The following is a 72,089-nucleotide window of genomic DNA, read 5'->3' as shown; positions in this document are numbered from 1 at the left end:
ATGTTCGTAGGGAATTCATCAAGAGCAATATCCGCGAATACCGGATTAGTTGGAGCCGAATGAATTAATTCACTAAAGGTATATTACTAGATTCTCTATGAATGTTTATTCATAAAACCATACGAGTGCTCATAGGGATGTAAACAAACCAAACCGTTCGCGAGCTATTCGGAGCTCGGCTCGATAAAAAGCTTGTTTGAGTTCGTTTGTTAATAATATCAAACCAAGATCAAGCTCGATTTTGAGATCGACAATTTAATCAAACCAAGCTCAAGCCTCAGTGTATTCGGCTCGTGAGCTCGCAAACATGTTCGTTAATAGGCTCGCGAGCTCGAACTCGGCTCGTTTAGGTGGCTCGTAAGCTCGAGCTTGACTCATTTGTTGAGTTGACAAATAAAAATATTAATACTAATAAAATTTAAACTTTTATGTCTAATATAAAACTAGTTCATAGATATATTTAATTTTAACAAGCTCGAATCAAGCTCAAATTCGAGTTCAATTGTATGTTTTACGAGCTCGAAAACGAGTCGAGCTCAAGTCAGGCTTGTTAAATATGATAAACGAGCTTTTAATAAACCAAGCTTGAGCCCTACTTGATTAACATGATAAACGAGCTTTTAACGAGTCGAACTCGAGCTTTTCACAAGCTTAGTAATTTCAAGACAAGTCGAATTCTAGCCTGATGGTAAAAGCTCGAGCTTGAGCTCGAGCTCTATCAATCTTAAACGAGCCAAACTCAAGCCAGATGATAAAAGCTCGAAGCAAGCTCGAGCTCGAGCTGGAGCTTGAATTAATCTTAAACGAGCCAAGCTCAAGCCTGATACTGTTCGGCTTGGTTTGGATCATTTACATCCCTAAGTGCTCAAACATATATATTTTGATTGTCAAAATAAAATAAAAATTTTAAACTTCCGCTGCGTTTTGGGCACGAGAAAATCGAGATCCAACACTCTGACCTTAAGACAGAATTTACCTAAAGAAAAAACTACCCCTCCCCACCTCAATGGTTAGTTTGTACGTATTTACTAGCTAGTTTCAATGTTCCAGAATAATGAAGCTAAGAATGCTGTTGAATTAGAAATGTAGAAGTGCAGCTAAATCAAAAGATTTTGTAGGACCAAGTATTTGTCGTTTTACCAAAAATTATACATGGTGATAACGATATTATTCAAATCTTTAAATAGTACAACAACTCAAACATCACGTTTTGAATGCTATACCCATCATGAATAATTATTGCACCTAACAATCTCGCTCCCAATAATTTCACTTCTTGCAATAAATAAGAATCAAACCCGTTACCGTAGCTCTGAGACCAATTGTAGGATTGCGCTTTACCAAAAATGATAGATGATGGTAATAGTACTACTCAAATCTTTTAAATTGTACACCAGATCAATCACCACGTTTTAATATATCTACCCAGTAGAAGCAATTATTGTACCAACAAATTCTAAGATCGTGCTGATAAGCCAAATGGATGGTAATGTAAGTTCTACTAAAGAATCCATAATTGAAGATCTTATTACATTAAAATTGATGTGTTGCATTTAAGTATGTAAAATACGAGTATAAAGATATTTTGTGCTCAATTGATGTGTTATAGTCATCTTAATTGTGGTGATGTGAACCTTAAGAGGAAGTAGAACTTAAGAGAAACCAGGAACAGAGATGTGTGGTGGAAGAAGAGATGAGATCGATTCTCAGTCATTGTCATGACCGCGAGGTAGGTGGTCATTTTTTACCCACAAGAACGACATCCAAGGTACTCGAATGTGGCTTTTATTGGCCAACTCTATTTAAAGATGCACGTTCATTTGTCTTCTCTTGTGATAGATGCCAATGTACAGATAAAATTTATAATCGTCATGAGATGCCTTTAAATAATATTATCGAGTACGAGGTCTATGATATTTGGGGAATATATTTTATGGGACCGTTTCCAACCTCTTTTACGAAAAAATACATTTTCGTTGCAATTAACTATGTTTCCGAATGGGTGGAAGTAGAATCATATGCCACGAATGATACTCAGGTGGTGATGAAGTTTCCAAAGAAAATATTTTGAACAGATTTGGAACACCACGAGCAATCATTAGTGATGGTGGCACCCATTTTTGTAATAAAATTTTTGAAAAACTTTGGGGCAAATATGGGTCACTCATAAAATTTCCACTCCCTATCACCTCCAAACCAATGGTCAAGTTGAGGTGTCGAATCGCAAGATCAAGAGGATTCTGGAGAAGGTTGCGGGCATAAATCGAAAGGACTAATCGTTGAGGTTGGATGACGTGCTTTGGATGTATAGAACTGCTTTTAAAACACATATAGGCACGACAACATATCGGTTATTTTTTGGAAAAGCATGTCATTTACCTGTTGAGTTAGAACATAGAGATTATTGGACAATAAAAGCACTGAATCTTGACTTTGCTCTTGCAGGTGAACACAAGTTGCTGTAGTTGGACCAATTGGAAGAATTTCGGGGTCAAGCCTATGACATGGCCTTGACCTACAATTAGCGTACAATGCAAGCACATGACAAGCGCATTACACTGAGTGTATTCAAAGAAGGCGGGGCGGTGCTACTGTACAACTCCAAGTTATGCTTATTTCCTGGCAAGCTCAAGTCAAGATGGATAGGACCTTACATCATAACCAAAGTATTCCCCTCGGGAGCAATAAATTTGCGAGATGGAAAAAATGAGCGATTCACATTCAATGCTCAACGACAGAAGCACTATTTGGGTGGAACAGTGGAGCCAAAAATCGGAGTCACTCGATTCCAAAACAATTAGAGCTGAGAAGAACCTACAGTCTAGCTCTCGACTATAAATTGAGAACTAATTTCTTTCCCTTCCTATTCGTTTTAATTTTTTCTTTTATTTAGTTGTTTTATTGGATTTTGGTTGTTTTTATTTATTATTTTGAAAAAAACAAAAACAAAACAAAAACAAAACAAAAATAAAAATTAAAAAATTAAAAAAGAGAGCAAGTTCGCGATCGAGAGGTAGCGCGAACCCTTTTTCCCGTGATACAGTGCAGTTCGTGCTCGGGCGGTAAAATCTTAGCGCTCGAGCGTGTCTGCCTGTAAAATAAGCGCATCCCCTTCCTCTTTTCTCATTATACACGAATTTTTCCTAAACCCTACACTCACATTCGGGTCTCTCTCGTTTTTTTTTTGTTTCCTGCAGTGACAATTCCAAAAATTGAGGATTCAAGCGGCGTGGCCCTCACTCCTCGGTAGGAATCAAGCGGCGTCTTCCCTACGGTCACCATCTCCGTAGTCTACTACCATGGCCCCCAAGAAATTAAGAGGTAATCCCGGCTCTTCCTCATCTTCTTCATTTGATAGAACTCGATTTGTGAATGAGGCGGCTCGGGCTCAGTATGACCATACAAAAATTCATAGAAACCCTGATAGCCGAGAGGCATTTCGTCGGCAATTTGATGATAGATACTTAGGGACTCTTGTGGAGTTAGATAGGCGGGGATGGGAGAAATTTGGAGATCAACCTAATACGGTAGTGGTATCGGTGGTTCGAGAATTCTATGCCAATGTGACGGAGGGGGCATGAGGTAAAGTTTTTGTTAGAGGTCGACGTGTACCATTTGATTCTGCTACAACTAACGCACTACTAGAGACGGCTGAGGTTGAAGACTCTCAATTCGAGGCGTTGGTCGCCAACCCAAATTATTACATTATACTCACGGCGCTGTGCTATCCGGGCGTGACTTGGAAATCTTTGGGCGGATCACTGAGTTGTTTTGACGAGATATATCTGAAAGTCGATATTGCCCTATGGTATCCATTCGTGGCGAGAAGGATGATGTCGGTCTCGCACAAGAGCGAGGTGCAAAAGGAGTAGGCGGTGCTACTATTTGCCTTGACCGAAGGGAACAACATTAATGTGGGCACGCTCATAAATTCTCAGATCATGATGAGTTCTCACAACAGTCACATCGGTCTCTTCTTCCCCATCATTATCTCGGATACAGTTAAAGAGCGTGAAACGAAAAATTGACTTCCCCATTCACGAGGGAGATTCAGGTGGATCGAGCACCACCGTCCCACGTCGCCTGCAGCCACCGCCCCGCAGGCGGTACCAAAATGACAAGATGGATGAGACTCTCGCCTTCATGACTCAACGAGATGAAGTCAATGCGAGCTTTAATGAACAATTCGCCTACGTCGAGTCCATGATGCGCACTATGCTCGTCCAAGGGGGCGTTGACCCGAGGACCATACCACCACCTCCGTCGTTCATTCCTCCTTTCCATTTTCAATATGACTATCATCAGGCAGGGGTATGCATCGGGAGTTCCACCACCAGAACACGATGAGGATGAGCCTTGATTAGGGGATTTCACTGTTTTCCCTTCTTTTCGTTTTTATTTTCTGATGCATTATGTTTATGTTATCATTGTTGTTTCATTCAGTCATTTACATTGCATTTGTTTTTATGTTATGCATATGTGTCTCGTTTATGTGTTTCAGTCTTTTGTGCAATGGGGACATTGCACACAATTAGTATGAGTGGGTCGGTCGTTTGTGTATTGCATGTGTGTCAATTGATGGTGAAACAAGTAGGTTGGTAGTCGACGATGATTTTGGGCTTAATGAATAACATGTTTCTTAGTTTTTTCACTCGTTATGAATACCCATGTAGCATGAACTGTGAGTTTTTATATGCACGTATAGTGGGTTTTCGTAGTGGTGTAAATGACAGTCGAGTTTAAAAATCTGTGGGGGGAACTGGAAAAACATTAGATGTGAGTAGTACTTGAATGAATGTCTATGGAAATGAGTGACTGACCAGTGGCATGAACTTGAGTAGAAAAATTTAGTAAACCTAGAATTACCTTCTTCCTAATCGTGCATGGAACCTGAAAATCCAATCCCTAGGCCAAATCAATGAACATGCCATATATTCATAGCCTAGGGAGTAAGCATGAGAAAATTATGCACGACAAAAAAATACAATAAATAAAAAAAAAGAAATGTAAGGTGAGGGGAGCCAAAAAGGGATGAAATCCTAGCCCTAGGCTACAAAGATGGAGATGTTCGGAGTTGAGGAATATCAGATGAAAAGTCTGACAAGTGCATAATGAAAATTATCAGTGTACTCCCAATCTTCTTGAACCATTTGAGCACTTAAGGATATTGACTCACTAAATATCGTTGGACAACTATGAAATTCTGTCACTTTATGTTTACTAGTTGGTCACAGATATAAACAAAACTCAGGAGAGTGAAAAATTGCATTAAATTGTTGATTTGGTGACTCACATGATTTGCGAATAAAACTATCAGAAGCACAAGCTAGTAGAACCCACAACAGACACACACACACACTTTTTGTCCAAATAAAAATTCTATGTCGTGCTTTGACAGGGGTTGTGATGGATGTTGTGACTTGACTAATTGGATGTAGTTCAAAAATCCGTTGAGACATGAGATGTCAGTTTGCTTCATCATCGATTTAGTTGTTTTGGTACTTTCACTTTGTGTTTCGTTTTGTAACTTGGTTGTGGTCTATGACCTGTTTTGCTTGAGGGCAAGCAAAAGGTCGGTATGAAGTGGTTGATAGGTGTTATTTTTACGTATTTTATTGCATTAATTTTGTGTGTGTGTACATCGTGTGTGCGTGCATTTCATAAACATTTTGTTTGTTTTATAATTAACATATGCATAAGATAGTGTCTAACTTGTACGTGATGTTTTCAAGTAAGGTATTAACAATTAATAATCGTTAAGTCAGCTCTAATTCCAAAGATTTGTGTCCTGATTTGGAAGAGTTTTAAAAAATCCACGGGGACCAAAAGTCACACTCAGCATAGGCTACCACCCCCAAACGGATGTTCAAACTAAGAGGACGATAAAAACTCTCAAAGACATGTTGATGGCATGTGCCCTAGGAAAAAATCGACAGAACCGTAAAATTAGATTTTTTCGGTTCGATTTCGAGTTTAGATATTTTCGGTTTTCCTGTTCGGTTTTCGAATTTAAAAAAAAATCTGAAATAACCAAAAAACTGAAATATATGAGAATTCTTTGTTTTTTTTATTATATTTTACCCCAAACATGCCATAACCTAAAAATTAAAAATAAAACTAAAAAATAAGTGAATAAATAATAAACTAATTTATTTAAGGTTTTGTTATGACTTTTGAAGATCCAAAATATCAGCCGCACAAATCAAAATGGAGAAAAAAGGCATTGCTACGAGCCTTTGTTGTGTCTCCTTCACATCTTCTCTTTTAATCAACCAACAGCAGCACAATTCTAGATTGGAGAAGAAGAGCTCGTGTTGCTTTGGCCTTCAAAAGTTCACTACTTCACAGATCTCGATTCAAGAAGAAGAAGAATCGAACGCGTTGTGCAGCTGCTGGCTACTTAGCCTGCTCTTGGTGCTCTCTATATTGCTCATGGTATTTTTTTATGATAAATTTGTTTTCTTAATTTCTTTTACCGTGGATTAAATGATTAAAAAATTAATTGATGATGGATTGATGATAGCTTCTTGATTAAATATGCTTATATCTGTTTTATTTTTGTCATTATTTGTTTATTTTATCTCACATTCTCACGATATTATTACTTACATGGAATTCTATTTTTTTTTATATTTCATTGTATTTATTTCAATATTTTAATAGATGGCTGAAAATAATGTTGTAATTGATGAAAGTGGAGGTTCAAATGGAAATCGCAACGTGCATATTGCTTCGTCTACAAATTCGATTACTGTCAGCAAAAAAAAGAAAAACCATGAAATCTAGCTCAGTTGTTTGGGAACACTTTGAGAAATATACTTATTCTTTTGGGGCTTTTAGAGCCAAGTGTAATTATTGTGGTTCGAATGATGCAGCTGATTCAAATTCTAATTGTACATCGTCTTTGGGTACTCATTTGAAAAAATGTAAAAAAATCCCCACGACATGGAAACCAGTCAAGCAAAAATTGGTTTTCAACAAATTTCAAAAGATCAAAGGAATGAAGTAACAATAAACATTTGGAAATATGATCAAGATTTAAGTAAAAAGCTTTAGCTAATATGATAATTGTGGATGAATTACCTTTTAGTTTTGTCGAAGATGAAGGATTTAGGTACTTTGTGACTGTGACACAACCTTAATTTTGAATCCCATCTCGTGCTACAGTGACAAAGGATTGTTTTGAACTCTTTTTGGAAGAAAATCAAAAACTTAAGAATCTTTTCAAAGGTATAAATCAAAGAGTTTGTCTTACGACTGATACATGGACTTCAATACAAAAAATTAATTATATGTGTATCACTGCTCACTTTATTTAACAAGATTGGAACTTTCATAAGAAGATATTGAATTTTTCTCCTATATTCAGTCATAAAGTTGATGATATGGCAGTTGTGATCACAAAATGTTTGCTTGATTGGGGTTTGGATAATGTTTTCACTATCACGGGTGATAATGCTAGTTCAAATGATGTTACTGTGAAATAAATGTCAAAACAACTCAGTAAATGGGGATTTAATTTGATGAACGGTCAACATCTTCGCATGAGATGTGTGGCTCATATTATTAATCTCATTGTTCAAGATGTTTTGAAATAAATTGGTGATTATATAAAACGTATTAGGCAAGCTGTAAAATATATTAGGCGATCTCCTATGAGGATTCAAAATTTTATGGATTGCTGTGAAATTTAAAAAATAAGTAAAAAGACTTTATGTTTAGATGTTGTTACTCGATGGAATTCTACATATTTGATTTTACAGCGGCAAAAGAATTTGAAAATTCTTTCGTTACCTATGTTGGCCATTACTCAGGATTGTTGGATTATCTTCTTGGTTATATTTGTTAAGATGGAAAGGTTGCAGGGGCTTTGACAAGTGATGATTGGGCAAATATCAGAAACATGGAGAAGTTTCTTGAATCCTTTTTTAACCTTACTTTGAGGGTAGCAGGGTCATTGTATGTCACTTCAAATGTTCAATTTCATGAAATTGGTGAGTTTTCATGTGTTTTGAAAATTTTAACAGAATGTGATTGTAGAACCCGACAAATCAGATTACGTATAAGTCATGCATAATTGTTATTATTTAAATTAAAATAATTTTTTTATATGTTTATGGAGTTTTTATGTAGAACCTGCATCAGACTACGTATAAGCCATGCATAATTCCTAGTATTTAAATTAAAAAAATGATTTCTTTATTTTTTAGGCACTTTAAAGTTATTTAGTCATGATTATTTATTTTAAATCGCATGAGTATAGTTTTATCTTTTCAGTTAAATAAACGAGGCCGGACAGGAGTTGGAGTAATGAGATAAATTTTAATAATGATAAAATATTCCTAGACTTAATTTAAGAAAAAGTATAAATTATTTTTAATGTAAAAGAATGTTTAAAGGATTATTTAATTTAATTAGAGATAAGTAGTAAATAAATTCTTTTATGTCCAATAATTTAATTAAAAGCCTAAATTAAAATATGTGACCAATTGAGATAAGTTAATCTAGGCTTATTTTATTTAATAAATTTTAACGTAACATGTTAGTAAATTTAATTTAAAAATTATCCATGCATGCAAGATGATTACTATCCTAAATTAATTTATTTATTCACTAAAATACCTAATGGGTAAATAAAACTTTAAAGATTTAAAATATAAGATTTAGCCAAATCACTTTGATATCAGTAATAGAAGAAACTTCAATTCTATCCACTTTGATATGACCAAACATCCAGTGTCTTGACCTATCCGTCACAGACTTTGGCACTTTCGCCAAATCACTATCCTGTGAAAATGTGCAATGTGCCCGTGACGATTCCATCACTATCAGGCACCTCTGTCACAAGATCAATCGTCTACGACTAGGCGTATCCGCCTATGACTCCATACATAAATCAATAGATCAAAAATATCAATTTCATTCAATTGCAAATATCAATGCAATAAGGTAAAGTATGTGATTTTGAGAAACTCAAGTCAAGTCAAACTCGAGTTGTGCAATCCCGTATCAACATCAATTTATACCTTTCTCTTCTTGGTCTGACGAAGTCGAAGTCTCGAAGTCAAATCTGTCCATATCCAATCTGAAATTACAATATCGAATAGACGGTGTCAATATACAGCTCAATTCAAGGCCTGATCTAATCAATACGCAAATCAATACAAAATCAATCTCAAAATACTGGCTATACAACATCCGTATATACCAATCAACATCAACAGCTGTTATCAAATCTGATTAATTCCAGTTAATTCAATATTCAGTCTTCTGCCTCAAATATCAACGGTCATCTTCTGACATTGGCATATTTATCTGTCTATTCTGAGCTGTCTTCATTTCTTCTAAATCGGCTTCACTTTTCAGTCACATCTCTAATCATATCAGGTCCAATCTCAGGAACCTCATAGATATCATCTCGATAAAGAGGGAATCTGCATTTTTTACCGTACAACGTTTCAAATGGTGCCATATCAATACTTGTCTGATAGTTATTGTTGTACGAAAACTCACGACATGACATAAATCCTGCCAACTAGTGCTAAAATCAAGCACTAAAACTCTAAGTATATTCTCCAAAATCCGGATAATCCACTCTGACTGTCCGTCAGTCGGTTAATAATATGCAGTACTCAGATATAATCTTGTACCCAACTCTTGCTGTACACTCTTCCAAATGTGCAAAGTCAACCAAAATCATGGTCTGATATAATCAACTCTCGGCACTCTTTGTAATCTAATCACTTTTCTGACAGAAATCTCAGTAATATAATCATATCTGTACGTTTTCATGTACGAGCTAGCACTCGCAGACTGGGTCAGTCTGTCACTCCTGACTCAATCAATGCTCAATTCCGAGAGGAATGCGGTAGCTTCATCACAATATCCCTGGAAATGTAATCCCATTTCCATTCAGGAATCGATAAACTATATAACCAATCTCCTGGTTTCATTCTTTCTGTCTTCATCGGTCGGCAATCCAAACATTTCAATACAAGTTCTGCCACAACTGGTTTCATCTGTTTCCCTAAAATCTGTCTTTTCAAATTATCATACATTTTTCTATCATCAAAATAAATGTTGAATAAAAAATTGTGCATTTCTGATAATACTTGTTGTTTCACATCCAAAAAATCTGGCACAACAATTCAATTATTCATATGCAGTACAGTATCACATACCTGATATCTGATTGATACTCTGTTCTAATCATCGAAATCAAGTTTTGAACATTCTGATCAATTTTCTGGACTGCTTTAATTCTCAAAATCAGCTCTGATTCGGCCTATACAATATAAATTCCCCACTGTCTACTGTATGTTTCAAACACGGATTCAGAACAACAACACTATTCAATCAGATTCAAAACATCACTCATCGATAATAGCCTGCTAAACTCATAGGACTCTAAATCTCCGACACTGATGTCGATCTCGGCTAACTGATCGTGGTCTCAACGGTGTTAGTATCAATCGGTATACTATCTTCGAATATCAGCTACCCTGAATACAATCTGTCTCAGTCAAGATTCACACTTCAACAGTTTCTGTGTACCACTTTCCAGTTCTCAGAATATTCAATACAGTACTTAGATATTTAACAAAATCAGTCATATTCTTCGAATATACCAGAATATCATAGATCAACAATTCAGAAAATCATCAAAATATTCTGAACACAGAGTTTATCAACTCATAAACATAACTGCAGCATCTCAAAGAGAAACATTCACTCCGATGTAACTCTCAGGCCGTAAATCCTTTAACTGATCTTTCAATTCTTTCAATTCAATCAATATCATTCGGCGCGAAGTTCTAGAAATAATAACAGTGCCTGATATTGAGTCAAGGCTGAAATCAATCTTCCTGATTAACGGCAAACCCGGAAGCTCATCTGGGATGACTTTACCAACGCTCCTGTCACTAGAAAATCAGTCAATGATACGCTCCATCTCAGTAAATCAACTGAATATATAAGGAATCACTCTGTTCCTTTTGATAATCAACGAATCATGAACATCACATATATCAAAGGTATTCTAAATCCAGAATCCTTACCGTACCATGTTCATTTTTCGGCCATTTCAAGTCCGAATCTTACCATAACATGGAAATAGTCCTGCGCACTACAAGAAAAACGGCATACGACAACGGATAAAATCCGTTGTCGTAGCCTTTTAAAAACTGTTGTAACTGAGGGTGTTGTTGAAAGTCCGTTCAACGACAACGGTTTTTACCTGTTGTGGTAGGTAGCATTTGCGACGGTATTTTAAAACCGTCGCTAAATCCATTAGCGACAGTTTTATTCAAAGTGTTGCTAAAATTAGCGACGGTCAGCATATAAAAACCGTCGCTAAACGTAGCGACGGTCAGCATATATAAACCGTCGCTACATTTAGCGACGGTCTTTAATCAAGAATTCCGTCGCTAATTTGTTTCGAAAAATAAAGAAAAATATTCTTTTAATATTTTAATAAATCTATAAGAAACTAAAATCGTGTAAAAGAGAAAAATTTTGATGTGTAAGAGAGAAAATTTTTAATTGTTGTGAAGCAATAAAATTGTGTATGAGAGAAAAATTTTAAGTGTTGTGTGAAGTGATAAGAGAGAAAAAGTTTAAGTGTTTTATGTGTAAGAGAGAAAATTTTAAGTGTTGTGTGAAGTGATAAAATTGTGTATGAGAGAAAAATTTTAAGTGTTGTGAAGTAGTGAGAAAAATTTTAAGTGTTGTGTGAAGGGATGAAATTGTGTAAGAGAGAAAAATTTAAAGTGTTGGGAAGGAAAATTGACCGGAATATGTGTATTTATAGTGAGTGGACGACGGTTTGTGTTTAAACCGTCACGAATTTTAAATTAGCGACGAATGAGATGTGATCGTCGCCGTAGTTTGCGACGGATTATATTAAACTGCTGCTAAAGTTAGCGACGGGTTTTCGAATATTGTCGCATGTTTTAATATTTCGACGGTTTGGCTTTAAACGATCGCTAAATATAGCGACGGATGTCATAAAAACCGTCGCAGAGTTTTAGCAGGCGACGGATTGATTTAAGACCGTCGCTACAACTAGCGACTGTTTACACAAAATCGTCGCGAATGTGCAATTAGTGACAGTATAATAAACCGTCGCTAAATGTAGCAACAGTTTTACAATAATCCGTCGCTAAATTTGGCAACGTTTTCCAAAACCGTTGTTGTTTGTCCAAAAACTCCGCTAATCAACAACGGTTTTAAGAAACCGTTGTCGATTCTCCAAAAAAACGCGCTAATAGACAACGGTTCTATAAACCGTTGTCATTGACTCGAAAATCGTTGTCTTTGACCCTAAAAAGACAACGGTACGGTTTTCTTGTAGTGGCGATAGCTCTGTACTTGACCAACACATCCATATCAATAATGCGGTTAGAATCAGATAACACCAGTAAAACACAAGCTAACTCAATCTCATTCTTATCCTACTGCAGTATCCGATGTTTCACAGAATTCACTAATATCAAACCTCTTTCCCAACAGGTAAGGAGATAACTACTGCAATAAATACGGACTCAACAGATAAAGCATATATCAATGCAATTTATTCAGAAATCATATACATGATGTACTAATATTTCTCAATATCTATATATATATATATATATATATATACACACACACACACAGAATAATCATAAAAGATCAATTACCTGCCACTATATCATTAAGTGCATCCTGGGTCTACTCTTCGGTTCCTACAACCACTCTGGCTTCCTGCTGACCCTGGTTGGGACTGAGTAGAGGGTGGTTGGAAAGAGCGAACAACAGCAGATGATCTACCGATCTAAGTCCCTGATCCAGATGACTCTGCTCCCTAGAATCTTTGGGAATCTGCTCCCTGGAATCTTTGGGAATCTCTCTGTGGACAAACTCTAGCAAAGTGTCCTTGTTGTTTGCAATGTTGCAACTACCATACACTCCTTGGAATTGCTCCGTGAGATGTCTTCCTCCACAGGTTCTACAATAGATCTCGGTATAACTCGGGCTAGAATCTACTGGAGATAGATGAACCGCTCCCTAACTTCTTGAACTGCTTCTTTCGAGCTTTCAACTGTTCTTTCTTCCCAATACTACTACTACCAACCTCCAATTTCAAAGGGGATTGCAGGAATTGGACTGGAGCTTGTTGATGTTTTTGAGATTGGATCACATATAACCTTTCTTGTTGTCGAATCAAACTTGCCTCGGATCTCTTTTCTCTATTCAAGGCGTCAGAAAAAGTATAGGGTCGCTCCACATTTACCAATGCAAGTATTCCAGGATTCAATCCACTAATAAATCGATCAGTTACAACTTCATCATTCCCAGCCACGTAAGCTGCAAAACGTAGCAAAGTAGAGAATTTAGCAACATATTCTTCAATATTTAGCTGACCCTGTTTCAAATTTTCAAACTCTGCCCTCTTGTCCTCTCGGTACAAACCTGGGAAAAACCTTTTATAAAATTCAACTTTAAAGATTTTCCACGTAATCACTATACCATGCTGTTCTAGGGCTTCATTGGTTCCGATCCACCAACTCTTTGCGACTTCCCGTAACTGGTGCCCAATCAGTTTAACTCTCCGTTCATCTGGGTAATCGAGTGAATCAAATAGCATCTCGATATCGTCGAGCGGTTGAAATGACTGAAACCTCATCAACTGTGTTTCCATCAGAGTTTCTGACACATCCATCTGATTAGTCACCCTACTACTTCGTTCTGGAATTCTCCGAGGAGGTATATCTGATTACCAAAAGAATTAGTAACCAAACACAACAAACCTGTTTTAGCCCTCCTCTGATCATCTTACTGCTGATCCAGAATCGGTTCTCAATAATACACATTATCAATCAAATCAAATCATTCAGGTAAACATGTATTAAATAAAGCAGTAAATCATGCTAGCATTCACAAGCAAGGAAGAAAACTCGTTCTACCCCGCTCACTAGCTTCTATCTCAGTCCCTAGAACCTACAGTTCTAGACCTATTGTTCTAATACCACCTGCTGTGGGGACCCGGATACTAATTCATGTCTTAATCATTATTAATGTCAATTTATACAATTAAGAAAAGTGGGACTAAATTTTTTTTTTGAAATATAAATGCGGAAACATAATGTAATCTATCTGATATACATATCAATATCAAAGTACAAAACATGTACTACATGTCTCTATCTCAACTAGGTTCAACGACTATACACCTAGTGCTGAATCCTATTCTGCTTCTGGGCCCGGATCTCCACGCTAATTATAATCTCTCATCCTCTTCCTGATCCTGATCCTGTCCCATCTGTTGTCAAACACACATACAAAAAAGACAACAGCCGGATAACTCCGGTGAGAATTACTACCCCAGTATAAATCATGTATACATGTATTTTATATAAACAAACATAACAGCATGAAACAAATATTAATAACATGTATGAAAATCATGAACATAAATCAATACAAACTCTGAATCACACTACATGATTCTTAGACTCGGACTCGACTCATCCTAATCTAGGGATCCCGATTTGAATACGAACATACACCCACCTACATTCCCGATCCAGGTGGTGGTACATTCTTATTCACGGACTTTGGACCCTTTCCATATCGAATATCAGTAATTGAAGAAACTCCAATTCTATCCACTTCGATATGACCAAACATCCGGTGTCTTGACATATTCGTCACAGACTTTGGCACTTTCGCCAAATCACTATCCTGTGACAATGTGCAATGTGCCCGTGACGATTCCATCACTATCAGGCACCCCTACCACAAGATCAATCGTCTATGACTAGGCGTATCCGCCTATGACTCAATACATAAATCAATAGATCAAAAATATCAATTTCATTCAATTACAAATATCAATGCAATAAGGTAAAGTATGTGATTTTGGGAAACTCAAGTCAAGTCAAACTCGAGTTGTGCAATCCCGCATCAACTTCAATTTATACATTTCTCTTCTCGGTCTGACGAAGTCGAAGTCTCGAAGTCAAATCTGTCCATATCCAATCTGAAATGACAATATCGAATAGACGGTGTCAATATACAGCTCAATTCAAGGCCTGATCTAATCAATACGCAAATCAAGACATAATCTGATCAATGTCAACGATACAACGATACAATCTCAATCAAAAAAATCTGATTAATATCAATCTACTGATGTTTCGATGGCATAACAATACAATCTCAATAACCCTGTCAATTTCAACATCACCGATATAATAACACGGCTCATAATCAATAACAGTACAACCCGAAATCTTAATAATAACATATCATAATCTAACTCTGTAAAATCTACGCAATAGCGGCAATACAATATCAGTATATACGAATCAACAACTCATCTGATCCAAATCTGAATAATATCAATATACCCAGCAATACAATATCAATCAGATATCAATCCCAACACCTCATAATCGATAACAACACAATTCTGATATCAAATCGGTCTAATCACAATCAAATCAACTCTGAAATTCATAACAATTATATAAACAGTCCGTTCTTCAATCTGACTTCAATTATATATTGATCAGTATATTCAGAACACATAATATCAGTCAAATCATAATTCCCCCAATATCATAATTTCAAAGCATGTCAAAACGTAACAAAACTTACGTCCAGTTGAAGCTCTCGTCGATAGAAACACGGTACTGTACTCGTATTTAAAATCAGACGGACGGATCGTCACCAGGTCAAATTTCCAATGTGAAGATTACCATTCCTCCAGAGCTTCGGTCCTATCCTCTCTTTTTTTTCCGAAGAATTCACGTTGCTTATTTTATATATATATATATATATATATATATATATATATATATATATATATATATATATATATATATATATATATACATGTTGCATGGTTAAGGGACAAGTGGCAATTTTTCATTCTGCATGACTCGCGCATATGAGCGCCCAAGCCCCGCGCATATGACGCGAGACCTACTGTCTCGGTGCATTACAACTCGCGCATATGTGCGCCTCCATCCGACGCATATGCGCCAACTTCTCTGCCATGCTCGCGCTTATGCGCCCGTCCATGTCGCGCATATGCGCCTGGACGGGCGCATATGCGCCAACTACTCTGGACTTCCCTTTGGCTTCTCCCATACCTCGCGCATATGCGCGATGTCTTCTGCTACTCACGCGCATATGCGCGGATCCTCGTCGCGCATATGCGCGAGGTGTTCTGCCCTTGCACAAAATTCGTGTTTTCTTCTGTCTTTTTCGGCCTAAAACTTTCCATCTATAATCACCTCAATTATCATCAAATCATTTCAGGTCACGGTAATCAAATTCTTGGGCCTTACAACTTGATTGTTGTTTGTACTGATGAGGTCGGGACCGAGGGCGGGGACCATTGAGCTAGATTGGGTCGGCAGTAGTAAGAACCCGATGACCTCACTTTTATCATTTAATATTTTTATGTTCAAACTCATTTTATCCGCTGCTATTTTGACATTCAAACTTTTATTCCGCTGTTATATTAAACATTAAAAATTTTATTCAGTTTAATTTTTGAATGAGGCAAGTTATTTACTTTTAAAGGAAAATTTAAATTATTCCGCAAATTTTCAAATACGAAATACGGGCCTCTACAGTTTAATTCATTTTTAAAACTTGTTAAGTCATGATCATTTATTTTTAATCGCAGAGGTTTAGTTTTATTTTTCATTTAAATAAGCAAGGCCGGACTAGAGTTGGAGTATTGAGATAAAAATTAATAAAAAACAATATTCCTAAATTTAATTTAAGTCAAAAAATAATTCATTATAAGGTAAAATTATGTTTAAGGATTTATTCAACTAATTGGAGTTAAGTAGTAAATAATTTCTTTTATGTCCAATAATAAATTAAAAGCCTAAATTAAATTGTGTAACCAATTGGGATAATTAATCTAGGCCTATTTCATTTAAGAAATTGTAACTTAACATGTTAGTAATTTATTCTAAAAACTAGCCATGCATGCAAGGAAATTACTATCCTAAATTAATTTTATTATTTCACTAAAATACATAATAAGTGTTTAAAACTTTAAAGAGTTAAAAAGTCAATAATTAAGCAATATTTTACCACCATTTAATTAGCAAATTTCGGCCACCCCTCCAAGGATTTAATTATGTTTGGCAATTCTAGATTTTATTCATTTCCTTATCATTTCTTGGTAAGATAATTCCCTCACTTTTAATCACCAACAATTAATAATTAAGCAATATTTCTACCTTGTTTTGATAGAAAAATTTCGGTCATCACATATCCTAAATCTCCCTCAAATCCTATAATATATCATATCATTTCCTTCTCTCTCAAACTCAAGGATAGAAAGATCTTTAGTTGCCATTCAATCCCCATTTAATTGGTGACCTTTTCCTCAGTTTCCTAGTCTTCCTCCCACCCCTTAACTTCGAAATTTCAGAAGAAAACACTAGCCAAAAATCGTGAGAATCACAAGAGAAATAAGAGGGAAAACAAGTAAGAAAAGAAAACTTCGTCTCAACTGCGCCGTGTTCATCGTAATTGTTTGTTTCTTTCGAAAAAATTCCAGGCATATATATGTAAATATTTTCTCTTCAATCAAGTCATATACATATTTTTAAACCATGTTATGTCCATAAATCATGAAGCAAAAATCGAAATGACAGTAACCTTTCAAAACAAAACTGCACAGATTTTTGGCCCTCCTTGTGCTTCACAGGTTGGCTTGTTTTTGTGATTTCAGGGATTGGCTCGGTTGCAGGCGCTCAAGGCTGCATCTAGACACGATATAGAGTGTGTTAGGAAGGGGTTGGTTCATTGGTTTAAGCCCTTTCGCCCCAGTAACCCACATTTGACAGCAACTTTTCCATAATGCCCTTTTGAGTTTCGATTTCTGATTCTTGTTTGTCTAAGGCGAGGGTTCAAATCTTGGTTGGCCCAGGGCCTGTAACCATGGTTAGAACCCTTCCTTAGCATGTATGTTTTGCTACGAATTGTTTGTATTATTATATTCTTGGAATGTGAATCTTTGGCTAAATTCTATTCCGATTCGATTCATTTTATCTATTTCGTTTCGATTTGATTTGTTTGATCCTTCTATTTCTTCTCAATAGGATAAGTTTGTTTGATATGAACAAATGATGGTGCATCGGGAAAGCTTCTGAGGAAAAAGGCCCCAGAAGAAGCTTGTCTATAGGAGAAGGCCCCAGAGGGAGCTCATTTACAGGAGAAGGCCCAGAGGAAGACCAAGATCAAGGAGAGCCCATGGTCATTATTTTACGATATGTGCTCAGTACGTGATTCTGATATTATAAGACTTTGTTCTTTTAAAATTTTGTTTTGTTTGATATGATCTCATCCATATAAGTTATTACTCTATCTGCGCCGTTTTTTACCCTGCTCTGAAAAATGATCACTTTAAAGATATGTATTTATATAATTTTTATTCTTGTATTCGATTGGCCACTACTTGATGAGTGTTTCCCAAAAGCTCACCCCATTACCTCCTTCCCTCGATAATAATTAAGAACATGTGGAAGAGACGGAACAAGATCAATTTTGGGGCTGATGAAGAAATCCAAAGTTATGAAAACCAATTCCCTAATCATGATTATAGTTTACTCACTTTGGCATTTCGCACTTTTCTTTGTAAAAACAACTTTTGCATTATTTGTATTTCACACATGTAAAGAATATGTTCTTTTATGAATTATACCGGTTTTGGGCTATTTAATACAAGGCTTTTTATTTTCAATGAAATTTTTAAACAATTATGGATGTCATCTACGCCTCGATCAATGTAATTTACAATGCAATAGAGGCTCATTCAATGTATTTTTCAAATGAGTAACGATGATGTTAGAAGAAAAGATTATCACCATTGCAAAATGCACGGCTGCTATACGTCAATTGTTTTATTGAGTCCTGGACGACCATCTTCAAGAGTAACTACATATGGATGAATCAACTGCAATCAAGTGTCCTTCCAAATTCTGCCAAAATTTGTTTGTGAATTATTTGGTGATCGATATTTGAGAAGGTCGAAATCTGATGATGTTCAATGTTTTCTTCAAATGCATGAAGAGAGGCGTAGATTCCATGGCATGTTGGTAGCCTTAATTGTATGCACTAGCAATGGGAAAAAAATTGCCCAGTTTCCTGGAAAATCCAGTTTACAAAAGGTCGTGGGCCACTGAAAATCGTACTTGAAGCAGTAACGTCTCAAGACTTGTGGATACAACAGACCTTCTTCAGGGTTACAGGTTCACGTAATGATATTAATGTGTTGTACGGATCTCCTATATTAAACGATGTCTTGCAAGGAAATGCTCCAGAGATCAATTTCATGTTAATGACACTCATTATACGAATGGTTATTATCTAACATATGGAATATATCCAAAATGAGCTACTTCTGCGAATACTTTTCCTTGTCCAGAGGATCCAAAAAGGAGGTAGTTTAAGAAAAGACAAGAAATTGAAAGAAAAGATGTTGAAAAGGAATTTGGAGTGCTCTAATCTCGATAGGCGATTGTTAGAGGTCCAACTCATTTGTTGGTACATAAAAAATTAAAATGTATTATGTTAACATGAATTATTTTGCACAACATGATTGTTGAAAATTGTTGGAACATTTCATGTTCGTAATCTTAATTTTAATGTAATAAAACTTTTTATTTCGTTTCTAATGAATTTATCTAAGTGCGCAGAAACTGGAACTGATCAAGATTCGAACAAATCAGTTATCTAGCCAAAACTGAAGCTATAGAGACGCAAACTGAAACCACCAACCGATCGTCCAAACTAAACCAGTTCAACTGAAATATCAAAAGACCAATTAGACTGATTGTCCTGCTATTAGGCAGTTCAGCAGAAGACCTTCCGAAGCTTGACCAGCTGATAAAGAGCTCAACTGATTAAGAGTCCAGCTGACTAATTCAACTGAAGCAGCGAAATCAGTTTAGCTGACGAGCCAACTGATTTCACCAAACCGGTTCAAGATCAGTTCAACTGACTAGTTCATAACATCAGTTAGGAGTCAATCAGTTTGGAGAACGCGACAAGCTTATTCAATAGAATCTAGTTGTGCGCACTGAGGAAAAGCTTTTTGTCCAGTCAAAGGACAAGAATAGAAGTTGCAGCAGTGCTTAAAGCCAAAACGTTCCAGAATTGTTGTCGGAAAGTACAAAACACATATCGAGGAACGGATTCAAAATGCAACGGATACAATAATTGAGTCTCAGTGTACGATCAAGCTTCGCGTATATAAATAGAATATGAAGATCAGTTAAGACAATAAGAAGAAGTGTGTGAAGTTCAAAAGAGAAATAAGACATGCCAACTGCTTAGTATAAAAGCAAAATTCTCAGTGTGTGAGAACACTTTCATGTTGTATTCATAGTTCAGTTCTCACACACGCACACATATCATCACTCACATTTACAGAGAGTTGAGCTTATTGACTATCTGAGTGAGTATTGCACAAAGACGTAAAACTCGTGTTTGTAGTCTTTGACACATAGACGTTAAACAAGTGTTTGCTAGGAAGGTGCTGCATTCAGTCTAGGCTAGGAGTTCAGTTAGGCAGTAGGGTAAGTCCTAAGCTAAGTTGGTTTATACAAGGTGTTGTATAAATCCAAGTCTTCTAGTGGAACTTACTCGAGGTGGTAGAAGGGGTGACATAGGAGCAGTTGAAGTCTCCGAACATCCATAAACATATCTTGTGTATTTAACTGCTTAACTTTCATTTAAAACTGATTTGATCAGTTCAAGCTGCTATCAGTTCAGCTCTCACCATAATTAAATTGATATATGCAAGAACTGAACCCCCCTTACATCATTTAATCAGTTTACACAACTTAAAAACTTTAAATTGATTAGCTTTCTTAATGAATGATTATTTCGAGTATCTTCCGCTTGGTTAAAACCAAACTCGATGTAATTCATCGGTGTGTACATTCTTGGAACACGAGCTATTGCAGCTCAGTGAGAATATTGTATTTGAAGCACTTTCAAAAGTGCCCAAACCGATCCATAAAAAAATAAATAGGGTAAAATGAAAAATTGTTCCAACGACGAAAGTGAAAAACGCACACAACCCATACAGGACTTAAACCGTGGATTTCATGATTATCTCATGTGGCACAATATAACAACAATTCGGTAAGTTAGTTTATTATATGTAGAACCCGTATATTAAACTACGTATATAAGTCATGCATAATTTATAGTATTTAAATTAAAATGATTTTTTTGCATGAGTATTTAAATTCCTTTCTATAAATTTAATTATTTTAATGCAGTAGTTTAGTTGCTATCTTTTCAGTTAAATAAGTGAGGCCGGACTGGAGTTGGAGTTTTGAGATAAAATTTAATATTAAGAAAACATTCCTAGAACTTATTTAAGATAAATAATAAGTTAATTTAATGTAAAAGAATGTTTAAAGAAAGTTGAAGAATTTAATTAATTAGAAGGTAAGTAGTAAATAAATTCTTTTAGGTTCAATAATTAATTTAAAAGCCTAAATTAAATACATGACCAATTGAGATAAGTTAATCTAGGATTATTTTATATATAAAAAAATGTAACTTAACATGTTAGTAATTTCTTTTAAGAATTTAACCATGCATGCAAGATAATGTCAATCCTAAACTAATTTATTAATTCACTAAAATACTTAATGAGTAGATAAAATTTTAAATATTTAAAATACAAGATTTCAGCAATATTCCTACTTAATTTATTGTCCAAATTTCGGCCCCCTAATTATCTAATCAAATCATGCTCATTTTGGAAACTCTCAATTTGATATCATTCCCTTAACCCTTTCTTGGTACACTTAATTCCTACACTTTTAAATCCCCGATAATTAATAATTAAGCACTTTCTTGCACCTCATTAAACCATTTTATCAGCCTAGAAAATTCCATAATCTCGAGAGTCAAAAGCAAGGAAGGAAAATCATTCTTTGTATCATTCCATTTCCTTGATATTGCAACTTCCCTCCAAAGCATTTTTGACTCCCTTATTTTCCTAGCAGCCCCCTTCATTCCATAACACTCTTCCTCCCTCCCTCACACTCGAAAATTCTGAAGAAATATCAGAAAAAAATCGCCCCTTTCAGCAGCTAGATATCGTGAGTAGCAAGAGAGAAAACAAAAGAAGAAAATTCTGTCTCCGCCGCGCCTTATCGTCGTATTAATTCGTGTCCTTTTCAAACGATTTGCAGGCATGCATATACCATCCCTTGCTCTTCACTCAAGTTGTATTTATATTTTTATAAACCAACATGTGAGCATGAATCATGAAAAAACCGAAATATGGACATCAACTTTTGTCAAATTCTGCACAGATTTTTATTCCCTTGTGCTTCAGGTTTCTGTTGTTTATGATGGTTCAGGGTTTGGCTCGTGTCCAGGCTCCCAATGCTGCATCTAGACATGTTCTAGGACATGTTAGGATCATATCGGGCCATTCGTTCAAGCCCCATGTACGATGGAAACTTAGAAATACAGCAACTCATCCAATAAGCCATTCTTGAGTTCGAAAATGCTGTTCTTGTTGACAAGGGAGATGGATCTGATCTTGGCTACCCCATGGGCTATAGCCATGGTTAGAACATATCCTTGTGACAGTCTAAGACATGACCAAGTCACCCTTTTGAGGCTTGGTCCATGGTGGAATCGGTTTTCAAATAAAAGATACAAGAACAGCCCCCCTCCCTTGGCCCCTTCACTTTTTACAGCATGTGTAGTTTGGTTTGTGGTGTTGGTGTGGATCTTGGTTGGCTCTATAGCCCTTAGCCACGGTTCATACCATACCTCTTGATGTCTAGATCATGCCATGGTCAATCAAATGGCCACTGGAAGGATTCATGACAGCAAGAACCACAACAACAACCCACGCGCAGGTTTAGTGTTCGGGTGGGATGTATGGCATATTTCGGGTATGGTTCGAATTGCAGCTGGCCTAGGGCCCTTAGCCATGGTTCAAACCATTCCTTAGGATGTTTTTAAGAGGTTCTGGTCAGTGGTTCAATCCCCCAATGACCATTATCCTCGCAAACGACGCAAGGAAACGCTCACGCACGCTGCTGTATTTTTTACAGCAAGTGCGCTGCGGTTCAGAGGTGCATTTCAGGTTCTTGGTTGGCTTTTAGCCTATGGCCTTCGACTAGACAGTACCTCATTGAGTTAGTAAGGTCATGTTTTTGGCCGTTCGTGATTCGGATCAGTTTAGAGGTCATACGAGAATTTACGGTGCAATGTGCCAAAGTGACTCTCGAAAGAGCGTTTCATGTTTTGGCCTCCATTCACCAAAATTTCGAGTATTATAATTTAGGAGCATTATTTCATCATTTTAGGTGTATTTTGATCATGACTAAATGATGGTTCGGTGTTGGTTCGGGTTGGCACGGAAGTCATGATTAAATACTGAGTCATTGGGCGTAATTGTCTCGTTTTTGGAGTCAATTACAAAGTTTGGTCAAGTTAAACCATTTGCATATTTTTCATGTGAGATTTAGGTCGCAGCAAGCCTGGGAACAATCCAACCCATATGGTAAAATTATTACGGAATATTTAATTATGTGACTAATTATTTACGTGCATAAAAATATATAAAATATTCATTTTTGAGATTTATGCGATATTGTTTGTGGTCACTTCACTATCATGGGATTATTACTTCACCCGTGGTCTCTTACCGGTCAGTTCAGTTCAGTTCCACCAAGTATATTGTGGCATTAGTCTGATCAGACGCCCATTACTTCACCCGGTGGTCACTTACCGGTTCAGTTCAGTGCAGTTCATGGGGCCACTTGCGTAGAACATAATCTCCACAGTAAAACTACGACATGTTATTTTATGACAGGGTTCTACGGAGCAAACATTTTTACTTATGATTTCAGTTCAGTTATGCACGTATTATAATTATTCATGACACTATATTTTACGTTATGCCTCACGACATGATATTTTCACTTTGCATGCGATTTTTATTATTTATTTACTTGTTATGTACGATATATGCATGCTGACTCCTTAGACTCACTAGACTTGATTGTTGTAGGTACTGATGATGTCGGGACCGAGGGCGGAAACGAGTGAGCTAGTGTGGGTCGGCAGTAGTGGAACCCGAGGACCTCATTTTCAGCATTTATCATTTTATGATCAAACATTTTTTTTTATCGTTGTTGGATTATTTCAAAATGTTATTTTGAAAAACAATAATTTCTTCCGCTGCTATTTCGAACATTAAACTTTATTTATCAGTTTATCTTATGAACGAGACATTTTAATTATTTAAAAAGAAAATTTTTAATTTTTCCGCAAGTTTTCACACACGAATTTTCGGGCCTTTATAGCTGGTATCAGAGCCTATGTTCTTGTAAAGGGTTGTACTACTACTGACCACAAGAAGCTCATGAAGTCACGTCTTCGGTCTGTAAGTTTTACATTTACGCATTTTATTTATGAAGATGCGTCCTAAGGATTTTTCATGAAGTGGCAGCCAGGCCGACAATGCTGTGGCAACCAGGCCGAAAGGGCCCGAGGCTGTCTATTAGAGATTCATGAAAATGCGTCCTAAGGACTTTTCAGGGACGACGGACCCCATGATTGCCGAGGGCTGGATCAAGTCCCTCGAGGTTATCTTCGAGTTCATGGAGCTTGGAGATGCAGACAGAGTTCGATGTGCCACCTATCTATTTGAAGGAGATGCCCGCTTATGGTGGGAAGGAGCGTCAGTAGGCCTGAACTTGGATACGCTGAGCTGGACACGCTTCACGGAGGTATTTTACTCCAAATATTTTACTGATGAGGTGCGTTCCACGTAGACCAGGGAGTTCATGATCCTGAGGCAAGGAGATCTGACTGTTACGGAGTTTATCCGTAAGTTTGAGAGGGGTTGCCATTTCGTGCCCCTAATTGCGAATGATGCTGGAGCAAAGTTGAGACACTTTTTGGACGGACTACGGCCGATCTTGCGCCGTGATGTTAGGGTGGCTGCTACTTATGATGTTGCCGTCTCCAAAGCTCTAGCTGCAGAGCAGGACCGGCGTGATATTGAGAGAGATCGCCAGGGGAAGCGACCAATTCTAGTACCACACCCCCTCCTCCTCAGCAGCAGCAGCAGAATAAGAGGCCTTTTCACAGCCCGCCGAGAAACAGAGATCAAGAGCAGCAGCGGGGATGCGCAGTCCCGAGGACTTTTGAGCATCCAGTTTGTCCTAAGTGCACACGCCGCCATGCTGGAGCGTGTATGTTTGGCTCAAGAAAGTGTTACAAGTGTGGTAGTCCAGACCACTTACTGCCGCAGTGCACTCAGAGGAATTTGCCTACCTGAGGCAGAGTTTTCGCTCTCCATGCTACGGAGACGAACCCAGATACGATGCTCATGACAGGTACCTTTAAGCTTTAAGTTTTATTTGGGGATTTATTGTTTTGGGTTGAAATTTTGAACATAGAATTGCAGTAGAATTGAATGCTCTACTGGTATTATTTTGGGAATTTAAGTTAGAAGAACTTTGACCTTTGCATGTCTATAGGTTAGTTCTCGTGATATTGGGTTTAGCTTAGTGTTCTAACCTTTCAGGGAGAATTTTCATAGATGGCTCAGCTACAAAAGGCTTGATAGATTCAGGGGCCACTCACTCGTTTATTTCAGAGGTCTTTGCAAATTTTCCCAAAGTTAAGACCGTTGGGCAAGATGTAGCCTATTCGGTAGTACTGCCTTCAGGAGAGGAGATGGCAGCTACCAATGTGATCCGAGACATAGATCTTGAGCTCCATGGCAACCTCGTTTATGCGGATCTGATCGTGTTGCCGATGCCAGAGTTTGACATCATTCTGGGAATGGACTGGCTTCTAAGGAACAGAGTTTTGATCGACTTCCAGTGGAGATCTGTTCTAGTCCGACCGCCGGAGATGGCGCAGTTCTTATTTGAGCCAGACAGGTACTTTCCTTTACTGTGCATTATACCTTATGTCCAAGCTAGGAAGCTCATGCATAGAGGGTGTCGGACGTTTCTAGCGACCTTTGTATCTGTCCCCGAGGCACCCAGTCAGTCAGCCACAGATGTTCCTATTGTTAGAGATTTCCTAGACGTTTTTCCTGAGGACGTCTTTGGTATGCCACACGAGCGAGAGGTGGAGTTTTCTATTGAGCTTATGCCAGGTATGGCTCCGATATCAAAAGTGTCGTACCGATTAGCGCCGACAGAGATGGCAGAGCTTAAGAAGCAGATTCAGGAACTTCTGGATAAAGAGTTCATTCTCCCGAGTTTTTCACCATGGGGCGCGCCAGTCTTATTTGTGAAGAAGAATGATGGCTCTATGAGGCTTTGCATTGATTACCGGGAGTTGAACAGGGTTACAGTGAGAACAAATACCCACTTCCGAGGATTGAGGATTTGTTTTACCAGTTGCAGGGAGCTTTGATATTCTCCAAGATAGATCTGTGTTCCGGTTATCACCAGTTGAGGGTGAAAGATGCGGACGTTTCCAAGACTGCTTTTAGGACCCGTTATGGCCACTACGAGTTCCTTGTGATGCCGTTAGGTCTGACGAATACGACAGCGATTTTCATGGATCTCATTAATCGCGTATTTCAGCCGTATCTTGACAAGTTTGTGATAGTATTCATAGAAGACATTCTCGTCTACTTCAAGAATCAAGAGGATCACAGCAGACATCTGACCACAGTGTTGCAGACCTTGCAGAAGCGTAAGTTATTCGCAAAGTTCAGTAAGTGTAAATTCTGGTTAGAGAAGGTGACATTCTTAGGCCATATTGTTTCTAGCAGCGATATCGAGGTAGAACCAGCGAAGGTTGCAACAGTTAGAGATTGGGTTGTGCCGCAGAATGCATCACAGATCCGCAGTTTTCTCGGGCTAGCAGGATATTATCGGAAGTTCATTAAGGGATTCTCCTCTATTGCCATTCCACTCACATCATTAACCAAGAAGAATGCTAAATTTTTGTGGAGCGATGAGTGCCTGAAGAGCTTCGATACTTTGAAGCAATCTCTTATCTCAGCACCAGGTTTGGCCATGCCGTCAGGGCCCGGAGATTTTGTGTTGTATACCGATGCTTCGAAGCTCGGTTTGGGCGCAGTATTGATGCAGCATGGGAAGGTGATAGCGTATGCTTCTCGTCAGCTGAAAATCCATGAGAAGAATTACCCTACCCATGATCTAGAGTTGACCGCCGTAGTTTTTGCCTTGAAGATTTGGAGGCATTATTAGTATGGAGAGAAGTGCCAAATCTTTACCGACCACAAGAGCCTCAAGTATTTCTTTACGCAGAAGGAGCTGAACATGCGTCAGAGGCGTTGGTTGGAGCTTGTGAAGGATTATGACTGTGAAATTAGATACCACCCGGGTAAACCTAATGTAGTTTCGGATGCATTGAGCAGAAAAGCCGTAGTGATGGCTCATTTGACAGTTTCGAGACATCTTCAGACTGAGATGCAGAGGTTTGGTCTAGAGACTTATCCTCGAGGTAGAGTTCCCCGTCTATCTACCTTGACTATTCAGTCCTCTCTTCTAGACCGTATTCGCAGTGGTCAGTCAGCAGATGAGCAGTTGGCAAAGTGGAAGCAGAGAGATGAGGCCAAGGGCAGTGTCTTGTATACAGTGAGCGACGGCATTGTGAGATACCGAGACAAGATGTGGGTTCCCAGCAGTGGTTCTATTCGAGAAGATATCTTATCAGAGGCCCACATGTCGCCGTACTCTGTCCATCCAGGGAGTACAGAGATGTACAAAGATCTGCAGTTATTGTATTGGTGGCCGGGAATGAATAAGGACATCAGACGGTTTGTATCCGAGTTTCTGACTTGCCAGTTAGTGAAAGCGGAGCATCAGAGACCAGCAGGTTTGCTAAAACCTCTTCATATTCCAGAGTGGAAGTGGGAGAATGTTACCATAGACTTCGTGACCGGTTTGCCGAAGTCAGTCAGAGGATCAAATGCCATCTGGGTGATTGTTTATCGTCTTACCAAATCAGCTCACTTTTTGCCTATTAAGACGACTTTCACCATGATTCAGTATGCAGAGTTGTATATCCGAGAGATAGTCCGACTGCATGGCATTCCCGTTTCTATCGTGTCGGACAGAGACCCCAGATTCACTTCCTCGTTTTGGAAGAGTTTGCATTCGACCATGGGTACGAAGTTTCTGTTTAGCACATCTTTCCATCCGCAGACAGATGGGCAGTCAGAGCGAGTTATTCAGATCTTGGAGGATCTTCTCCGTGCTTGTGTGATTAATTTCTCTGGGATTTGGGAGTCGAACTTGCCATTGGTAGAATTCACCTATAACAATAGTTTCCAGTCATCTATAGGTATGGCCCCGTTTGAAGCACTATATAGCCGTAAGTTTAGGTCTCCTGTTCATTGGGATGAAGTAGGGGAGAGAGCAGAGTTGGGTCCAGAGATTATTCAACAGGCTGCCGATGTAGTAGTGAAGATTCGTGATAGGATGAGGACTGCTCAGAGTCGACAGAAGAGTTATGAGGATCAGAGGAAGAGAGACCTAGAGTTTGCCGTGGGCGACCATGTCTTTGTGAAGGTGGCACCTATTTGGGAAGAAAGGAAAGCTCAGTCCGAGATTCATTGGACCATTTGAGATCCTCGACAGAGTTGGGAAACTAGCTTATCGTGTGGCTCTTCCGCCGAATCTGGCCGGAGTACACAATGTGTTCCACATCTCTATACTGAGGAAGTATATGGCAAATCCTTCGCATGTTCTGAACTTTGAGCCGTTGCAGCTTACTCCGAACCTGTCCTATGAGGAGAGACCAGAGCAGATATTAGACAGAAAGGAGAAGAAGCTTCGGAACAAGCTGGTTAAGCGAGTGAAGGTCAAATGGCTCAACCATTCAGAGGAGGAAGCTACATGGGAGCTTGAGCCAGAGATGAGGAGTCGTTATCCGGAGTTATTCGGTGAGTTTTAATTTCGAGGACGAAATTTCTTTTAAGGGGGGAGGGATGTAGAATCCGTAAATTAGACTACGTATATAAGTCACGCATAATTCCTAGTATTTAAATTAAAATGATTTTTTTTTGCATGAGTATTTAAATTCCTTTCTTTAAATTTAATTATGTTAATGCAGTAGTTTAGTTGATATCTTTTCAGTTAAATAAGTGAGGCCGGATTGGAGTTGGAGTTTTGAGATAAAATTTAATATTAAGAAAACATTCCTAGAACTTATTTAAGATAAATAATAAGTTAATTTAATGTAAAAGAACTTTAAAGAAAGTTGAAGAATTTAATTAATTAGAACGTAAATAGTAAATAAATTCTTTTAGGTTCAATAATTAATTTAAAATCCTAAATTAAATACATGACCAATTGAGATAAGTTAACTAGGCTTATTTTATTAAAAAAAAATGTAACTTAATATGTTAGTAATTTCTTTTAAGAATTTAACCATGCATGCAAGATAATGTCTATCCTAAACTAATTTATTAATTCACTAAAATACTTAATGAGTAGATAAAATTTTAAATATTTAAAATACAAGATTTTAGCAATATTCCTACTTAATTTAGTGTCCAAATTTCGGCCCCCTAATTATCTAATCAAATCATGCTCATTTTGGCAACTCTCTATTTGATATCTTTCCCTTAACCCTCTCTTGGTACACATAATTCCTACACTTTTAAATCCCCGATAATTAATAATTAAGCACTTTCTTCCACCTCATTAAACCATTTTATCAGCCTAGAAAATTCCATAATCTCGAGAGTCAAAAGGAAGGAAGGAAGGAAAATCATTCTTTATATCATTCCATTTCCTTGATATTGCAACTTCCCTCCAAAGCATTTTTGACTCCCTTATTTTCCTAGCAGCCCCCTTCATTCCATAACACTCTTCTTCCCTCCCCCACACTCGAAAATTATGAAGAAATATCAGAAAAAAATCGCCCCTTTCAGCAGCAAGATATCGTGAGTAGCAAGAGAGAAAACAAAAGAAGAAAACTATGTCTCCGTCGCGCCGAATCGTCTTATTAATTCGTGTCCTTTTCAAACGATTTCCAGGCATGCATATACCATCCCTTGCTCTTCAATCAAGTTGTATTTATATTTTTATAAACCAACATGTGAGCATGAATCATGAAAAAATCGAAATATGGACAACAACTTTGTCAAATTCTGCACAGATTTTTATTCCCTTGTGCTTCACGTTTCTGTTGTTTATGATGGTTCATGGTTGGGCTCGTTTCCAGGCTCCCAAGGCTGCATCTAGACATGTTCTAGGACATGTTAGGATCATATCGGGCCATTCGTTCAAGCCCCATGTGTAAGAAAATTGTGACCCGTAACCGTAAAATAAACGTGTTGAAAAAATTTGTACACGACAGCCTCAAATTTTGAAAAATTGAGATGCGTATACAAATTTGGTTTGAATCTCGAGCTCCCAAAACACTCAGTGATGGTATGAGTGTGCCTATAAATACCGAAGGCATTGAGGTCCCTAAACACACAATCTCATACAGAAAATACACTATCTAAAAGAGTATCAGAGTGTTTAGAAGGCTTCAATCTAAAGGAAATCAGAAAGCTTCAACAAATTTTCAATGGCCGGAGGTAATTCTCGATCCGCTTCCGCATATTATATATCATGTTTATATATACGTAGAAACATGATTTTGAGAATAAAAACTCTAACATATGGTATCAGAGCCAGTGATACCTCTACCTTGAAAATTTGTTTTCTGAAAAATACGCGATATCATAAAATTTATTTTGAAGTTTTTGTATATGAAACTTACCTGGAATTTGTTCTCGGCTGCATCTTGAAGATGAAAATATTACGTTTTCTGATTTCTGAAAATTTTTTGAGAAAAGAAATTTTCAGACGAAGGGAAAATTTTATTCCAGAGAGAATGAAGATGATCGATATAATGAAGATGCCTTTGTGATTGAATCATTATAAAATGCATGCGTGATTGAACCATTATTAAATGCCTTTGTGATTGAATCCAACATGCCACGTGAAGTCATCAGAAAAATTAAATGCATGCAAATTTTATATTATTTTAATTTTTTTAAAAAAAATATAATTATATTAAATGTGAGACCCACAAAAATTGACAAAATTGTCAATTCTCGGTAATGTTTTTTAATTATTATTATTATTATTATTTTAATAATAATAATTAATTAATAAATAATGATTAATGTGTTATTAGGTTATATGTTTAATTCGATATACATATAACATTTGGTTAAATAATTTTTACACATTAAAATAATTTGAAGTTCGATGCAATTTTCAATACATTTTAAGAAATTATTTTTGCATGTTAGATATTGTGTCAAATATTATGGATATTTATTTGATATGGACCTGCAAATTTAATATTATATTTGCATTTATTTTGAAGTTTTTTTTAAAATGCAAATTGTATTGAAATTTTTTTTTGGTAAATCAAAATTCACATTATGTTCATATTAAATTATATTGAGTTGTTTATAACTTGAAATGAACATATCAAGTAAGATGTGAATATAAAATTTTAAAATATTTCAGATGTTCACAAATGAACAAATAATTCTCACTTTATCACTACTCTGATAAAAGAGAAAAACTGATGAGTAGCCCACATTTTCACGTAAATGTGATCCTCACTTTATCACTACTCTGATTGAAGAGAAAAACTGATGCGAAACATATTTGTTCATATTAAGTAAAAATGTGAATATAAAGTTATTTAATGAAAAAATTTGGCTTATAAAGATTCACATAAATGTGGATAATTAAGTTGAATAATAATTATAAAGTGACGTAAGAAAACATCATCCGAGGGAGTTCTTCATAGATCGGTTTAAATTGCCTTGACTAGCCACTGGTCTCCCTGAGGAATGTTGCTCTGTATAGGAGTTAGGTATTTAAAGGGCCTTAGCTCTACCTATCTTTCCTGAGAGCACTCTTGGAAAGTGTTGATTGCGAAATAATTATTATATAAAGCATTAAGTAAAGCCAAAATTTTGTCCCGTGAACCGTATAATTTTAAATAATTGAGGAATAGCCACAGCATCTTTAATTATGAAAAATTATGCATTAAGTGGATTTGGATCACATAATGGACATCAATTGTAATTAATTATATAGACATAATAAATTTTACCCCACAAGGATTTTTATTATATTTATATAACTAATTAGGTTAAAATATCAAAATATATTTTTTTTAATTTACCCACAGGAGTTAAGGAAAATTCATTTTGATAGTTTTATCATAAAGTTATAGAAAAATATTATTGAATTAAAATTTTAGCCCACAGGCAAATTTTATGTCATTAGATTTTTAAAACATGAATTACATTGGTAAAACATGATATTGTCTCAAAAAATTTTAAGCATATGATATTTTGTGCAGTTATGCAACCTGCGAGTTTTTCTGATATGAAATGTGACATTCCCGAACTAAAGGGCGATAACTATAAAATATGGAAAGAAATAATTCTTCTTCAATTAGGGTGGATGGATATTGATTATGCTATACAGAAAGACGAACCATCTGCTATTACTGAAAACAGCATTCCGGATGATGTTGATCTTTATGAAAAATGGGAGCGATCTAATCGACTCCGCGTAATGTTCATAAAGACCAAAATCTCTGCTGGTATGCGTGGTTCTGTCGATCAGCATAATAATGTCAGAGACTTACTGAAGGCTATTGATGAACAATTTCAGTCTTCAGATAAAGCAATTGCCAGTACCCTAATTATGGAATTCTCTTCATTAAGGCTCACCAGTGTGAGAGGTGTGCGAGAGCACATCATGAAGATGCGGGATATTGCGGCTCGGCTCAAGACACTTGAAGTGGAAATTTCTGAGACTTTTCTTGTGCACTACATTCTATGCACTCTTCCACAACAATATGGACCCTTCAAAATTTCCTACAACACACATAAGGATAAATGGTCAATCAATGAATTAATGACCATGTGTGTTCAAGAGGAAGGAATGTTGTTAATGGAAACGAGTGATAATGTTTTTATGACTACACAAGGAAAGTACAAGAAGCAAGCCAAAGTCAAGGGAAAAGGGAAAGGAATAATTCCACATCAACCTGACATTAGGAAAGAATCCAAGTGTTTCTTCTTTAAAAAGACGGGACACATGAAGAACGATTGCAATAAATTTAAAGACTGGCTTGAAAAGAAATGTATTCCTACTTCATTTGTCTGTTATGAATCTAATATGGTTAATATGATTTATAACACATGGTGGATTGATTCTGGTTCTACAATCCATGTTACAAATACCTTACAGGGTATGCAATACCTAAGGAAGCCAATAGGAAATGAGCGGAGCATCTATTCAGAAAACAAGATGTCTTCGCATGTGGAGGCTATTGGGACTTGCTGCCTAGCGTTGAATAGTGGTTATATTTTAAAATAGGAAAAGACTTTTTATGTTCCTAGTTTTTCTAGGAATTTTATTTCAGTATCAAAACTTGCACCTTTTGGTTATTCCTTTCAGTTTTTGGATAAATCAATAAATTTGTTTTATAAATCAAATCTTATTGGAATTGGCACAATGGTTGATGGTCTTTTCTCTATTTCTTTACAAAATAATAACACCACTATGCATGTTCAAGGAGGTATTAAAAGATGTGTTATAAATGAAGATTCTTCTATATTGTGGCACAGGAGATTGGGACACATCTCCATAGAGAGAATTAAAAGATTAGTAAATGATGGAGTACTCAGTACTTTAGATTTTACTGATTTTGAGACTTGTGAGGACTGCATTAAGGGAAAGCAGACCAATAAGTCTAAAAAGGGTGCCAAGAGGAGTACAGAAATATTAGAAATCATACATTCAGATATTTGTTGTCCAGATATGGACATGCAAAGTCCGAAATACTTCATCTCTTTCGTTGATGATTACTCACGATACACGTATATCTACATGCTTCATAACAAAAACGAAGCACTAGAAGCCTTTAAGGTTTTTAAGGCTGAAGTGGAGAAACAATGTGGAAAGCATATTAAGATTGTGAGAACTGATAGAGGTGGAGAATATTATGGTAGATACACTGAGAATGGACAAGCACCTGGTCCGTTTGCGAAGTTTCTCCAGGAACATGGGATTGTTGCCCAATATACTATGCCTGGTTCTCCTGACCAGAATGGCGTAGCTGAGAGGAGAAACCGAACATTATTGGACATGGTGAGGAGCATGTTTAGTATCTCTAAACTTCCTATATCTTTGTGGATTGAAGCTCTTAAGACAGCTGTGTATATATTAAACCGAGTTCCAACTAAGGCTGTCTCAAAGACGCCATTTGAGTTATTTAAAGGTTGGAAACCGAGTTTGCAACACATACGCGTTTGGGGTTGTCCTTCAGAAATAAGAGTTTACAACCCACATGAAAAGAAACTGGACCCAAGAACTATAAGTGGATATTTCATTGGGTATGCCGAAAAATCCAAAGGGTACAGATTCTATTGTCCATCTCACAGCACTAGAATTGTGGAATCACGAAATGCAAAATTTCTTGAAAATGACTTGATTAGTAGGAGTGATCATGACATAGTTTTTGAGAATGATCACATTAATACACAACCCTCTTATTCAAATGATAGATTGGTCGTTATACACACCCCTCAAGACCAAATGGGTGTTAGACAACCAGTTATTGAAGTTCCACAAATTGCTGATGAAAATCCAGTAGATCAAGTTGTTAATGAAGAACAACAAGAAATTGTTGATCAACCAAACAACCTAAGGAGATCTACTAGAATTAGAAGATCAGCTATATCTAGTGATTATGTTGTGTATTTACAAGAATCGGATTTTAACATCGGAGCCGAAAATGATCCTGAAACGTTTTCACAAGCCATGAGTTGTAATGAGTCAAAACTATAGTTTAATGCTATGAAAGAAGAGATGAATTCTATGGCAGTTAATGGAGTCTGAGATCTTGTTCAGTTGCCTGATGGTGTAAAAGCCATTGGATGTAAATGGGTTTTCAAAACAAAGAAAGATTCATTAGGCAACATTGAAAGATATAAAGCAAGACTCGTTGCTAAAAGATTCACTCAGCAGGAAGGAATCGACTATAATGAAACTTTTTCTCCTGTATCTAAGAAAGATTCTCTCCGTATCATTCTAGCATTAGTTGAAATTTTGACTTGGATTTACAACAAATGGATGTGAAAACAGCTTTTCTCAATGGAGAACTAGAGTAAGAGGTTTATATGAATCAACCTGAAGGATTCTTCTTTAGTAATGGTGAGCAATTGGTATATAAGCATAAGAAATCTATATATGGATTGAAACAAGCTTCCCGTCAATGGTATTTAAAATTTCATGATGTTATCTCTTCATTTGGATTCGTTGAGAACCTCATGGATCAATGTATATACCAGAAGGTCAGTGGGAGTAAGATTTGTTTCCTTATTCTATATGTGGATGATATATTACTTGCAACTAATAATAATTTCTCTCTAAAAACTTTGATATGAAGGATATGGGTGAGGCATCTTATGTGATTGGCATTAAAATACATAGAGACAGAATTCGAGGTATTCTAGGTCTGTCTCAAGAAACCTATATAAAGTTTTAGAGAGATATCGGATGAAAGATTGTTCACCAAGTATAGCTCTTGTTGTGAAAGGCGATAAATTCAATTTGAGCCAGTGCCCAAAGAATGATCTAGAGCAGGAACAAATGAAAAACATTCCTTATGCTTCTGCTGTCGGAAGCTTGATGTATGCTCAGGTTTGCACTAGACCTGACATTGCATTTATTGTTGGGATGTTGGGAAGATATCAGAGTAATCCAGGTTTAGACCATTAGAAAGCTGCAAAGAAAGTCATGAGGTACCTTCAAGGGACCAAAGATTATATGGTTATGTTCAGACGAACTGAGAATTTGGAAGTAATTGGCTACTCTGATTCAGACTACGATGGCTGCATTGATTCAAGAAAATCCACTTCAGGGTATATTTTCATGCTAGCTGGTGGAGCTGTATTTTGGAGAAGTGCAAAGCAGACATTGACTGCTACTTCCACTATGGAAGCTGAGTTCGTAGCTTGTTTTGAGGCAACTTCACATGGTGTATGGTTGAAGAGTTTCATTTCAGGGCTTAGAATTATGGATCATATATCTAGGCCATTAAGAATATATTGTGACAATTCAGCTGCTGTTTTTATGGCTCAAAATAACAAAAGTGGTAGTCGAAGCAAACACATCGACATTAAGTATTTAGCCATACGAGAACGTGTTAAAGATATGAAGTTACTTATCGAGCACATTAGTACTGAATTGATTATTGCGGATCCTTTGACTAAGGGCATGCCACCATTGAAATTCAAGGATCATACAGAAAGAATGGGACTTGGTTCTTTTATGTAATTTTGTTTTTAAAATTAATGAAACTCATTAAGTTATGATATTTTTCATATTCAGTTATAATGAAAAATATCAATAAAGTTGGACCTCGAATAAACATAGGGTTTATTCATTAAGTTATTTGAGAGATATAATACATTGTGATATATGGAAGATAATAATCGCTTTTAGATGACCTATCGCCATGATTCATGTATTTTGTTTTCTCCTATGGTAAATGAGATATACGGGTAAAGTGGGAGAATGTAAGAAAATTGTGACCCGTAACCGTAAAATAAACGTGTTGAAAAAATTTGTACACGGCAGCTTCAAATTTTGAAAAATTTAAATGCATATACAAATTTGGTTTGAATCTCGAGCTCCCAAAACACTCGGTGATGGTATGAGTGTGCCTATAAATACCGAAGGCATTGAGGTCCCTAAACACACAATCTCATGCAGAAAATACACCATCTAAAAGAGTATTGGAGTGTTTAGAAGGCTTCAATCTAAAGGAAATCAGAAAGCTTCAACAAATTTTCAATGGCCGGAGGTAATTCTCGATCCGATTCCGCATATTATATATCATGTTTATATATACGTAGAAACATGATTTTGAGAATAAAAACTCTAACACCATGTACGCTGGAAACTTAGAAATACAGCAACTCATCCAATAAGCCATTCTTGAGTTCGAAAATGCTGTTCTTGTTGACAAGGGAGATGGATCTGATCTTGTCTACCCTAGGGGATATAGCCATGGCTAGAACATCTCCTTGTGATGTCTAAGACGTGACCAAGTCGCCCTTTCGAGGCTTGGTCCATGGTGGAATCGGTTTACAAATAAAAGATACAAGAACAACACCCCCCCCCCCCACCTTCGGCCCCTTCACTTTTTACAGCATGTGTAGTTCGGTTTGTGGTGTTGGTGTGGATCTTGGTTGGCTCTATAGCCCTTAGCCACGGTTCATACTATACTCCTTGATGTCTAGATCATTTCGTGGTCAATCAAATGGCCACTGGAAGGATCCATGACAGCGAGAACCACAGCAACAACCCACGCGCAGGTTTAGTGTTCGAGTGGGATGTATGGCATGCTTCGGGTATGGTTCAAATTGTGGCTGGCCTAGGGCCCTTAGCCATGGTTCAAACCATTCTTTAGGATGTTGGTAAGAGGTTCTGGTCGGTGGTTCAAGCCCCAATGGCCATTAGCCTCGCAAACGACGCAAGGAAAGGCTCACGCACGCTGCTGTATTTTTGACAGCAGGTGCGCTGCGGTTCAGAGGTGCATTTAGGGTTCTTGGTTGGCTTTTAACCTATGGCCTTCGACTGGACAGTACATCATCGAGTTATGAGGTCATGTTTTTGTCCATTCGTGATTCGGATCAGTTTAGAGGTCGTACGAGAATTTACGGTGCAATGTGCCAAAGTGACTTTCGAAAGAGCGTTTCATGTTTTGGCCTCCATTCACCAAAATTTCGTGTACTGTAATTTTAGGAGCATTATTTCATCATTTTAGGTGTATTTTAATCATGATTAATTGATGGTTCAGTGTTGGTTCGGGTTGGCACGGAGTCATGATTAAATACTGAGTTATTGGGCGTAATTGTCTCGTTTTTGGAGTCAATTACAAAGTTTGGTCAAGTTAAACCATTTTCATATTTTTCATGTGAGATTTAGGTCGCAATGAGCCTGGGAACGATCCAACCCATGTGGTAAAATTATTACGGGATATTTAATTATGTGACTAATTATTTTACGTGCATAAAAATATATAAAATATTCATTTTTGATATTTATGCGATATTGCTTGTGGTCACTTCACTATCATGGGATTATTACTTCACCCGGTGGTCACTTACCGGTCAGATCAGTTCAGTTCCACCCAGTATACTGTGGCATTAGTCTGATCAGACGCTCATTACTTGACCTGGTGGTCACTTACCGGTTCATTTCAGTGCAGTTCATGGGGCCACTTGCGTAGAACATAATCTCCACAGTAAAACTACGACATGTTATTTTATGACAGGGCTCTACGGAGCAAACATTTTTACTTATGATTTCCAGTTCAGTTATACATGTACTATAATTATTCATGACACGATATTTTACGTTATGCCTCACGACATGATATTTTCACTTTGCATGCGATTTTTATTATTTATTTACTTGTTATGTACGATATATGCATGATGGGTCTTTAGACTCACTAGACTTGATTGTTGTAGGTACTGATGATGTCGGGACCAAGGGCGGGAACGAGTGAGCTAGCGTGGGTCGGCAGTAGTGGAACCCGAGGATCTCATTTTCAGCATTTATCATTTTATGATCAAACATTTTTTTTTATCGTTGTTGGATTATTTCAAATTGTTATTTTGAAAAATAATAATTTCTTCCGCTGCTATTTCGAACATTAAACTTTATTTATCAGTTTATCTTATGAACGAGACATTTTAATTATTTAAAAAGAAATTTTTTAATTTTTCCGCAAGATTTCAAACACGAATTTTCGGGCTTTTATATTATAAATCTTATTTTAATTCTAAAAAGTGAATCTCGTAAAATAATAATAAATTTTTTTAAACATTAATTAATTATAAAATAATAATATTATGTGATTTTTTAAAATCATAAATTATAATTTTAAATAATAATAGCAAATAGTCCGTTCTTTCATTTTTTCAAATAATATTTAAATCAAAAGTTAAATTACAGAAATTTAAAATATTATTGTTATTATTTTGTTTTAAAATAAATGAATGAATGAATATAATAAGGTTTATGATGAGTGTGTTTATTAAAAAATGGTAATATAATAAGTACATGACACGTGCGTTATTTGAGGAGGTGGAAAGTGAATTAACGTAGATTGATATGCACCCACTTGGGTGCTCTTATAAATTAATTCCATTTGACAATTTTGATGGAAAGTGAATTAACGTAGATTAATATGCACCAACTGGGTTGCTCTTATAAATTAATCCCGTTTGACAATCTATCTTTGAATGCTCAAAATTACCCGTTGTGGACTAAATTGTTTCACAGCTCTCATCCAAGAAACCGAAAGAGAAGAAGCGAGACCACAAAACGAAAGATAATAATTACAACTTGAACGAGGAGAGACAAGTTTCGGGGTGCTAAAGCTAATCACTCGAAAAATCAATGGCTGGTCTGCAGAGATCTGAAGTATCCTTCAGGAGGCAAGGCTCTTCTGGATTGGTCTGGGACGACAAAATTATCTCCGGTGAATTGAGTCAGCTCGTCAACGCTGAGAAGGAAACCGACGGCAAACCAAATCGACCAGAGAACAAGGAAGAAGCATCTGCGGAGGTAGCAGTCGCCGCAGAGAATCCCGGCCGAGTTCCAGAATTGAAGATCGAGAGGAGCCGATCCAACGGTGGAGGTCGAGGATTCAGAACCGGAAAGGTGTCGCCAGCGGTCGAGCCACCGTCTCCTAAGGTTTCAGCTTGTGGGTTTTGCAGTGATTTTTGGAAAAATGATAAGACACGCCGCCGACCGTCGAAGCCCGGTAAGCGCGTGAGGTGAGACGTGTATAGTGGCGGCCGGCCGGTCGGGAGGGCCGTGGGATATGGTGTGGAAAGGAAGACATAAAGTTGAGGTGGGAGAATATTTTTGAAACTTGAAAATTCTAAAGTCTTTTTTTTTTTTCTTTGTTACATTTTAATTAAATATGTGTAATATTTGTTTTATGGACTTAATTATAGCTTTAATCTTGTTTTAATGTTTAATTCGTGAAAAATAATTGTTGTTATTTTGTAATATAATATTATTTAACAAAAATATATTGCGTGATTGACATCTTTCCTTGGTTAATTAAGGTTCTCTTCTGCAATTATTGTTACAATTCTTTAATTATGATTATGATATTTTATTAACAGTTTTTTTATTTTTATTTTTTGCTTCATTTAACAGTGAAATTGTAAGACACTGTTTGGTGCAAAACAGGGAATTCTAGACTTTATTTTTTTCCTTTTAGCAATTGTAAAAAATGGTGCATTTAATGACCTTTTTTAAACCTTACCGCTCTTGAAGAGGTGCAATTAAATATTTTAATATGGTAATTATCGTAAAAATAATAATCTTTGAACATAGTATTCAAACAGCATAACTACGACTCAAAGTCTTAAATTTGTGATAAAAATCAAGTTCGAGATTCAATTATCACAAAACCTCACATCATATCTTTATCGTATCACTCTATGAGCATAATTAGTAATATTTCTCGAACGATCTTTTATGTATTAGCAATACCATTCATGAAAAAAATACCATTTTGCAAATTAAGTGAATGGAATCCTCGATATCATTTTATCAAAACTTATAACTAATTCGAATTTTTGTGTTGTGCATAGCCATTGCATCAAGGTTCCACCACTCTCTGGATCGTGGCCATTATTGATTTTTAACATTATATATAATCCATTTATTAAAAAAAAATTGAAGTGCAAAATCTAGGTGTATGGTAGGTACATATTATGCCACCAAATTTTGGAATTTGATTGTGAACCAAGATCTCTTGTGTAGTGGGATACATTAATATATTTCCATGAATATAAATTAATATGGTCACCATATTTGACTATTTCCCAACTTCAACAAAGAAAAGGACTTATTAAATTTAGCAAATTTGACTATTTCTTCTTACATAGACTAATGCAACAAGAGTGGAGGAATGCAATTATTGTGGTAGTCATATAAAAAAAAGAGACTAATAATATGTAACTTGAGTGTGAGCATTGTGAGTTTAGGGACTGTATTCAATGTAGGAGATTTATTGACTTTTAATGACAATTCAAACTGAATATGTTATGTATAACACAAATTGCAATTCTCTAATACGTAACATATTCAATATTGCAAAACTATTTCAAACTGAATATATTAGGTATGTCAAAAAATTATTGGTTCAAAGAAATTAATAGAAATTAATATGTTATAGTTAGGTACAAAATTTATAAAATTCTACAAAATAAATTTCACAAAATTTTATAAAAATCTTACAAAAAAAGTCTACATGAATCAAGATAAATCTGTAAGATTATGTAAAAGTCAATAAAAATCTATCAAATCCATAAAAATCTATAAATTAAAATTTTCATTAAAAATCATCAAAAATCTGAATCGAATACATCTCACTCAATCAGTTTGGTTCATCAAAATAGTTTTTCTTACTCTTTGAACACGGCATTTGGATCCAAGGATTTGAATTTATCTAATTTCAAATTCCTATCTTAAATTTATTGTTTATATTTGATTCAAAATTTTATGAACGATTTGAAATCTTTGGTATTGACCAAAATATATTGTTTTGCTTCATTTTCAAATCTATTATATAGTCTGGACTTCTAGTCATTAGAAATTAATACATTTCAAATCGTTTTATTGTAAATTATAAAATATTGCTCTGAAACAAGTTCGACAAAGTATTAGACTTACTATATATATATATATAATATAGAGTGAGTCTCATGTGAGACCGTCTCACGGATCATAATCCGTGAGACGGGTCAACCCCACCCATATTCACAATAAAAAGTAATACTCTTAACATAAAAAATAATATTTTTTCATTGGTGACCCAAATAAGAGATCCGTCTCACGAATATGACCCGTGAGACCGTCTCACACAAGTTTTTACCATATATATATATATATATATATATATATATATATATATATATGGTATCAGAGCCATAATTTGTTTACCAGGAAAATGATAGGCAGAGAATGATACACCAGAAAAATGATTGAGAAGCATATATTTCAAACCAGTCAAAAAATAAAATATGTATTTTATTTATTTTTATAAATTCATAAAATTCTTCTTGAATAACTTTTCTAGAATTTATAAAGTGTTGGAAAAACCATATTCTTTTTTCCATATTATGTTTGGCATAAAAATCATCATGTAATATTTTTTTATTTATTTTAAATTCTTTTTCTATAACATTTAATTCATTTGTAATGTTTTCTGTAATTGCAGAAAATGTTGGACTAGTTGGTTCTTGATATGATTCTGAATTATGAAATTGTTTTTGAGAGCTTTCTTCTTTTATTTTCGTATAGATTGGTCTAGGAATTTCAGAGGCATAATCTACATTTCTTAAAACTGAATTAGGTAAATCTGAAGTAGAATATCTAGGTTGTGTTTTATAGGGAGAAATATTTATGACCGAAGGGATTTGTGATATTCTTCCTAGATCTATGGTATCTGTAATAGATGATTCATCGTATCTATTGCTACTACCAGATTTTCGATTAAATGAGAGTTTAACTTTTCCATCTGCGTATTGAGTTATTTCTTTTAGTTGAGTATTTGTTTCTATGTGTCCTATAGGTTCTGGATTAATAGCACCTTCTAAGATCCATTCTTCAGGTAGTGTTATATCTTTCCATTGAATTGGTTTTGGAATTACAGTATTGGATTTTCCTAAATCTGTTTGTAATAATAGGGTTTCTCCTTTCTTACTATGATATTTTACTTTTGTAGCAAAGGCAGAATTCATAGCCTTGTAATGGATTCTAAAAATGACAGCAACTGGAATTGATCCTTTAAGCATATTATAATTATGAGTTTTTATTTGTAAGACTAAGGATTTTAAAATGTTTTTATCGTTTAGAGATACAGAGAAGTTTGGATAACAATCAAAAGAAATTGGTCCGGTACACAGACTGGATTCAACAGAACTTAATAATGAATCTTCGAAATTTGTGAATCTGGCATCTCTTAAAATAGTAAGGATGGAAGTATTTAATCCTTCCTTAGTTAAGGGTTTTATTCCTACTTGAACTAAACCTATATGAATATATTTATAATTTTTATCTTTGTGTTTTTGTAAGGAATTTTGAGATAATAAATTAATTGTTTCAAAAGGTTTAGTAAGTTGTATATCTCTTTCTTCTGTTTTAATCGTGAAATCAGATTTAAATATTTGGAATCTGGAGTATTTGTAAATCTGATCTTTATTTATTCTAGGAATTTCCCAGTTATCAATAGATTTATAAAAATCTTCTATAATTATTTCTTCGGCATTAATTATTTTATTATTATCATAAAAAGATGTACCAGCAGAGTTTAGAGAGGTAGATCTAGAGAAAATTGAATCCATAATTAAAAATTTTATCTTGAAATAAAATTTCTCTCTACAATCCTAAGCAATTCTTAGGGTTAACGGCCTTAAAGGACTTACTACCCAGACTTTCTTAGGCAAAACACTCAAGAGATCTTAAATTTCTAGACTTAATTTTTTATTAAAGATTTTATTTTCTATAAACACACACCCCCCGTGGCTCTGATACCATAGGCAGAGAATGATACACCAGGAAAATAATTCAGAAAGTAACAAAGAAAGTAATTCAGAAAATAACAACGATGGTTCCCTATTAAAGGAAATCCACGAATATATGCAGAAAGTAATTTGCGGAAAATAATAAAATTCTTTAAGGCTGTGGTTCCTCCAGTTTCTGATGTATATAAACCTTTAAGGGGTCTATATACAGAGCATACTTTTGCAAAGAACTCCACGAATCTTAAAGAAGTAGGCGGTTTAACCAGCCATGAATGTATTTATATATATATATATGAAAGAACACCACAATTAAAAACAAAATTTTATTACTAACCTTTGGAATCAAATCTTTACATAAATGAGAGATACAAATCAAAAGGGTTTCGGATTTCTGGATAATGTTTAAAGGGATTTGGCTCTGAGAAAATGGTTTCGGTATTTCTGGAAAATGGGTTGAAGGAATTTTGATCTGGAAATGAGTGGTAAAGAGAGAGAGGGAGAGAGAAAGAGAAGAAGAGAGATGTGGGTAGAGAGTAGTAAAATGTTTCGGTACCTTAATACCGAGAGTGAGTCCCCTTTTATAGACTTTTTTAGGGGTATTTTCGGAATTTTTTTTTTTTTTTTTTTTTTTAACACATGAAACTGTACATAAATACAAATACAATACTCAACAATCTAATACAGGAATTTATACAAGCATTTATACTCCACTATTTCCAAAAATCGGTCCAGGGTCGTCTGGTCCAAGGAGGTCATCGTCTTCCAAATTGAGCGAATCATCAGAGGATTCTGACTTTCTTGAAGGTCCTGGTGAGAATTTCATTAATATAGCTTACATTTCTTCAGGAGTTTTTGCAGATGCAAGCATTGCCGTCATATGGGATTTCTGTGCTAGGAATTCTGTATGTTGCCGTGTTGGAATCCTGTAAAGTGGTTTCTGAGTTGGGACTCTGGTATTTTTATTATTAACGATCCAATCTTGGACATTGGTAGCTGTAAGGCTCGGAGGAATTTTGAATTTGTCCCACCATTTAACTTTGAATCTTCTCTTAATTTGTAAAATTTTCTCATCTGAAAATTCAACAGTCCATGAAAGGACCCAGGGAAGATAGAATTTCATACAAAAAAGGGCAAGAGGATGGAATCGTTTTTCTTCTGCTGTTGGGGTATATTGGGTTCTAAAAAGATTAAATGAATGTTGGACAGGGTGTTTGAGTATCTCATAAGTGGATCCGAAATATTCCCACCATGTGTACCACCAAGCTGGGAATTTTTTGGGGTTACAAATCTTGGTATCAAAATAGAATAACCATGTATGCTTGTGTTTTTGGTTTTGAATTAAGAAAGAATTGTACCAGGCCTGTTGATAGTCCCAGTAGTCAAAAGGTGTTTCGAAAAATGAGGCTTCTTTATATTTTTCTGGGAATAATATGGGTTTTGAAAGATTATAGCCCCAGTCAATTGGAGCAATGACTTTTAGGATTTTGCAGGTGGAATAAGCGGGATCATTATGGCTTTGGTCTAGGTAGAAATTTTTAAACAATGCTGAGTCAGTAGTTTCCAGAATTGCTTGGTAGAAAAAAGGAGTCTTATTTACATTCCAAGGTTTATAATATCGACCTTTTCCAAAGTATTTCTGAAGTGTTTCAAATGGATCTTTTTCATGGAATCCTAATTCAACATGTATTATATTTTGCCAATTATTTTTCACAAAATAATCAGAAGGAGCGTTTAATGGTGGTTGTGTAAGAACAAGCTGGGAATTTGTAGTGTGATAGGTTTTTGAGGAATTATCTGAAAACGAAACAGTTTGGAAGGAATCTTTGGTAAGAATTTCTTTAGAAGGTTTTTTGTCGGAGCTTTCACTTGTCTGGGCTTTTTCAAGGGCATTTTTTATTTCAGGTGTTTGGAGAAGGGATTCAAGGAATTTGAGTCTTTTTTCCAAATCATCACTTACCTGTGGTTTTGATTGTGCAGTATCTTTAAGATCCTCTTCTTCTTCCTTTGTAACGATGTCATACCAGGTTTTGATTTTTTCTGGTTCAGTAGGGGTTTGAACAGGCTTTTTATCCTTTTTGGGTGGCATTTCTGTTTTGGAGAAATTCTCTTGTGAGAAAATCAGGTAAAGAATTTGTATCTCCTTTTATGAATTCGATTTCAAAATCAAATATGCTAAGGATAGCTTGCCATCTTGCAAAAATTTGTTTTGAGGCAAGATTTTGGACATCCTTTTGTAAAATTTCTTTTGCACTTTTACAATCTATTCTTAATAAAAATTTTTGATTTAAAAGATCACTCTGAAATTTTTGAACACATAAGACAATACTCAGAATTTCTTTCTTTATGGCTGAATAATTTTTCTGGGTATCATTCCAATGGGCAGAAGTGTACTGAACTATGTTTTCTTTATTCTCTTGTTTTTGTTTTAATATACCTCCATATCCTAAATCTGATGCATCTGTCTCTACGATTTTTTGTAGGTTGGGATCTGCTATGTGAAGACATGGAATTTCTAACACTTGTTCTTTGATATTTTTTACGATTTCTGTATGTTTTTCTGTCCATGGTTTTGGGTTTTTTCTGAGTCTATCATGTAAGGGTTTTGCTATCTTATTGATATTTGGACAAAAATCTAGAACATAATTTAGGCTTCCTAAGAATCTTTGTAATTGGGTTTTATCGAGTATTTTGTCTGGAAATTTATTTGTAAATTCTAAAGATCTCTCAATGGGAGTTATAGTACCACGAGATATGTAATGACCTAAAAATCTTATTCTAGTCTGAAAACAGCTTATTTTTGATTTTGATACAACCAAACCATTTTGTTTTGTGACATAAAGAAATGTTTTTAGATGTTTAAAATGATCATCAACATTATTAGAGAATATTAATACATCATCAATGTAAACAATGCAAAATTTTGAATAATCATTATAGATTTCATTCATAATTCTTTGGAATTCAGAAGGAGCATTTTTAAGTCCGAAGGGCATCACATTCCATTCATATTGTCCAAAGGGAACTGTAAAAGCAGTTTTATATTTGTCTTTTTCAGAAATTTGTATTTGCCAAAATCCAGATTTCATATCGAATTTAGAAAATATATAAGCATTATGGAGTTTTTGTAATAAGTCTTTTTTATTTGGTATTGGATATCTGATCCATTTTAACGCTTTATTTAATGGTTTGTAATTAATTACTAATCTGGGTGTTCCTCTTTCAATTTCTGAATTTTTATTAACATAAAAGGCAGCACAACTCCAAGGAGATCTAGATTTAGAAATTAATCCTTTTTCTTCTAAATCTTGAATTTCTTTTTTACAATGTTCTTCTAATTCAGAATTCATTTGGATTGGTCTTGCTTTAGTTGGTATTTGTCTGTCATTGAAATCTTCTTCATAGGGGAGATCAACAATATGTTCTTTTCTGTTCCAAAAAGCATTAGGAATTTCTGAACAGACTTCTGTTTCTAATATTTTTAGGAAATTTTGAATTTTATTTTGAATTTCTTTTGTTTCTATTTGGTTTTGTATTCTTTTTAAAGAAACATCTTTTTTAAGATTTTCTAATTGAAAAGTTTTTCCTTGGATTATAGTATTAATATTATTTTCATAGATTGAACATGCTTTTATTAAGTTAAGGTTTCTAGTTCGGGGTTTTTCTAAAAATTCAAATTTTAATTTTTTATGATTGATTTTAGAAGAAATAGAATCATTGTTAACTTTATATGGGGTAATTAAACTAATAAAAGGAGTTCCTAATATTACAGTGTGATGAATATCATTTACTAAGACAAAAGTAGTCTTAATGTAAATACCATTATTTATTATTGATGCGTCTGTTTTTGAATTTACATTTAATCTTGAATTGTTAGCAGCTGAAAGTTTTTCTTGTGTTTTTTGTTGGAATTCAGTGGGTATTATTCCTGATTTAATACAATTTAAATCTGCACCAGTATCAAATAAGGCTATTGTATTCATTTTGAAATTTTCTGAAAATACTAGATTTATTTTTAAGATGTATTTTCTAGAAGTTATTTCTCTTAAAACAAAAAGAAAATCTTCAGGAATTTTTTCAATATTTTGAACGTTTTGGGTTTCATCGTTTTCTGTTTCTGAGGAACTCTCAATATTTATATTTTGTAAGATTAGTTTTATTGCTTCAGTATTTTGAATCTGTTTTTCTTTTAATTCTCTTATTTCTAATTTTATTTCTTTTATATCTTTTTGTAAGTCTTGGATTGTGATTCCTTTATCCTTTTTTCTTTTTTCTAATATTTCAGTTAAGTCGTAAGTATTTTTTGAAGTACTTGGGGATTTTTTATTTTCTTCTTTGTCATTAAGAGATTTTAAAATTTTTTCTAAATATTCTTTTTGGATTGTTGGGTCGTTAATATTTTTCAATATATCTAAAAGAAGTGATTGATCTCTGGTGAGCATATTGATTTGTTTTTCAGAATCACTACTAGTTATGATTTCATCAATTAATGATTCATCAGTATTGGTAGAGTATTCAGTTTCTGAGTTTCCTTCAGAAGAATCAATTAAGAGATTTGAAATTTTATTTAATATTTCTTCTTCTAATTCTAATTCATTTAATTTCCTATTTAATCTACAATAATTTGCCGTATGACCTTTCTTATGGCATCTATAACATTCAATATCTTTGAAGGATTTTTTGAATTCTTGTTTGTTATTTTTAAATTTTCTAAATGGTTTTCTTCTTGGTTTTTTATAAAATTCTTCTTTCGGATTAAAATTATCTTTTTGATTTCTTCTAAAGTTTTTCTTATAGGGTTTTTTATGTATTTTTTGACAATTTTCAGAGCATTTTGTTAAGGGTGGTTTATTAGTATTTATATCGAATTGATTACAAAAAGTTCCCAATTCTTGTTTTGTTCTTTTCATTTCCCATTTTAGATGTTTTTGTAACTTTAAATCTTGGCATATTTTTAGCCCTTCTTGTTGGGTTAGACTAATTAATTGACCATAAGTATATTCATTATATGCTATAATTTGTTTACCACTGTTTTCTCTAATTTTATTTCTTACCTTATCTCCTAGAAGAGTTGGTAAGCCTGCAAGGAATTTTTCTTTCCAAAATGGTTGATTAGAATCTTCTCTAAGCATTATTCTAGTTAAAAAAGTATTTTTATACCATTGAAAATTACTTAATTTTTTACATTTCAGATTTGATAGGAGTTCTGCATTTTTATCTTTTAGATGTGAAGGATCTCCAATAAAATGTAATGAAATCGTTAATATTAAAGTTGCAACAGCATCTTGTTGCGGATTACCATTTTCATCTAGAATTGGTATTCCTTCCTCATCTGTTTTTATAGAATTTAAAATATCTTCTTGTTGTTGGTTTGTGAGATAGTAATCCCACCAACCTTTTATTTGACCAGAGAATCCAGCAATGAGGAGCTCAGCAATAGTTTTATCTTGAGTTCCGATTTGGGTTTTATAGGCATTTGCAGCCATAGTCATTTGTTGTAATAAATTCAGAATGTTGTATTCTGTCATACCATCTATATTCCAATTATAGACTGAAGATGCCTTAAAATTTGGTTGGGTCAATGGTTTAACTACTCCTAAATCAGGAGCAGGAATAATTTGTAGGGATTGATCCCAACTTATTTTATTGATTTTTGTAGAATTTTGGAATTGTTCGATAGTTTCACTAATATCAGAATCTTGACTTAAAGTATTTATTCTAGGGACCGATGAAGGTGAATCTGGAACAGTTTGATTCATTGTTTCATTAGAACCGCTGGTTGTTGCCATTATTCTACTTAATTGATCTTGAATATTTTTTATAAATTCAGACTTATTATCTTGAATATTTTTTACACTAGGTTTAGATATTTGGTAAGGTTTAAAAATGGGATTTTTAAGTTTAGTGTCAATGTTTTCAGGGTTTATTATCGGTTGCTTTTGTAAATATTTTTCTAATTTGTCTAATTGCTTTCCTATAGTATTTAAATTAACATTTGTGAAATTATTTTGTGTTATAATATTTTTTATATTAACCTTATCATTTTCTCCTGGATTTTTTATTGGAATAGCTTCTATTTGTTGATTTTGTATATTTATTTTAATTCCTTGTAAAGGAGGATGATTAGATTGGATTGTCCTAGTATCAGTTATTGTTTGCCATTCTTGTGTTTTATTTCTTATTGTAACTGGGATTTATACTTTTAGAAAAGGGATATTTTAATGAATTTTGAGAAGCATATATTTCAAACCAGTCAAAAAATAAAATATGTATTTTATTTATTTTTATAAATTCATAAAATTCTTCTTGAATAACTTTTCTAGAATTTATAAAGTGTTGGAAAAACCATATTCTTTTTTCCATATTATGTTTGGCATAAAAATCATCATGTAATATTTTTTTATTTATTTTAAATTCTTTTTCTATAACATTTAATTCATTTGTAATGTTTTCTGTAATTGCAGAAAATGTTGGACTAGTTGGTTCTTGATATGATTCTGAATTATGAAATTGTTTTTGAGAGCTTTCTTCTTTTATTTTCGTATAGATTGGTCTAGGAATTTCAGAGGCATAATCTACATTTCTTAAAACTGAATTAGGTAAATCTGAAGTAGAATATCTAGGTTGTGTTTTATAGGGAGAAATATTTATGACCGAAGGGATTTGTGATATTCTTCCTAGATCTATGGTATCTGTAATAGATGATTCATCGTATCTATTGCTACTACCAGATTTTCGATTAAATGAGAGTTTAACTTTTCCATCTGCGTATTGAGTTATTTCTTTTAGTTGAGTATTTGTTTCTATGTGTCCTATAGGTTCTGGATTAATAGCACCTTCTAAGATCCATTCTTCAGGTAGTGTTATATCTTTCCATTGAATTGGTTTTGGAATTACAGTATTGGATTTTCCTAAATCTGTTTGTAATAATAGGGTTTCTCCTTTCTTACTATGATATTTTACTTTTGTAGCAAAGGCAGAATTCATAGCCTTGTAATGGATTCTAAAAATGACAGCAACCGGAATTGATCCTTTAAGCATATTATAATTATGAGTTTTTATTTGTAAGACTAAGGATTTTAAAATGTTTTTATCGTTTAGAGATACAGAGAAGTTTGGATAACAATCAAAAGAAATTGGTCCGGTACACAGACTGGATTCAACAGAACTTAATAATGAATCTTCGAAATTTGTGAATCTGGCATCTCTTAAAATAGTAAGGATGGAAGTATTTAATCCTTCCTTAGTTAAGGGTTTTATTCCTACTTGAACTAAACCTATATGAATATATTTATAATTTTTATCTTTGTGTTTTTGTAAGGAATTTTGAGATAATAAATTAATTGTTTCAAAAGGTTTAGTAAGTTGTATATCTCTTTCTTCTGTTTTAATCGTGAAATCAGATTTAAATATTTGGAATCTGGAATATTTGTAAATCTGATCTTTATTTATTCTAGGAATTTCCCAGTTATCAATAGATTTATAAAAATCTTCTATAATTATTTCTTCGGCATTAATTATTTTATTATTATCATAAAAAGATGTACCAGCAGAGTTTAGAGAGGTAGATCTAGAGAAAATTGAATCCATAATTAAAAATTTTATCTTGAAATAAAATTTCTCTCTACAATCCTAAGCAATTCTTAGGGTTAACGGCCTTAAAGGACTTACTACCCAGACTTTCTTAGGCAAAACACTCAAGAGATCTTAAATTTCTAGACTTAATTTTTTATTAAAGATTTTATTTTCTATAAACACACACCCCCCGTGGCTCTGATATATATATATATATATATATATATATGACTTTATCATTCATCATTTCACCCTTCAAACCAAATGGTATTTAAAATGAATGATAGATGGAATCAGGTCTATTTAATTATATCGTTTGTGTATTTTTTTTATAGCGTGAAGTTTAACGGTAATTTGGAGAAAAATGCATCTGCCAATGATTTATTTAAGAATCAGTACCCACAAGTTTGTTTTTGTATTTTAGTACCTGACACAAGATCAACTTAGTTTTTACTACTTGTTTCAAGTTTTTTTTACCTTTTTACCCTTTTTAACTAATAAAAAACTATTTAAATTCTTATTTTTGTTAGTCCTTCTCTTTCCAATCATAATTCACAAATACATTTGGATGACATTTACATTGAATTAAAATATTTTTTTATTTAAAAAAAATCACAACTAATCATTGAACTTTTTGAAATACTTTGTTTTACTTGGAAATACTAAATTTCAATTTTAAAATACTTGAGTTAGTAAATGACATACTCAGAATTGATATTAAAATACTGAATATTCGAAAATGTAACGCAAGTTCACCAAGTGCTCGTATTTCCATCCAAGATCTATTTGGATGACATGTTCATTTCATTTAATTATTTTTTTTTATTTTTAAAAACATAAATTCGCAACTAAGCATTGAACATTTTCAAGTACTTAGTTTTACTTGCGAAATACCTAATTTCAGTTTTAAAAATACTTGATTTGGTAAATGAGATACCTCGAATAGGTATTAAAATACTGGATATTCGAATATGTAATTCAAGTTCACCAAATGCTCGTATTTCCATCCAATATCCATTTGGATGACATGTTCATTTCATTTAATTATTTTTTATTTTTTAAAAAACAATTTTGCAATTACGCATTGAGCGTTTCCAAGTATTTAGTTTTATTTGCGAAATATCTAATTTCAGTTTTAAAATACTTGATTTGGTAATTGAGATACTCATAAAGTTAATAAAATACTAGATATTCTAGTAGGCAATGTAACTTCACCAAATGCTCTCATTTCCATCCAAGATGCATTTGGGTGACATGTACATTTCATTTAAATATTTTTTAATTTTTAAAAGAAAAACAAATCCACAACTAAGCATTGAACTTTTTGAAGTACTTATTTTTACATGCGAAATATCTAATTTCAATTTTAAAATACTTGATTTAGTAAATGAAATACTCAGAATGAATATTAAAATACTGAATATTCGAATATGCAATGTTAGTTCACCAAATGCTCGCATTTCCATTCAAGATGTATTTGGATGACATGTTCATTTCATTTAATTATTTTTTTATTGTAAAAAAAAAAACAAATTCGTAACTAAGCATTGAATTTTTTCAAATACTTACTTTTACATGCGAAATACCTAATTTCAATTTTAAAATACTTGATTTGATAAATGAGATACTCATAATGGGTATTAAAATAATGAATATTCGAATATGCAACGTAAGTTCACCAAGTGTTGGTCTTACCTCGAAAGATGCATTTGGACGACATATCCTTCTCATGTGATATCTATTTTGTAAAAAAAAAAAAAAATCGTAACTAAGTATTGAATTTTTTCAAATACTTACTTTTATTTGCGAAATACCTAATTTCAATTTTAAAATACTTAATTTGATAAATGAGATACTCATAATGGTATTAAAATACTGGATATTCGAATATGCAATGCAAATTCACCAATTATTGATCTTTCCTCGAAAGATGCATTTGGACGACATATCATTCTCATGTGATGTCTATTTTGTAAAAAAAAATATCAAATTCTCAATTAAGCATGAACCTTTTAAAGTACTTAGTTTACTTGATAAGTACCTAATTTCAGTTTTAAAATACTTGATTTCATAAATGAGATACTCAGAATAGGTAATAAAATACTGGATATTTCTAATATTCATCATGATGAAATTTCAATGCAATTGAAATTTTAACAAATACATTGTTCATCACTCCTCATGAAATAAAAATAACAATTTATTTCGGTATACAAAGAAAGAACTTACTTTTACTCCGGGACAAGTATGCTACTATATTTTTGTTAAAAGTAAGTGCTTATTTTGATCTACAAACAAGCTTATTTTGATCTACAAACAAACTTATTCAAGCTCAAAATAATCGCAAGTGTACGATATCAAGTAATAATATAGTGTACAAGAGTATGATTATCGTTCCTTTAAGGACTGTATTTCTCAATTATTATTCTCATTTATTCAATTTTTAGCAGCGATACTTCAGATGATTGTTTACTACTACAATTATTAAATAAAAACTCAATTAAATGGTTCAAGGATTAAATGATGAAATAAATAAGCTAGAATGATTGATTAAAGTTCAATGAGAAATGAATTTGTTGAGAATCTCGGTTCACCTACCCCTCGCTAATCTACTTAATTCGTTCGACAATGATCTATTCTTTCGAAGAGATTTCCTATCCAATTGAACATGCTCTCTCAAGCTAAATCAAACTAATTCAACTCAATGAAGTAACTAAATCTCTTTAATTATTTATCAAAGGTGAATTGCATGTCGTTTTATTTCGACCTACTGGACTATGACTATCGACGGGTATCCGACTTCATATTTCTATGTAAATTGTAAATTCACGGATTATGCTACTCGTTCCTATCAGAGGCTATTCTCTCGAAGAACATTGCCTGGAATCTTCAAATATTCGCTTCAAGCCTATTTTTCTCTTTCAAAGCTTTGTAGCTGCTGAAAAGTCTTTGAACATGTCATCCAAATGCATCTTAGAAGGAAATTCGAGCACTTGGTGAACTTACGTTGCATATTCGAATATCCAGTGTTTTAAAACTCATTATGAGTATCTCATTACCAAATCAAGTATTTTAAAACTGAAATTAGGTATTTCACAAGTAAAACTAAGTACTTGAAAAAGTTCAATGCTTAGTTGCAAATTTGTTTTTTTACAATAAAAAAAATTAAATTAAATGAATATGTCATCCAAATATAGCTTGGATAGAAATGCGAGCACTTGGTAAACTTACATTGTATATTCGAATATTCAGTATTTTAATACGCATTCTGAGTATCTCATTTACCAAATCAAGTATTTTAAAATTGAAAATAGTTATTTTGCAAATAAAAATAAGTACTTTAAAATGTTCTATACTTAGTTGCGATTTTTTTAAATAAAGAAAATAATTAAATGAAATGAACATGTCATCCAAATGCATCTTGGATGGAAATGCGAGCACTTGGTGAACTTACGTTGCATATTCGAATATCCAGTATTTTAATACCTATTCTGAGTATCTCAATTGCCAAATCAAATATTTTAAAATTGAAATTAGGTATTTCACAAGTAAAACTAAGTATTGAAAAAGTTCAATGCTTAGTTAAAAATTTGTTTTTTAACAATAAAAAAAATAATTAAATGAAATAAACATATCATCCAAATGCATCTTGGATGAAAATGCGAGCATTTGGTGAACTTACATTACATATTTTAATATCCAGTATTTTAATACTCATTCTGAGTATTTCATTTACCAAATCAAGTATTTTAACATTGAAATTAAGTATTTCGCAAGTAAAACTAAGTACTTGAAAAAGTTCAATGCTTAGTTGCAAATTTATTTTTTAAATAAAAAAAATATTTAAATGAAATGTACATGTCATCCAAATGCATCTTGAATGGACATGCCAGCACTTTGTGAACTTACATTGCCTACTAAAATATCCAATATTTTATTAACTTTTATGGGTATCTCAATCATCAAATCAAGTATTTTAAAATTGAAATTATGTATTTCGCGAATAAAAGTAAATACTTCTAAATGTTCAATGCTTAGTTGCGAATTTGTTTTTGTTTTTTAAATAAAGAAAATAATTAAATGAAATGAACATGTCATCCAAATGCATATTGGATGGAAATGCGAGCATTTGGTGAACTTACGTTGCATATTTGAATATCTAGTATTTTAATACACATTCTGAGTATCTCATTTACCAAATCAAGTATTTTAAAACTGAAATTAGGTATTTCACAAGTAAAACTAAGTACTTGAAAAACTTCAATGCTTAGTTGCAATTTGTTTTTTAACAGTAAAAAATAATTAAATGAAATGAACGTGTCATCCAAATGCATCTTGGATGGAAATGAGAGCATTTGGTTAACTTGCGTTGTATATTCAAATATCCAGTATTTTAATACACATTCTGAGTATTTAATTTACTAAATTAAGTATTTTAAAATTTAAATTAAGTATTTCGTAAGTAAAACTAAGTATTTCAAAAAGTTCAATTCTTAGTTGTGAATTTATTTTTTTAAATAAAAAAATATTTAAATTAAATATACATATCATCAAATGCATCGGTCATGAGTGGAAAGAGAAGACAACAAACAAAAATATGTATTTATATAATTTTTTATTAATTATAAGGGTAAAAAGGTAAAAATGCATGAAACATGTACTAAAAACTAAGTTTGTCTTTTGTCAGGTATTAAAATAGAAAAAAAAAACTGATAGGTACTGAATCTTAAGTAAATCATGTGCAGATGTATTTTTTTCCAAATTGCCCGAAGTTTAATTTGATAAATTTTAATTATACTATTTATTATAGAGTAGATATCATCAGTCATCCTTTCAATTTATTAAAAAAAAAAGGATTGCATTTTGTGAATTTAATAATAATAATAATAATAATAATAATAATAATAATAAAAGTTAAATGTTGTCGCATTAATGGTGGCATCATAATATCAGGAAGATTAGCCGGGGGAACTCAGTTTTTCGACGTTGATATGTTTCAATGGGAGGGAAACTATTCTAAATCATGAAAATTATATGTTTGTTTATGCTTATTTAATGATCAAATATAATTCATATGATGCTGTCCACTAGTATAAAATATATTTTTATTTGATTTAAACAAAATATAAATGCTTGATGAAAACGAGTTAAACCTTTGTTCAATTTTTTATTACCAAACTCATTTTATCAACCACATTTATGATTATATACTAGTTTTGTTAGAGTAGCTTTTTAGTGTGACTTGATTTTTATTGACTTTTGTAAAACAATTTATATTTTAAAAATATTTTATGATTTTATCTCATTATGACATTTATATTATCTGTATATCATTGTAAGATGCATAGATAAAGTCCTTGAATACATCATGGTACTATGAGATCGTACACATGATAGCGATCATGAAATTCATTTATAAGTTACTGTATATTCTAAATGGTTTTTTCGTCTATTCAAGTGTCTAAAACGAGGATAAGGCCGCTCGAGTTTGATACTAATTACATATGTAATTTAATTGGTAGGGACATGAGTAAAAAATTGAATTTTAGAAAGTTAGAGGATGATGATACTCCACCGGTTGATGATGAGAATGTTGAAAAATATGCGCTGGAAGGTGAATCATTAAATGGTGAAGAAGTTTCTAATATGAATGCTATCGAGGAGGAGAAAAGCCAGAGTGAGGCTTTGATTTGTATATGGTTTGAGAAACTGCATGCACTGAGCTTAAACATTGTCAATTTTGATTTTTCACAAGTTTCCAAATTGATGGGATTTAGTGGCAACAAGGATGTATGTGCATTGGAATTAAATTCTAGTGTTGTGTAAAAAAAAACTGCATGGATAGTATATGTAATATGTTCTGTTTGAATGATTTTATTTGTTTGATGAGGGTTGTGAAGGGTGCATGGTTGGATATAAAAAAAATTATGTTCATAACGAGTATTTGATTAAAGAAAATAAAATTTTCATTTTATATTCATTGTATGAGTTACTTGATTGTGAGACACATAGTTATGGTTTGATTTGTAGCTAGAACCAAAGATATCATTAATGAATTTTTATTGTGGTTACATATGAAGAGATATATTGAATGAGATTGTAAAATATATATTATGTATAGGAAAATGACATTTAGGATAGATTCTTATGTCTTGCATGAACTACTTCTTATTCCTAGTGAACAACGGTAATACACTTGTGTGGACTTTGTTTTCTGGTTAACTAGGTATGAAAAAGGGGAAAACTTAATTTTTGTGATGCTTAATAAGATCTTATTATTATCCTTGCATGCTAGCATCACGAAGTATATATTAGACATAGGAAAGTTTGTGATGCAAGACTTGGTGTGAAATGTCTACTACTTAAAATGCTACTAGAATTTTTTTTTTGTAAACTTATTTTTCTAAAATTATATCTTTAAGCATGCATTCAATAGTAGCTGAAGATTTCACATTTTTAAAATAAATGAAATCCAAGAATAGATAAAAATACTGCATTTTAAACATCGTCAAATCGTCAACCCCAGACGTTGAAAATAAAAAAAAATATGAAACGATAAAAATCTTGACAACCACCAACATAGTAAAAATGAACGAGCATGAAAATATCTATCCACTCCTAATCTCAAACATAATGTGTGGAAAATACAGTCCTCGGGTTCGCATACGCACATCCAACTCCTCCTACTCAGTCTTCGGCATCTCCAATCTCATGATCATAATGCTCAGCCACATCATTCACACCTAGTAAGTCTAAATACTCAACACACATGTAACATTATAGCAAGTACATATACATAACACGCAACAGTGAAAAGTATTGTAATAAAAATACATTTCATGATCTTAAAAAGTCGTATGCATAATCATAAACTGTCGAAGCATAAAAATTTCCATAACATATCTCATAGTATCAACATATACGTGTTCATTTCCTTAATTTGAATTATATTCATTAGTTGTGACTTTCGTATCATCGTATCAGGCGATGGATCCATATACGTGTAAACATGGTACCAGGCGGCGGGGACATCAGCGATATTCTCACCGATCAATTGAGCCTTAGCTTTACATATCATCGTATCATCGTATTAATCACAATCAACTCATATCCTTCAAAACATGTCATCATATTTATCACTTAATAAAATCATGCATATACGTAAATCTTCCTTAAAATCAAGCATGCAACATATTTTTCAAATTTACATAAAAAGTCATATTCGTGATAACATAAACATTTAAAACATATCAAATCTGTTTTAGGGAGTTTTCAGGACTAAAAACTCGATATGTGTGCAAAATGACTATTTTGCCCATAGAAACCCTAATTTACCATTTTACCCCTAGAAACCCTAATTTACCATTTTACCCCTAGACCTCAAAATTTCGACCCGAAGCCTACCAAACTCCTCAAAAAACTGCAAAACAAAATAATGAGCATTTTGTAGACGTAAACTTGAGCTCATTTCAAAACTAATACGACTTGTTTTAAAACTTGAGCTCATTTCAAAACATATGTCACTTTTCTGTTGCGGTTCATCACATGTTTCAAATACAAATCAATTTCTAATACAATCTTTCATCATGACCACCTATTTTCTCACTTTCATTGTCATGATATACATAATCACATGACAATTTTATGAATTATCGATAATCAACGTAGGATTTACGACAATACGATACACGGTCCTTACAGACTCACTCAACTAATATTTGAAGTTCAACTCTTTTGTATGTGAGTGATTGTGTGTGATGAATTTATCCTTTACATTGTACATCTCAAATGTATCCTCACACAAGGGCTTGTGCTCTCAACTAGCTGATTTATTTATGCAAATTGCCCATGATTTGAATCGTCTTCAAAAACTCTTGTTTGATCTTCTAGATGTTGTATTTATAAGCCCCAACAATGATATATACGTTAGATACAAGAATATGATCGTTTGGAAAGTTTATGTATTGTTTCTGATGTTGCAACAGTCAAATTCGTCTTGCTGGACTTTTTCCCGACTGGTCAACTCTAGTCAACTCAACTGGTCATCAGCTGGTTCAGTTCAGTTCAATTGGTCAGCTGCTGGTTCGGTTCAGTTCAGCTGGTTCAGTTGGTCTGGTTCAATTGATCAGCAGCTGGTTCAGTTCAGCTGGTTCAGTTGATCAGCAGCTGGTTCAGTTCAGCTGGTCTGGTTCAGTTGGTCAGCAGGTGGTTCAGCTTAGTTGGTCTTGTTCGGTTTCCGTTGGTGTGCTGAAATCAGCCAAGCTGATTTCAGTTCGTGCAGAACCAGTAGTTTCATTGTCATTTATCAGCATCTTAAGCTTGGATTCAAACTTTGACTTCTGAAGATGATTTTTATATCATCGTCTTATTTTTTCAATGCATACTGAATCTCTTTATTTCGATAACCGAACTGAGAGATATAACCAAAACACCGCAGCTGCTCAAACCCAATTGCTTGTTGTCTTTGTGCGATCAGTTACGATCAGTTTGACCTAGATAGGGTTGGTTCGAGTCGGTTGGGCATGGCTTAGAGTTTGGATCAAGAATCGTTTTTGGGAAAATGTTTCGCAGGTCGGTCGCCGCGGCGCTGTCCTCGTGGCACCGCAGCGCCAACGTTTTGATGTTTGTAGCACAAGGCGCTGCCTGTGTGGCACCGCAGCGCTAGCACTTCGGTGCTTGTAGCGCCACGGCGCTGGCACACAGCTCCTAGGCGCTAGTTCAGGGTTGTTTGTGTTACTATTTTGGGCAGCCTTGGTCGGTGTCTTACATTGTTTGGGGAATGTTCATACTTCATATTGGGGTTGTTTTTGGGGATCGATGTTACAGTTTAATATGATGGTTGAACATGGTCAAATATCGAGTAGTCTAGAAAGTTATAAGTTATTTAATTATGTTAGTAGTTAGTACGATTGGCATGATTAAGTTATGAAATTTGAGTTGCTTGAAATACGTGTTAGGATGTGCAGCAGTAGCCTAAGCGAGATCCAACGAATCCCTCAATGCTATGTAAGTATGTTCGACGTGCAAAAGAAAATATTTTATGTTTTTGAGGTATGCTAATTGTCTTGTGACAAAATATGAAAGGGTTTAGAAGCCGGATAACGTGTCCGGGGACATCTCCACCCCGATAAAGTATGATCGGGTTTTGATCAGGGTTGGAAAATGGTAAAGTATGACCAGGGACCAATCCACCTGGTAAAGTATGACCGGGGATCTTGTGTATGTGGTAGTGGACATCTCTGCCAGACCAGTACTGTTGTTTAGTCCGATCATGCGCGTTATGTTATGGGTCACTTGCTTTGAAACATATCTCTATGCAAAATGATGATGATATGCATGTTTAAATATGTATGATACAAGTACGTTTATGAAAAAGTTTATGAAATGTTGGCATGTCTATATTTATGCAAGTATGTTCATAATTTAAGTACGTATGGGCTACTTTAAAAAGCATGTGGTTTTATTATGTATTATTTGTTATTCTCAGTTTATACATGTTGAGTCTTTAGAATCACTAGACTTGATCGATGCAGGTGAAGACGAGTTTGAGGAGACGAGAGGCGGAGACCTGTGAGATGACTCGGACTGGGCAGGGGACTAACCCGAGGACCGCTTACGTTTTAAGGATTTTTATGCACGTCGAATTCATTTACTCTGATTTTAACAACTTACTTTATGTTGTTCTAAACAAGTATTTGTTGCAAGTTCGTTTACATTTCAAATTTTTGATCAAGCATTTTATTTACAAGTGTATTTTGAGAGAGGGTTAATTATTTAAGAAAAATTTTATTTTCCACAAATTTTAAGCATTTTAAAGTACGATACATTACATAGCCGCCAGCAAGAGTTCTACTGTTGTGGTCACTGAGTCCTACCACACGATGTTTCTTATCTCAGATAGAATTATATCTTAACAAGAATTACATTCCGATAAAGGTAACTAACCCATCCTACCTCTATAAACACCAGGTATTTGCTATGATTTTACTCACTCACATTCTCTTGCTCACTTAACGCTACTATATCTCATTCTTAAGTTTGCTATTCGGATTGACTTAAAAATTAAATGAGTCACGTCGAAAAACTTCTCTGGCGCTCCCTAACCTTATTTTTTTGTGTGCAAAATCCAGAGCACTGACCCGACCCACTCAGCTGCGAAAATTTGAAGACTCACTCTACAGACTGAACTCGAGATAAAATTATGATATAGTTAGATTTTATTTCATTATAAAGTGTTTTTAAGTATTATAAATTAATTTTTTTGTTGTGAGGTGGGGGTTAAAGAATAATATATGAACTCCACATGATGAAATAAAAAATTGGGCCTTGTGATGCTCCCTTGTGTGGGCAAAATCTAAAGGCTGCCTTGAATTTTTTCATTATATGTCCAAAACATATCAACTGATTTAACATCCAACAATTCAATCACAACCGATCTCATCTCATAGAATTATCCGTTCATTGAACATTGCCATATACCAATTTTCACCCTAAAAATTTCTGTTTTGGCCGTTTATTAATAAAATAATAAAGTTTTCATAATGCGCTGCCATATTTAACCATTTTCAATTCCGATCTAAATCTGTCAATTCAAAATAATATAGTTAAATTTGTTAAAATCAAAATTTTCTCCTCTCAAAATGAGAAATCGGTATTCCGTGCTCGATATATTAAAAAAAAAAAAGAGGAAAAAGTGAATTGTTTTTGTAAATTAAGTATCAAGTGAACATAAAATTTTCTTTATTTTGATATTAAAAAATAACCAACATCCACAATCGATCCAAGAAAATCTTAATATAATGCAAATAGAATAGTCAATAGACATTAGTAGCCAATTCACATCACGTCCATTCCTCTCTAGATTAATCTTTTTTTTTTGTATATATATATAATTAAGTATTTTATATCAAATAACTTATGGTCCTATGACTGGTCCAAAAAAGTAATAATATAATACCAATAATCAATTTACGTTAGTGGGGAAATCCCATTTTGTGAAAGATACCCACTTCAAATACAATCATAATATTAAACGTTTTAGTAATTTTATATTTATATTAGGTATATTTTACTATGACAAGTCTACAGTTCATTTTATACATTTGATTTTATCCGTCACAAACATAAAACGTAAATGAATCTTAATAATTTAATTTGATTAAAAAATATTAAATTTTATATCTAAATTTTTTATATATATATAAATATAAATCGGAACAAACTGTTGGTCGTATTAAAAAGTACAAATATTTAAAACGTTCTACAAATTTAATTTCTCATATCTAACAACAATAATAATAAAATGAAATTATGAAAATAAAAAATGAACAGAATGAATGCATATTTTGATGATGATCCAAGAAATGAAAATTCAGTGAGAATACTGCATTCTGTGCACACGATCCTTGAGAATCCCACTGTACAAAGCTATATGGTTTGCTGGAATTTTCTGAATTTCATTACTGCAACTCTTTCGAATTTCTACGAATTTTGTCTGTTCATTTCTGTACGACTCACTGTTGATTTTCTTGCTTGAATCTTTCACATCTTCCGCGAATCTCACTCTGTTCTTCTTCTTCTTCTTCGCCTGATCACTTTTCTTGCTCCCTATGAATTCATGAACATGTAGATGAACAGAAAAATCCCAATAAAAATGAAGTGTTTTCTTGATATATAGTACCTGAATCAGAAGCTAAACACGATTTGAGAGCCTTCTTCACAGGAAGAGGGCAATCTTGATTTTGATGAATATTGGAGAAACACTTTTCCTTGAAGAAATCGAAGAGAATGATGGTCCCAGCGGAAACAGCCATGGCAGTGGCCAGCACCAGACCTTGAGAAGCCAACATGAAACACACAAAAAACGCTGCGACGTATAAATTTTATTGAAGAGAAAATCACAAGATTTTCGTATCTGAAATGAATGTGGAGTGGTTATTTGTGATCGGTGGGTGCATGAACACATGTAATTCGGGGAATTTACTTATTTATCGTCATTGATTATGAAATAGTTGAGAATCTGAGGTTACTTTTTGGATGGGACTCTTGACCAGACAGTAAAGGGGAAAATGATTGGAGTTTGTTTACTTGCACGGCAGGGGAAAGTAGAGAAGATGAGGAAAAAGTAGAGAAGATGATGAGAAGGCCTTTTCTTCTTTGGTTTGTGTCCATCGGTGGAGATCAAGGGTCAAAGATGGAGTCTTGAGATTCTCGACCGCATCTCTTTGTCTTATTTTATGCTTGTCTTTTAAGTCTTGTCGATGTCTACATAATTATATTTATTGTAAATAATATAATGTGATTTTTTTAAGGGCAATTTGGAAAAAAAATACATCTGCACATGATTTACTTAAGATTCAATACCTATCAATTTTTTTTCTATTTTAATACCTGACAAAAGACAAACTTAGTTTTTAATACATGTTTCATGCATTTTTACCTTTTTACCCTTATAATTAATAAAAAAATATATAAATATATATTTTTGTTTGTTATCTTCTCTTTCCACTCATGATCGATGCATTTGGATGATATGTATATTTAATTTAAAAATTTTTTATTTAAAAAAAATAAATTCACAACTAAGAATTAAACTTTTTGAAATACTTAGTTTTACTTACGAAATACTTAATTTAAATTTTAAAATACTTAATTTAGTAAATTAAATACTCAGAATGTGTATTAAAATACTGGATATTTGAATATACAACGCAAATTAACCAAATGCTCTCATTTCCATCCAAGATGCATTTGGATGACACGTTCATTTCATTTAATTATTTTTTTACTGTTAAAAAACAAATTGCAACTAAGCATTGAAGTTTTTCAAGTATTTAGTTTTACTTGTGAAATACCTAATTTCAGTTTTAAAATACTTGATTTGGTAAATGAGATACTCAGAATGTGTATTAAAATACTAGATATTCAAATATGCAACGTAAGTTCACCAAATGCTCGCATTTCCATCCAATATGCATTTGGATGACATGTTCATTTCATTTAATTATTTTCTTTATTTAAAAAACAAAAACAAATTCGCAACTAAGCATTGAACATTTAGAAGTATTTACTTTTATTCGCGAAATATATAATTTCAATTTTAAAATACTTGATTTGATGATTGAGATACCCATAAAAGTTAATAAAATATTGGATATTTTAGTAGGCAATGTAAGTTCACAAAGTGCTGGCATGTCCATTCAAGATGCATTTGGATGACATGTACATTTCATTTAAATATTTTTTTTATTTAAAAAATAAATTTGCAACTAAGCATTGAACTTTTTCAAGTACTTAGTTTTACTTGCGAATTACTTAATTTCAATGTTAAAATACTTGATTTGGTAAATGAAATACTCAGAATAAGTATTAAAATACTGGATATTAAAATATGCAATGTAAGTTCACCAAATGCTCGCATTTTCATACAAGATGCATTTGGATGATATGTTCATTTCATTTAATTATTTTTTTATTGTTAAAAAAAACTTTGTAACTAAGCATTGAACTTTTTCAAGTACTTAGTTTTACTTGCGAAATACCTAATTTCAATTTTAAAATACTTTATTTGGCAAATGAGATACTCAGAATAGGTATTAAAATACTGGATATTCGAATATGCAACGTAAGTTCACCAAGTGTTCGCATTTTAATCCAAGATGCATTTGGATGACATGTTCATTTCATTTAATTATTTTCTTTATTTATAAAAATCGCAACTAAGTATAGAACATTTTAAAGTACTTTCATTTAATTATTTTCTTTATTTAAAAAAATCGCAACTAAGTATAGAACATTTTAAAGTACTTACTTTTATTTGCGAAATAACTATTTTCAATTTTAAAATACTTGATTTGGTAAATGAGATACTCAGAATGCATATTAAAATACTGAATATTCGAATATGCAATGTAAGTTTAACAAGTGCTCTCATTTCTATCCAAGCTATATTTGGATGACATATTCATTTAATTTAATTGTTTTTTTATTGTAAAAAAACAAGTTTGCAACTAAGTATTGAACTTTTTCAAGTACTTAGTTTTACTTGTGAAATACCTAATTTCAGTTTTAAAATACTTGATTTGGTAAATGAGATACTCATAATGATTTTTAAAACACTGGATATTCGAATATGCAATGTAAGTTCACCAAGTGCTCGAATTTCCTTCTAAGATGCATTTGGATGACATATTCAAGGACTTTTCAGCAGCTACAAAGCTTTGAAAGAGAAAAATAGGCTTGAAGCGAATGTTTGAAGATTCCAGGCAATGTTCTTCGAGAGAATAGCCTCTGATAGGAACGAGTAGCATAATCCGTGGATTTACAATTTACATAGAAATATGAAGTCAGATACCCGTCGATAGTCATAGTCCAGTAGGTCGAAATAAAACGACATGCAATTCACCCTTGATAAATAATTAAAGAGATTTAGTTACTTCATTAAGTTGAATTAGTTTGACATAGCTTGAAAGGGCATGTTCAATTGGATAGGAAATCTCTTCGAAAGAATAGATCATTGTCGAACGAATTAAGTAGATTAGCGAGGGGTAGGTGAACCGAGATTCTCAACAAATTCATTTCTCATTGAACTTTAATCAATCATTCTAGCTTATTTATTTCATCATTTAATCCTTGAACCATTTCATTGAGTTTTTATTTAATAATTGTAGTAGTAAACAATCATCTGAAGTATCGCTGCCAAAAATTGAATAAATGAGAATAATAATTGAGAAATACAGTCCTTAAAGGAACGATAATCATACTCTTGTACATTATATTATTACTTGATATCGTGCACTTGCGATTATTTCGAGCTTGAATATTATTAATTTTTACTAAGAATTTTACAATGAAATATTTGCTCGATCACTAAGCATTGAACATTTTGAAGTACTTACATTTACTTGTGAAATACCTAATTTTAATTTTAAAATACTTGATTTGGTAAATGAGATACTCATAATATGTGATATAATACTGGATATTTGAATATGTAACTTAAATTCAGTCATGGTTGGTTTTTCCAACTAAGATTTATTAAAATACTTATTCATGTCATTTAAAGATATGAACACAGTTCATTACTAATCGTGGAGTAAGAGTAAATTGTTTGTAGATCAAAATAAGCTTGTTTGTAGATCAAAATAAGCACTTACTTTTAACAAAAATATAGTAGCATACTTGTCCCGGAGTAAAAGTAAGTTCTTTCTTTGTATATCGAAATAAATTGTTATTTTTATTTAATGAGGAGTGATGAACAATGTATTTGTTAAAATTTCAATTGCATTGAAATTTCATCATGATGAATATTAGAAATATCCAGTATTTTATTACCTATTCTGAGTATCTCATTTATGAAATCAAGTATTTTAAAACTGAAATTAGGTACTTATCAAGTAAACTAAGTACTTTAAAAGTTTCATGCTTAGTTGGGAATTTGATATTTTTTTTTTTACAAAATAGACATCACATGAGAATGATATGTCGTCCAAATACATCTTTCGAGGAAAGACCAATAATTGGTGAATTTACGTTGCATATTCGAATATCCAGTATTTTAATACCCAGTATGAGTATCTCATTTATCAAATTAAGTATTTTAAAATTGAAATTAGGTATCTCGCAAATAAAAGTAAGTATTTGAAAAAATTCAATGCTTAGTTACGAATTTGTTTTTTTTTTTTTTTTACAAAATAGATATCACATGAGAAGGATATGTCGTCCAAATGCATCTTTCAAGGAAAGACCAACACTTGGTGAACTTACGTTGCATATTCGAATATCCATTATTTTAATATCTATTATGAATATCTCATTTATCAAATCAAGTATTTTAAAATTGAAATTAGATATTTCGCAAGTAAAAGTAAGTATTTGAAAAAATTCAATGCTTAGTTACGAATTTGTTTTTTTTACAATAAAAAAATACTTAAATGAAATGAACATGTCATCCAAATACATCTTCAATGGAAATGCGAGCATTTGGTGAACTAACATTGCATATTCGAATATTCAGTATTTTAATATTCATTCTGAGTATTTCATTTACTAAATCAAGTATTTTAAAATTGAAATTAGGTATTTCGCAAGTAAAAATAAGTATTTCAAAAAGTTCAATGCTTAGTTGTGGATTTGTTTTTTTTTAAAAATAAAAAAATATTTAAATGAAATGTACATGCCATCCAAATGCATCTTGGATGGAAATGAGAGCATTTGGTGAACTTATATTGCCTACTAGAATATCTAGTATTTTATTAACTTTTATGAGTATCTCAATTACCAAATTAAATATTTTAAAACTGAAATTAGATATTTCGCAAATAAAACTAAGTACTTGAAAAAGTTCAATGCGTAATTGCGAAATTGTTTTTTTAAAAATAAAAAATAATTAAATGAAATGAACATGTCATCCAAATGGATCTTGGATGGAAATACGAGCACTTGGTGAACTTGAATTGCATATTCGAATATCCAGTATTTTAATACCTATTCGGAGTATCTCATTTACCAAATCAAGTATTTTAAAACTGAAATTAGGTATTTCGCAAGTAAAACTAAGTACTTGAAAATGTTCAATGCTTAGTTGCGAATTTATGTTTTTAAAAATAAAAAAAATAATTAAATGAAATGAACATGTCATCCAAATAGATCTTGGATGGAAATACAAGCACTTGGTGAACTTGCATTACATTTTCGAATATTCAGTATTTTAATATCAATTCTGAGTATGTCATTTACTAAATCAAGTATTTTAAAATTGAAATTTAGTATTTCCAAGTAAAACAAAGTATTTCAAAAAGTTCAATGCTTAGTTGTGATTGTTTTTTAAATAAAAAAATATTTTAATTCAATGTACATGTCATCCAAATATATTTGTGAATTATGAGTGGAAAGAGAAGAACTAACAAAAATAAGAATTTAAATAGTTTTTTATTAGTTAAAAAGGGTAAAAAGGTAAAAATACTTGAAACAAGTAGTAAAAACTAAGTTGATCTTGTGTCAGGTATTAAAATACAAAAATAAACTTGTGGGTACTGATTCTTAAATAAATCATTGGCAGATGCATTTTTCTCAAAATTACCGTTTTTTTAAATATTAAAATTTAGAATATTTATATTATGCATATAAATATATTATTTTAAAAAAATTCAACAAAAAGTATAAATAATGATAACGGTGAAACTCTAAATTTTTAATTGTATTACAGCTCAGGACAATTATTATATTACAACTGTAACATTCATTATACTACCCTTTTTGGACCTGAATCACATCCATCATTTTAGCATATGAAGCCCAAACTCAAGGGAATATCTTCATTCCTAGCAATGAGTTTCTTTCACCTCCAAAACGCTCGAACCTTACACGTCCAGGCCATTAGTACCAAGGTTGTATAGTCTAGGTATCAATGGGTATCAAATTTCTTTAATTCAAGTACTTATGGTCTGGAGAAGGTCTTGGGTTCGAGACTTAGGAAGACATATACTCCACTGTCGGGAGTGGAGAGTTTTGTAAGTAAGATGTCATAAGCTACCATAAAGTATGTGATTCCAGACCCAAAAAGAGTAGTGTCATGGGTCTTACATAGTTTATCGAGTGCTTCAATAATTTTGCCTTTGATGTCCCTACAGCCACCACCAATACTTTCGTAAATTCCTTTACCCAGGGCCTATGGGAGGGGATATTTTCAAATCTTTGGTGACCTCCTCACAGCTATGAAGAGTTACTGAACCAAGCTGAAAAATATGTGAATTTTGAGGATACACACAGATAGAACATGATGGATGTTAGATTAGGATTGAAGCAGGAAAAAATGTAGAGATAGGGACAACGAGACCAGCAGAGAGAAGCGATGACCTTAGCCGAGCTAGAGGTCCATTTCCTTACGCACCCCTGACCATGAGTTTGGAAATAGCTATGTAGATATGTGAGAAAGGAGAAAGTTGGAACGTCCGAGGAAAACAGAGAAAGATTCACGCTTACCCCCCTCAGATAAATTCAGTGGATTCCATCAAGAGTATGAGCATACTACTAATGATTGTCAAAGGCTGGCAGAGGAGGTACAACTAATCATGCAAGGAGATCCACGGATCATTGCCCTGTTGACCTGAGCAGAAGGAGAACACAAAGATAACAGAAGAAGTCAGGACCTTCCATTGTCAAATCCAAGGGCATTTCCTAGGGAGAACTGGTCAAACCAACAGGGTCGGGATGAACTGCAACAAAAAGATGAACAAACAGTCAGGTTGAATAAATAGCTAATGACCCCACTAAAACATAATACATATGATCTCAGGAGGAGCAACTGATGGGGTTTCAGGTAGGGCTTAAAAACCACATGGAATGAGGTTTGATAGTTTTGAAGTAGATATGGTTCCCCAGATTCGACCAACTTATCAGTTTTGGACTGCAGGACCTCAAAGATGTTAAAACACCCCATAACGTTCCTTGTTGATGACTTACACTGTAGATAATTATGACGTGGAAATTATCTTCGTCGACACTAGAAGCTTAGTTAATATATTTTTCAAAATGATTAGTTATCAAATGAAGGTGGAAAGCGTCAGGTTTGACCCCATCTCGACAACATTCTTGGATTTTATGGGGCATGTTGTGCATCCATTGGGACATATAATTCTCCCATTATCTTTTTGGAGAGTACAATATCTTGTCACAAAGATTACTTGTTTCACCATGGTGGATTATCCTTCCTTGTACAATGACAGATTGGGTCGACCTGCTCTGAACAAGTTTTGAGCTGTGGGTTCTACCTGTCATTAGAAGTAAAAATTCCTTGTTGGAAGGGAGATATGGGTTGTTTACCGAGATAAAAATTCATGTCTCCTTTGTTATGTGGATGAGGTAAAGGTGGATGTGAAGAGAACTCATAGGAAGTTATAGATGATAGGAGTAGGTCAGTAAAGGAAGTTTCTCTGGAGAGAGGAGACTTGATCGTGGTGAAAGAAGAACTAGAAATCATGAAGAGAATTTCTCTAAACAAAAGCACCAAGGTAGCATTAGGCCTAGATCCTCAGGTAAAAAATGATTTGACAGCCTTCTTAAGATCAAGTGCAAAATTATTTGCTTGGTCAACACATGAACTAAGATGGGCCATCTCGAGTGTCATGGAGCACCACATCGCTTCCATGGCCTTGGGTAATAAAATGTTAGGTTGATGTCGGTTTTTCAGGCTGATGTGAGAGCCATATGCCTCTTTGCTACTAAATTTTAGAAAATGGTTGTGTGATGATGTCAAGGCTAAAAGAATGTATAAACTAATGTTATCATTCTATCCAATTATGTCATTTACTTTATTTGTATATAAATCCAAGTTTTATAGGTAAATCCCTTGAATATATTATAGTACTATGAGGTTTATCTCGCAACATAGATCATGAAATTCATTAGGAAGTGTATTGTATATTTTAAACTCGTTCATAGTCGATCCAACCACCTAAAACAAGGATAAAAGTCGGTCGAGCTCGATACTAGAATTTGCGATGCAAACGCCACATTTCATTGGAAAGAACACAGAGACGTTCATTCATACAGATGGGTGCTCATTCGATGAGTCACTGAACAACTTCTTCTCGAAATTTCCAAGTGCTTATCACTTATCGAATGTATTAGTCCACAGTTATGATTGTACACCATTAGTCATTTGACCTGAGACAACATGAAAGTTCTATGTACTAGAAATACATTTTGGTTCATTTATTGACTCCACAAGGGTCATCAAGTAGTGAGATTGATTGTACATTTGAGATACGTAGGAGGCGATGCATTGTAGTTAGGGATTCACAGAACACCTACGTGTGTGGATATCTTATGTGGTCTAATGAATTAATAGTGCAAAGAATCTTTGGTCAAAGTAACACATGTATATTATGAAAATGTGTTTCCTTAGTTTAATAATATGATGTCATTATGATTACTCAAAGATACATCACATCGTTGCCAATTCATTTGCAAATCTAGATATACTACTGGTTGTAGATTCAATTGAGATATATGTATTGAAAGGACCGTACTATACGCTAACCATAACCTACTTTTTTTGCTGGCATTATAAGTGATAGCTAAAAAATCATGATGTGATGCTATTAAACACTCTTACCATGATCTGAAGGTTGCAATCAGACTTGTGTTCTGACATTCTTGATCAAGGGGTTGATGAAAATAATGAGGTTAATTAGGGTAAGCCCAAATAAAGACAAATGATGTCCTAAATCACATAAAGTTGTGAATTTATGTCTAGCTATATCCATGAACAATTGAGAGTTATACAAGTACTAAATTCTGTGTTCTCGTTGAGATAGTCGAATTCAAAGAGTTGAATTTAACGACAGTAAGTTTGATGAAGATCAAACTTATAGCTTATAAAAGAATTTATAAATACATTCCATATTTCAAACTTGTGGAATTTAGTTTGAATGCTAAATTTTTAAGGAGAGTACAACTGCCTAATTTAGTGAAGGAGTTCCAAAAGAGGCAGATGCCAAAAATGGGTCAGTTTTTATGAAAATGCTGGTAATATGTTGCATCCTTGGTTTCAAGAAAAAGTGCATATGCATAAATTTTTATAAGTGATGAATGTGATCACATGTTTGAATGAAATGACTTGGTTGTGACTAATGTGAACACGAACATGAAACATGTAAGTTCAAAGCTGAGTTGACGGGTGATAGTATCGTTGATGTCCCCGTCGCCTGGTACCATGGTTATACGTAATGGATACATGGACCAACAGCTGATACGAAAGTCACAATTAATGATTTGAATTCAATAAGGGAAAAAAGAATATGTATTTGATGACATGCTTGGATATGAATATGGTTACGTTTATGTT

General features: G+C 33.8%; 2 protein-coding genes across 2 annotated transcripts; one reads left to right on the top strand and one right to left on the bottom strand.

Moving 5' to 3' along the window:
• Positions 1-39,521: 39,521 nt before the first annotated feature.
• LOC140810371 (uncharacterized protein At1g15400-like) lies at positions 39,522-40,335 on the top strand. Its single transcript, XM_073168240.1, has 2 exons — positions 39,522-39,901; positions 40,293-40,335. The coding sequence occupies exons 1-2, from the start codon at positions 39,522-39,524 to the stop codon at positions 40,333-40,335; spliced, it is 423 nt and encodes a 140-aa protein (XP_073024341.1).
• Positions 40,336-62,486: 22,151 nt separating this feature from the next.
• LOC140809529 (uncharacterized) lies at positions 62,487-63,462 on the bottom strand. Its single transcript, XM_073167183.1, has 2 exons — positions 62,922-63,462; positions 62,487-62,848 (listed from the first exon to the last, which is right to left on the bottom strand). The coding sequence occupies exons 1-2, from the start codon at positions 63,088-63,090 to the stop codon at positions 62,613-62,615; spliced, it is 405 nt and encodes a 134-aa protein (XP_073023284.1). The 5' UTR covers positions 63,091-63,462; the 3' UTR covers positions 62,487-62,612.
• Positions 63,463-72,089: the final 8,627 nt, after the last annotated feature.

This window comes from Primulina eburnea, chromosome 13 (assembly GCF_022965805.1).
Source record: "Primulina eburnea isolate SZY01 chromosome 13, ASM2296580v1, whole genome shotgun sequence".
NCBI classification, from domain to species: domain Eukaryota; kingdom Viridiplantae; phylum Streptophyta; class Magnoliopsida; order Lamiales; family Gesneriaceae; genus Primulina; species Primulina eburnea.
This window is presented reverse-complemented; position numbering and strand designations above follow the sequence as displayed.

What these genes read in the sequence shown, in the direction of transcription:
- LOC140810371 (XM_073168240.1), top strand. Translation starts at nt 39,522, where the DNA reads ATGGCTGGTCTGCAGAGATCTGAAGTATCCTTCAGGAGGCAAGGCTCT. An exon ending in AAGCCCGGTAAGCGCGTGAG is followed by an intron (nt 39,902 to 40,292) that starts GTGAGACGTGTA and finishes TTCATTTAACAG; the next exon opens with TGAAATTGTAAGACACTGTT.
- LOC140809529 (XM_073167183.1), bottom strand. Translation starts at nt 63,090, where the DNA reads ATGTTGGCTTCTCAAGGTCTGGTGCTGGCCACTGCCATGGCTGTTTCC. An exon ending in GTGTTTAGCTTCTGATTCAG is followed by an intron (nt 62,849 to 62,921) that starts GTACTATATATC and finishes ATGAATTCATAG; the next exon opens with GGAGCAAGAAAAGTGATCAG.